Source organism: Strongylocentrotus purpuratus, unplaced genomic scaffold (assembly GCF_000002235.5).
Source record: "Strongylocentrotus purpuratus isolate Spur 01 unplaced genomic scaffold, Spur_5.0 spur5_contig_822, whole genome shotgun sequence".
NCBI lineage: Eukaryota > Metazoa > Echinodermata > Echinoidea > Camarodonta > Strongylocentrotidae > Strongylocentrotus > Strongylocentrotus purpuratus.
Window position 1 is genome coordinate 397,871 of NW_022145527.1, and position 72,089 is coordinate 469,959.

General features: G+C 38.6%; 2 protein-coding genes across 4 annotated transcripts; both read right to left on the reverse strand.

Moving 5' to 3' along the window:
• Nucleotides 1-3,228: 3,228 nt before the first annotated feature.
• Nucleotides 3,229-35,207, reverse strand: LOC576737 (DIS3-like exonuclease 2). Of its 3 annotated transcripts, none has more exons than XM_030981759.1 (25): nt 35,160-35,207; nt 34,302-34,499; nt 33,502-33,662; nt 32,426-32,678; nt 31,465-31,659; nt 30,310-30,429; nt 28,809-28,910; nt 27,610-27,763; nt 27,115-27,283; nt 26,256-26,352; nt 25,495-25,617; nt 23,478-23,644; nt 22,178-22,277; nt 14,056-14,209; nt 13,094-13,206; nt 12,163-12,270; nt 11,499-11,675; nt 10,740-10,876; nt 9,945-10,128; nt 8,661-8,747; nt 7,755-7,902; nt 6,573-6,703; nt 5,590-5,694; nt 4,698-4,862; nt 3,229-3,462 (listed from the first exon to the last, which is right to left on the reverse strand). In XM_030981759.1, exons 2-25 carry the CDS (start codon nt 34,464-34,466, stop codon nt 3,430-3,432), a joined length of 3,348 nt encoding a protein of 1,115 aa, XP_030837619.1. In that variant the 5' UTR covers nt 34,467-34,499; nt 35,160-35,207; the 3' UTR covers nt 3,229-3,429. The 3 variants fall into 3 exon arrangements, with proteins under 3 accessions (XP_030837619.1, XP_030837613.1, XP_030837621.1); XM_030981753.1 differs by having other exon boundaries at nt 35,071-35,194; XM_030981761.1 differs by lacking the exon at nt 35,160-35,207 and adding an exon at nt 34,802-34,906.
• A 3,247-nt stretch (nt 35,208-38,454) lies between these two features.
• On the reverse strand, nt 38,455-56,670 carry LOC576807 (delta-1-pyrroline-5-carboxylate dehydrogenase, mitochondrial). The gene is made up of 13 exons (XM_030981770.1): nt 56,565-56,670; nt 52,845-52,937; nt 52,057-52,104; nt 49,044-49,199; nt 47,378-47,605; nt 45,605-45,792; nt 44,830-44,903; nt 43,769-43,965; nt 43,038-43,082; nt 41,882-41,967; nt 40,403-40,591; nt 39,259-39,377; nt 38,455-38,726 (listed from the first exon to the last, which is right to left on the reverse strand). The coding sequence occupies exons 4-13, from the start codon at nt 49,197-49,199 to the stop codon at nt 38,611-38,613; spliced, it is 1,398 nt and encodes a 465-aa protein (XP_030837630.1). The 5' UTR covers nt 52,057-52,104; nt 52,845-52,937; nt 56,565-56,670; the 3' UTR covers nt 38,455-38,610.
• Between the last annotated feature and the right edge of the window lie 15,419 nt (nt 56,671-72,089).

The following is a 72,089-nucleotide window of genomic DNA, read 5'->3' on the forward strand; positions in this document are numbered from 1 at the left end:
ATTAAACCCTCACAAAAAAATATTTCTGACATTAAGATATAATTAGTGCCTCTCAATACAGCCTTTATGTAATATTTCATTATCCTCCCTCTCCGTATTAAAGGAGATAAGGGATTTTCTTCTCTTTTTTTCTCTAATGTATTTTTATTTAAGTTCACATCAACTTCACGTCTCTAAATCAATGCATTCCAATAACACTAAGTACAATTATGCGGTTTAATACATCAACATTTAGTTAATAAATGCAATATTTGACATTCATGAAAGAACTTTGACAAGCAATACTGAATAATAAAAATTATAATATTCAAACATCTTGTATGTACATCATTAGTCAATGAAAGTCCAAATACCTCCAATAGTACAAGGTACATTAATCATTAACTTTTGTTCTTCAATTCAAAGACCTGCAAACTACTTTCTTATTCAATCAAGAAATTAATACCTACTTTTTTGCTTTCTTTTTAGAAAAAAAAGTGCATTTAGCTTTAATAATGAATGCATTATGGCATCCTCAGTCTGAAGTTCATTAATATATGATCCTAAGAATACTGTAATTCGCTAGAAAATGTTCAAGTCCACAAAAATATATAGAATTGTCAAAAAATTGCAGTGGAGTAAAACATTCATGTAGTTCAGTCAAAGAGTCCATAAAAATAACTCAAATTTCTCAAAGACTGATGTGTTAACAACGTATAGCACCAGTAATATTGTGGTTGCACTATCGAGTAATACAGTTACATCAATCAAAATATGATATATACATGTAGTTCTTGTTTTCGCTTACTACAAACAAAAACATAGACTGACTTAGATAATAAAAATGAACAGATATATTCTCTTTTATACGCATTGCACTAGGAAGCCATTCTTAAAAAATAACATACAATTACATGAGTATCTATATCATCTTACAAGCATCACCAAAACATTGATGTCTTTGCATACCGATATCCATCTGGCAAACTATGCTACATCTGTGTATTAAAAAAAGAATGATTTTCCCCGCTTTTTAAAGGGAATGTTAAGAGAAGGTTGTTAGTAAAGTGTATGAAAATAACAGGCGTTATAATTATATGATGCTCATTTTTCTTTGGCGCAACAGATTTAATCCAAAACTGGTACAGTTCAAAACACACATCCACATGTTTAAGCCACACAGTCATCTGTATTCATGTGTAACGCCTCACAAATGGCTGACACCTATTAAAGTGTGCTCAGGTCTCCCAGGCAGTGAAAATGTGGCCCACCAGACAATTTCTTTGAATCTTGCCTTCAAATATCATAGGTGAACTGTTGATCATAAAGGTGAAGACCACACCGTGTGTGTGATTGACAACACCTGTTATTGTGTAAACATCCGAATGGTGTCAAATTTCCCATAACCACCCATGACTATGGGTCTTTAAAGAGGCTGTAGCATGACGAGACTACATGTCTTTCCCGTGGCCTGACTCAGGGACAATCAAGTTTAATATGACTATGCGACCGCAGTAGGCCTACGTATTCACGTCCGTCCAACATACGCAAAGCCGAAGCGTAAGGAGAACTTTGACCTGTTTCGCGAACGCTAGCACGCGCTGACCCAGTTAACCAAGTCCATTTGTTTATATGCAGTTGTCCAAAGAAGACATAGATGGCGTCAACCAGTATTTCCCATGCTACAGCCATTTTAACCATTCGCATCACCTATCACCACAATTTTGCAATGGTAACCTATACCATCAGTACCCATTAGAACCCACTAGAACTCTGGATTCTTTATCAGCTTGAAGGAGACATCATTATCCATGGATCGAACTGGACATAATCTTATCCTTTGTCGATTTGATAGGCATCCTATACTTTGACTAAGGTACTTGTTCAGTGGGTGGGTCCTCTTGTTGATAAAACCTTGACTTGAAAATTCCAGGAGAATATGGCAGGACATGTTGCCAAACACTGTAGAATTACCCACAAAGGCCCATTCAGCGTATATCTAATTGTGTGTAAACTTGTCTAAACACCACTTGTTGACACAACCTTTAATATGTCTACATACATGTGCATGAACAGTGGCAGAGCGGGCAAGATGGCAAGATGGTCTTTCAACAAACGAATCTCACACAATATCATCAAGCCTGCTAAACATGCACCACACATATACATGTAGGAGCAAAAATATGAATCCGTAACCAAATTCTCTAAGCAAAGCTTGTATGGCTACATGTTACCCTGTCATGTGAGTATAAAATAATTGGAATTCAGGCATGGTAAAGAAAGAAAAAGAGAGATTGTTCTCTACTGTTGTGAGCACCTATAGCTACGTCACTAGTAATAATGTCAAAGACATTTGGGTTTATAATAATAATATTGGCATTTATATAGCACTCTTACAGACATACATGTGTATCACAGCGCTTTACAACATTAGTTAAATAAGTTCAAGTCCACCCTGAAAATATATTTATTTCAATTGTTGTAAACAAGTAAAAGGAACTCAGCATCCTATTTATCTCTTTGCTTTTCTTTTTAAGCGCACAGGGACATACTTTGTAAAGTGTTACGCGCTATATAAAAATTGATTATTATTATTATTGAAGAATTCTAGTTCCCGCAGGATACACGAAGCACCCAATTCCCAGGGGCAATCGGTTAAAGAACCTCAGGGTAATTCTCTAGATGTCTGATTACATGTCATGTAGTAACAACAAACAAATCAGTTATTGGCAGTATCATTGAATGTGGTGTCATACCTTAAAATCAATCAGATCAAATATCAGATTTCAAGACATACCATAAAATCTTGTAAATTATGCATGTAATTCTCTTCTTCAAGGTTTAATTTAAGAACAGACTCAAGCAAATTAGTGATATGAAGTTGATGCATTGCAAATACTCTAATTCATCAGGGTAGCGTTTCTCGAAACCGTCATAAGTACAAGTTCACCGACATCCCATTGAAACGCGTGTTAAACTTAATACACGCGTGTCAATGGGATGTCGGTGAACTTGTACTTATGACGGTTTCGAGAAACGCTGCCCAGGGTATTTGCTATTACTACTACGGTGAAACCTGTCTATAAAGACCACCCAAAGGAGACAAGAAAAGAGGTCTTTATAGGCAGGTGGTCTTTACGTACAGGTTACTTTTGTACATGTTTCAATGAGAAACCATTTTCAAGGGAAACAAAAAAAATGTGGTCTTTGTAGATAGGTGGTTATTTTATACAGGTGGTCACTAAAGCAGGTTTGACTGTATTATCATCACCATGCTATAATCGTACTTCTATGGGCTCAAGAAGAGTACATAAAATGTCAGAATGACAGAGGGTATGGCATCATTTGTTTAGATTGTCGGGAGTAACCTGTACAAGGTGCAGCATATGCATTGTAGCTGCGTTAAATAAACACGGGCAAGGTTTACCTCACGGGTGAGTTGGTTGCCAATTATGACGAGTTGCACGGCCTTTGCAGCACAGCCTGAAAAAGGGGGAAAAAGGGTAAAAGAAATGAAAAAATATTTGTTAACCGTTTCGGGACAATCATTCCACATTTTGTGGTTTGGCTCAATAACTTTTGTTTCAGATTGCCAAAAAACCATACCAGGGGAATGTTTCACAAATACTTAGATCGACTTTAAGTTGGAGTTAACTATGACAGGCTGTTCATGCCACTGGTTGCTCTCACCATTGGTCTCTCAATTATGATCTTTAGATAATATTTTTTCCTTCAAAAAAGCTAAATTCTGTAGATGTGTGACCATGATTTGTACATCCCTTGAGACACCATTGCCAGTAAATGGTGAGAGCAAACAGTGGCATGAACGGCCTGCCATAGTTAAGTCCAACTTAAAGTCAATCCAAGTCTTTGTGAAACACCCCCCAGATACATGAGTAAAAGAGCAAACATTTCTGCATACTCTGCATCCACTTTTCTCGCATGACCATAGTGCATTTCATGCCAGGAATTTTAAAAGGGAAAATAAGCTTTCAATTCATTAAATTGGCAACAAATTGAGAGGCTCTGTGACATCATTTTCTATCAAAATTGGCACTCTGTACACATAAATATTGTTCTTATAGACAATATATATTTTTATCAGGACAATGTAGCAATAAAAGAAAAATAGTATTGTTGCCAATTTGAAGAACATGTGATCGATTTAGCCCTTCAAATAAATCCTGTCCTGGAAGTGATAATGATAATAATAATAATAAAGATAGATTTATTGGGCGCATAATAAACAGAATTTTCTCTTTGCGCTTTACAAACTAACAAAATAAGCAAGTACAAGTATATTTAATAGTTACAAGAACGAAAACGATTGTTAAAGACAATACCGAATGTGCTCATCAAAATGGAAGGGTTTGTTACATCCACTCAGCACGCTAATTTACATAAACAGAGGAATACATGACAATAAGGAAATTACTGAAGGGACATTAATGGAGATTTGTGTATTCAAGGGTTATGTATGTTATTATGCAGTTTCTGAATGATGCACAAAATCTTCATCTTCTTTTTTATCATTTGTTAATGCATAAATAAATGTCACATGAAGTTGAAGAAAGAAAAAAAAGCTACTCTGTAAGTCATTTCATTTCACCATAGCACTCTCTTCCTAGGCAGATTACCGTGTCATATTTGAATGAGATAAAACAGAGCTCAACAGGAAAGATACATCCAAGCCCTAGTATGAAACACCCCTGTCCTACCTTATACTTCCCAGGCATTCTGTCGGCTGTGAGTTCCACGGTGACCTGACTAAACATCTTGATGACCTGTGTCACGCCCTTTGACCCTGCTTCATCCTCCCATTCCAGGGTTAGCTCATAGTACTTTGCAATCGGAACTGCAATTAACTTCTTCAAAGGTATAGCCTGCCATTAATATAAAATAAAACAAAAAACACAACAAATGATAACAACTTTCAAAGATACTTTCTAAGGAACTTCTATGCATAATGTGTCACAGTTCCCTACAGTTCGCTCACAATAAAGTTTAATGGAATCCCCAATAACTATTCCACAAATCATGGTCACAGCGAAACGTGTGGCCCATTTGGATCTTAGCAGGATCTTGCTTTTAAGAGACTGTAGAGCATTCATTCATGGTTTAAGTGAGGAATTATAACAATGAACTTTTTAAAGGGTCAGTTCTTCTTAATAAATAGCCCAAGACAGAACTTGTGGCCCATTTCTAATATTTGTGTACCACCCCAAATATTAGATAATAATTTGAACTAGCCATTGAAAAAACGAAATAGCGCCTTGTAGGAAATATTCCAGCCAATGCAGATGTTTGCTTTTTGTTGGCTTTTTTTTTGTTGGTTATACGACCAGCTGGCCCGTGTATTGTTATTATTAAGTAATTAATTAATTAACAGTCACCATATTTTTTTGAAAGTAGAGCTGAATTGGTATAATCGTATTGGCTAAATTTCATGCATTTCGGGTCTAAATTTACCTTCATAGCAATTTTAGGTCCTAAAAGGGCACTAAAAATGTGCTAAATAAGAAAAAGAGCAATAACCATACACTTTGAAGGTATTTGCGGTCTGAAACAAGAACTCAACTATCCCTTTAAGGAAAGTACGTATTGACTTACATTGCAGTAGACTCTCTTCACTTGTCCAAGATTGATAATGAGGACATCGAATGAGCGATCTAGCACTGCCATGACAATGGCCTTCTCAACCAGAGGTCCACATTCCTGAATGAAAAGAAAATTGCAAGTTAGATAACTCAAGAAAGAAAGATTACCGACAGTCTTTTTCAGGACTCCCCAATCCTCTCCCCTCTCACACATGTTGCAACCGTAAACCTACTGTATATATACATCACCATGCAAGCCGATACTTATAAGCAGCATCTAAGTTGGATCTTGTTTTCAAAATGTTAAGGTTTATTATGAACCTTGTTTCATGGTGAAATCATGATGGCTAGCATTTAGGAGCTTTCAAAGAAATTGTCCATTTAAGAAGTTTCATACATATATTTAGCTATTGTGGAATCAAACAAGAAAGACAAAAGAGTTTGTTGTATCCTATTATACATGTATATGAGATAGATATGATGGTATCAAATGAGAAAAAAAGAATAAATGAAAAGGAACGCCATAAACATATGAACCAGATGATACAGACATAAAATGTGAGTGAGCAAATAAAGCAAGTGAGAGAGGAGACAGACAGGAAAACAGATAGAGAAACAGATAGATAGAAAGCAAAAGAGAGAGATGGGGAAATGAGAGGGAAAGAGAGCAATATGAATAAGGAAGGGAGAGAAAGATAGAGAGATGAATAAGAGAAGAAAGAAATAAGAGATAAGGAGAGAAAGCAGGATAGAAAAGGGGAGAGAGAGAGAGACAGACATACATGGAGAAAGAGAGTAAAATATGAATACAGACAAAAAGAACAATGGCTGGCATGAAAAAAACATGAACACAGATTTTGTTAAAATAAGGCTACTACCAGTTGTTCAAAGATCATTTTCAATTGCAGTATAAGCTGACAATTAATGATTATCTTTAATTTTATATCAATATCACTCCACCTTAAACAACCAAAACAAAACAATGATTTGACCAACCTTGACAAACTGGCAGAAGAAGAGATCACTGCTTTTATCCGACACTTCCTTGGCTGAATCCTTGGCATCATTACACCTCATGGCTTGCCTCTGCAGTCTCTCTGGGTCTCTTTCCATTACAGGACCACATGCTGGTATAATAAGATAAACTTCCATACATGAGTTCCATACACGAGTTGAGACTTTAACTTAAAGCCCCACTGCATTACTTGTAGCTACTTGCTCCCTCTAAATAGAAAACAATGCCTAAGTGGTGCCTGTTGGTCCCCCATGATCCTCTTTTTCTTATGTTAATTGAGAGCTGAGTTGATGAGATAACCCCCTGTCAGTGACCACACTGGGTGGTCTAATCCCCCCTGGCCAAACTAGTGCAGACAGGCTTTAATTCCCCCCCCCCCCCCAAAGGGCCACACCCGTTTATTGAAGTCTATGTGTAAAAAATCTACATAATAACCGATGGGTCTTTTCTTTCCTTCTTTCTTTCTTTCTTCTCTCTTTCTTTCACACTCACACTATACATTTTCATGTGTCTATTAATTTTTTCTACTGATCTTTCTTTATTTATATATTCATCCTTCTATCTATAGTTCCCTCCTCTCTCTGCCTCTTCCTCTCTATTGATATATCCATCTTTTTAATTAATCTATCGTTATATCCATCTCTCTCTCACTCTCTCTTTTTCTCTCCTTTCTAGATATCTTAATCTATCCATCCATCCATATTTGATGCATCTATTCATCTTTGAACTATGGATTTAAATCACAAACCTTCTCTTCTTCATCACTTTCTGTGACATCATATCATGCCAACACCTAGGGGGTGTTTCACAAAGATCCTAAGTTGAACTTATCTCTAAGTAGGACTTAACAATTATGGACAGCCGTTGGCATCTTTAAAAATATTTTGTAAAAGTTATTTTAAAAGGCATAAAAATGTTGATTCAAATCATTCATAATTTCTCTTATCAAGGAGATTTCATGCGCTTAATGTGGAATTCATGAAAATTCTAAAATAGTTGAATTTTTGCTTCTGAATATATTTTATTAAGGCTACAAATGGCTCTCCATAATTTTTAAGTCCAACTTAGAGATAAGTTCAACTTCAGATCTTTGTGAAACACGCGCCTGGACTTAATATTGGAGAATCTATCCATCTTAATACACATTCTGTTTGTGTACTTACCGAGAGATGAAGCGAGCATTCTATGTACCAGTATGTCAGGGTATCTTCTGATGGGAGATGTAAAATGAGTGTACAGCGGTACGTTCAGTGCATAGTGACGATACATTTCCTCATCCTCTAGACTCGCGCAGCAGAAATATCTCGCTTTCTGTATAACGGAAATAAGAACAAAATCAAGATAATCAAGATTATAAGATTTGTTTACACATGATATGGTATTTAAAATCTCCTTAAAAATATATACATATATTGCAGAATATTGCATTTTTGCAGAAAAATATAATTACATAAAGCATAGAGAGTTTTCAGCAAGGTTGAGTCACTAAGTTACATTATTGAAGTATGAAGGACTTTGTGCTAACAAGAAATATCAGTGCATCTTATGCTTTGCACAAAAGTACCAGGATGCCATGCATTTATTTTGCTTAACACGTAATTTTACTAATGACCAGTCATTAGTAAAATCATGTTATAAAACATCATTTTATGAAACAAATAATACACATCATTTTGTTTGGGCATTAGAAAAATTACCCACATTCAAAACAGTCCAAACACCCTCGGCTATCGCCTTGGGTGTTAGACTGCTCCAAAGGTACCTTGTGTGGGTAATTCTTACTAATGCCCTCACTGCTGTGTATTATTGGTATAGTATACCACTCAACCTAATCCCCCCTCCCCCCAAGAAATCTTGAACATTGCATTTGAACTATGAAGGTATTCTTCTCTCTTCCAGAAACAATAACCATTACCTCTATCATGACATTGATATCTACAGTAGTTATTTCATGCCCAAATCAAGCATTTTAAGTCAAATTTCACTCTCGAAAGTGTTGTTTCCGCAGAAGAGGTTATATACATGTATATGTAAACCAAAGTGGTGCATCACAGGATTTTTGAGCTCACCTGCATCGGTTTAGAGTAGAGGACAGTCAGCACCTTCAGCAGACACTTGGCTTGTTCTTCTGATGTACAGTACCTGTTCAGAGAAGCCTAAGGGATGAAAAACAAAAATTTGAAGGAAACTGTATGACATTTGCGAACATTCGTGAACAAAATTGTAAAACCCACTGAGACTAATACTGGATACATGCTCACGAAAGTTATGTAACCATTATTCATGCATGCACCTGTGATGCATTTTATTGAACACAGGTGGAAGTAATCTTTTGAAGAGGGCAAACAAAGAATTACTTCCATGACTTTAGCTGTGTTTATTCCAAAAGGCACAAAGTTGGATTTATCTAAGTTTAAAAGATATGTGGATATTTGGGGTCATATGACCCATGTGCTAACTACGAACTGGTCTATTGATAATAATAATTACAAAGTGAATAAATTATACTAATTATCTTGGGAGGTAATATGTGATTGTTTATATAATATATATAAACATACTGCCCTTTTCTAAAATTTTGGCGATTATTTTGGGGCAATACCGTCAAATATCCCCTCCCCCCTCAAAAAAAAAAGCCTGTCAATTTAAAGACACTTTATTGTGGGAAATTTGACACTTTAACCGATAACGGGTGTTAGCAATCACATGAGTGAACTTAATTTTAAAAAACAACAAGGGGTCTTTCACAAAGCTCCTAAGTCAAACTTAACTCTGAATTGGATTTAAACATTATGAGGAGCCATTTGTAGCCTTTAAAAGAATATATTCAAAAGCAAAAATTTAAGTATTTTAGACTTTTTATAAATTCCACATCAAGAACTTGAGAAATCTCCTCGATAATAGAAAATATGAAGGATTTGAATCAACATTTTATGACTGTTTAAATAAGTTTTACAACACGGCTTTCCATAATTGTTAAGTGCAATGTAGGATCTTGAATTGCGGTGTTTGTGTCAGAATTCTGCAAACATGTAAATGTACATCAATTGGTAATTCCATCAAGCCTTGTGTACGCAAACTATAATGCAATGCACAAAGAATCTTCAAAGATCATGTCTTTAAAGCCCCTCTGCACTAGTTTGGCCAGGAGGGATTCGACCTCCCTGCATGGTCACTGACAGGTGGTTATGTCATTGAATCAGCTCTCAATTAACATAAGAAAAAGTGGATCATGGGGATCAATGGTCACCGATGAGGCATTGTTTGCTTTATAGAGGGCGCAAGTAGCTATAAGTAGTGCAGTGGGGCTTAAGAGAATCTACCCGGCATTCCACATTTTTGTTGAACCTCACCTGAAGCTTTCCAGCTGTTGTTCCATCCATGTCCAGACCAAGACTTTCACAGAGCGTCGCTAGGTCGTCCATCATCTTCTCCTTGGGAGGTGGGTGTCGCCTCAGAAACGCCCTCTGTGGTTCCGCCTTGAAGATTCGGTGAGCTGCCGCCATGTTGGCTAGTAACATGAACTCCTCAACCAATCTGGATACAAAGATAAAATAAGAAATACATGAAAACATGTCTACAAATTGAATATTGTCAAATACAATTTAAAAAATCAGCAAAATAACAATTTATGTCAACGATAAGTCCTTTACAAAAGGAAAAGTGCACAGATCTACATGTATAGTAACATTAAAGGTCAAACAGCCTGTTGCTGTATATGTTTTTCCCCTTTTTTTCTTCAAAAGAGGTCTTATGCATTTGTCAATTTTATTTGTGAGATTTCTTTGCATCTTTGAATATAACTTTGTGTTTGTTTGTTTTATCACCAGAACTCTTTATTTAGAGCTTCCAGAACTAAATTTGGGGAAAGGTCATTTGCCCATGCTGGACCTTACCTATGGGATCAATTGCCACAAGATATTTGTTATATTTCAAGTGTAGAATGCTTTAAAAATGCCCACATAACTATTTGTTCAAAGCGGCTTTCCAGTAGATTTACTTTCACATTGTTGATGTTCATTTTTGTGTGTATTTCCGTGGACATGTAGTTTTTCTTCTCCATTGCGCCTCGAACACATTAGTCATGTGGAGTCGGCGCATTACAAATACTCTATATTATTATTATTATCATTATGACAATTTCTTACCTATTACTGTCTTTCTGTTGGTAGACTGAGTAGCCATTAGGAAGTGTTGTTTCTGCATTCAATGAATACTGTAGTTTCACTTGATCGAGTCGTAGGGCACCACCATCAAAACGTTTCTTGCGTAGGTTTGAAGCAATCTGTCAGGCAAGAAAAAAAGGACAGATCTGATGGATGAACAAATCAATTTCAATTTCAAATCATTTATTTCCCATTTTACTACAATGAGAAAACAGGTCCATGGGCAAAATAACAGCACTCTGTAAAGTTAAAATGAGCCAGATATTATTTATATACTGCGCTTTTCCCAGAGCAACCCAAAGCACTTACAACAAGAAGAATCCTACAAAAAATGAAAATGAAAACTTACAAAATCCTAAAAATCTGGATTACAAAAAAGAAATGTTTTAAGTCCTTTTTTTAATGAAGAGACAGATGGTGATTGCCAGAGTATTAAAGGTAGCCTATTCCAATATTTAGATGCAGTTATAGTGAAAATCTCCAGCTATTTTCTGTGTGATGCTGTATGTAAGACGGAGTGGGTCACTGGAGGCTCGAAGGTTCCTGCGAGGGGTGTACATGTATAGGGTCAAACAATCATGTAGGTATTGAGGTGCCTGCTTATTAAGGGAGCTTGACAAGTCTTGTTCATTATCCCATTGTGACTTGACCTACGTGCAGTGCATATTCACTATTGCACGTGTGTTTCATGAACGATCATACCAAACTGAACGATCATACGAAATTGAATCTATGAGATACCTTCTGCATGTTGAGCACAGCTTGAGCCACCTCGTTCCTGCCGAAACCGTTAGTGATCTCTGGAAGCACGATGTCGTCCCCTTTCTCCTCCCAGTTCTCTATCATGTCTTGGGCGTGAAGGTAACTCAGCTTGACGCAGGAACGGATCACAGAACGGCCGCACCATTCTTGCAAGATCTATTAGATAGATAGATAGATAATCAAATTTATTTCATTCATCATAAACAACATCTAGATACAATAACATACAAAATCACAAAGATATATAGTCAAAATAAACATACATTACAAAAGATAATCGCACATTATGATATATACATCATAAAGGTAATCTGGACAAAATATAGGGAAAAGTGAGTATTTATGAGAATGAGGAGACAGCTAGAAAGAAAATGAATTGAGACAAGGAATAAAAATGATGACAGTTCAATAAAGGGACACATTTCCTTTTAATTATCTATTATAAAAGTGAATAGATGTATTAACTACTGAGTCTACTAGCATATTCATGAATATCATTGATTTCATAAAATGTTATGAAATCTCCAGGCAAAATAAAGGTTTTATAGAAACAAAGTACATGTTGTGAAATATCGGTAAAACAAGCATTGTTACATCAGTTACACATGCCTCCATTCATCAAGGATCAGTTTGGTATTCTCACCTCTCCTTCTTCCGTCATCCTCCATATAAAAGACATAGTAAGTCTCTCCTGATCGGGATTCAAACTGCACAGCTCCTCACAGAGTAATCGCGGCAACATTGGAATTACCTTCATGAATAAGAAGACATAATAATGAGAATAAGAATAGGGAAAATTTTGAATTCATTGGTACTTTCACATTTGCTTGATTTTAGATACATGGAAATTGTTTATTGCCTTTTGGTCCAATGCCACTTGGCCCCCTACCTCATATAACTTCATTTACTCTGTTTGGACAAGATTACTTGGGAACAAAAACAAATGATGGACTAACCCTAATATTAGACTCAATGATATTAGGCTATTTGGGCATTGTGGCCAAATTAAATTGGACCAAATATCATATTACCGTTATTATTTGAAAGAACTGATACATACATGTAGTAGTAGTTTAATTTGAAGAAAAAACGCAATTAATTGAAGAAAATTCCAGCTCTTCATTACAAGACTCATCACTGTTTGTGATTGTCTCATTTGTATCCTCACGTATGAATACATGAATGAATAAATAAATAATCATTGATTATTTATTCATTCATACATTTGAAGCCCTGTAAAAGGGGATTGATATGTGTAAGAGAGCTATATAATACTTTGTTATTAATTTATTCATTAATCAAGGAACAAATGAATGAATTAATCAATCAATCAACGGAATGTGTTGATCAATTAAGCTACGGTCACAAAGGTTTGTACGAACGATGGGTTCGTACGAATCTCTGTTTTTTCATCGTCTTCCTGAATTTCCATTGTCTGAAAATCATTCGTACGGCGTTCGTAGCAGTTCGTAATGGCATTTGTGACCGAGGCTTAACATATAAGATTTGTGAGGCACCAATTCCACTTGAAACCAAACACTCTTGATTGCAAAAGTTTTCATTTTTGTACTTACCTTTTGGACCAGATAAACACTAGTAGCTCTGTGACTTGCTGTCTTATCCAAACTGGTATCTTCTTTCACAAAATAGCTCACATCAGCAATGTGAACACCCATTTCATAGATGCCTATGTACAGAAGAGAAAGGAAAGAGTACTGTACATATAATATACAATCAGAAAATAGTTTTTCAAAAGGATATTCATTGATGCGTCATAATACTATGATCTTCTAAAAGCACTGCGTTTATCTCAAAATATTTTGCCATAACTGTTACTGTTTAATCCTTAGTCTGTTTACCACAGTCAATTTGTCGCTGTTTTCACGAAGTGAAATGCAGATTTGTCACATGTGAAAATACGAATAGTTAACTTGCAATACTTCAAAAACGGTTAGATAAGGATATCAAATTTAACATTCATTATAGGATGTTCTGTAAGATGATGATTATTTGTCACTCCCAAGCTAGGATCCCATGGATGGTGAAACCCCCCCACCCCCGCCCCCCCAACCGAACCCCACCACAGCAACTATGAGATCACCCCCAAAAGCCTGACCTTTAATACATGTATGGTTAAACATGTAACAGCTATCCATGAAGTGTAGGATCGATAATATCGCCCACTGGGTCGACCAGGTGAGTGTTTCACAAAGATCCTAAGTTGAACTTATCTCTAAGTTGGATTTAACAATTATGGAAAGCTGTTAGCATCTATGAAAATATTTTGTACAAGTTATTTCATAAGGCATAAAATGTTGATTTAAATCATTCATATTGTCTATTATCAAGGATATTTCATGTTCTTGATGTAGAATTTATGAACAGTCTAAAATACTCAAATTTTTGCTTTTGGAAATATTTAATTTTAAGGCTACAAATGGCTCTCCATAATTATTAAGTCCAACTTGGGAGTTAACTTTGACTTTGAATCTTTGTGAAACAACCCCCAGGACATATGCATCTGTCATACACTCACCATCTCCTAAAGCTTTACAGTGAAGAGCATCATCCAGATCTCTGGCTGTGGTTGGGTCGATGGTAAAGATGCACTCCGACCTCAGGTCACGTCGCTGTGACAACTCCTCCGCAGGTATCCTCCATGGGCGCTCTTTTGGAAGGTCCTCTAGGACCTGCAAGATCAACAGAAGGTTACCAGAAGTTTAAGAACAAACTACATATACAGTCGAACCTGTCTACAGTGACCGCCCAAGGGAAACACAAAAAGGGCTCTTTGTAGACAGGTTCCTTTAGTACACGTTTCAATTAGAAACAATTTTCAAGGGGAACAAATAATATGGCATTTGTAGACAGGTGGTCTTTGTAGACAGGTGGTCACTAAAGCAGGTTTGACTGTATATATATATATATATATATAAACCCAGACGGGAAAGGAGACTGAACATTAAAATCAAGGAAGCCTACATTTCATCACGGTACATATTACAGTAGAGAGGTGGAGTATTTGAGGAGTCAATCCCAAGAAGCAAATGTCTCAACTTTCACCGACTCATGCAAATCAAGATTTGACAGATACTTGATGTGGCGGATATTGTCCAGCTCTTCCTTCTGTACAAGTACTCTAGCGACAATTTCTCTAGGCCTTGTTACATCAAAGAAGAGGTAGGATTGCCAAAGGATGTATGTGATGTGGCAGGGATTTGAACCCTGGACCTTGTGATGCAGAGTCCAGAGACGTATCCACTAGACCACAACACCTCTATATGTGGTGAGATAGGCTTACTTCAGCAGTGAACTCAATTGGGTTTCAGTTTAGGCGCCACGGATTTATTCAACTGGCATTCGGAATGCATTCGGAATGCCCTTGTTAATCTTTCTGGAATGTATCTGGAATGTCCCCATTCTAGCCACATTCTCAAAAAATCGATGCGACCTGCGCCTATTGTCTAGAGAACAAAGGGGCATTCCAGAATGCGCACATTCTGGAATGCATTCTGGAATGCGCCTTTGTTCTCTAGGCAAAAGGCGCAAATCGCATCGACTTTTTGAGAATTGGGCGATTAAAAAGCATGCCCGAAACGCTGGCGATTAATCAGAATTGCGTGATTTCAAATGCCTGCCAAAGTGACTACAGCGCGGCGCACAACAGGCTATAACATTTGTTCTCTCAACTTCTGATTTTCTGAAGTTGATAACAGCGGAAACACATTGTCCCTAATTGAAGGAAAAAATTATCTTGGTATTACGTTTCCATTTTCCCATAAAAAAAGTTGCGGCCGCTTTATTTCTTCCCCTGTAAAATGAATTTTGACGCTACGAACGAGTTCTAATACAAGTATTTTCCCGCTCGAAAAAGATTACATTTATATAAAATAACTTGTTTGTCTTTTCAAATTTCTGCCGGCATAGTGTTGGAATATGAATAAGTATCGGTTTATATAGACAGCGCGGAGCACTTTTAGAAGGAGTAAGAGCTATTTTTATTTATCTTTTTAAACAAGGTTTAACATTGGTTCTCTCAACTTCTGATTTTCTGAAGTTGATAACAACGGAATCACGTTGTCTCCTAATTGAAGGAAAAAATTATCTTGGTATTACGTTTCCATTTTCCCATAAAAAAAGTTGCGGCCGCTTTATTTCTTCCCCGGTAAAATGAATTTTGACGCTACGAACGAGTTCTAATACAAGTATTTTCCCGCTCGAAAAAGATTACATTTATATAAAATAACTTGTTTGTCTTTTCAAATTTCTGCCGACATAGTGTTGGAATATGAATAAGTATCAGTTTATATAGACAGCGCGGAGCACTTTTAGAAGGAGTAAGAGCTATTTTTATTTATCTTTTTAAACAAGGTATAACATTCGTTCTCTCAACTTCTGATTTTTTGAAGTTGATAACAACAGAATCACGTTGTCTCCTAATTGAAGGAAAAAATTATCTTGGTATTACGTTTCCATTTTCCCATAAAAAAAGTTGCGGCCGCTTTATTTCTTCCCCGGTAAAATGAATTTTGACGCTACGAACGAGTTCTAATAAAAGTATTTTCCCGCTCGAAAAAGATTACATTTATATAAAATAACTTGTTTGTCTTTTCAAATTTCTGCCGACATAGTGTTGGAATATGAATAAGTATCGGTTTATATAGACAGCGCGGAGCACTTTTAGAAGGAGTAAGAGCTATTTTTATTTATCTTTTTAAACAAGGTATAACATTCGTTCTCTCAACTTCTGATTTTCTGAAGTTGATAACAGCGGAAACACGTTGTCTCCTAATTGAAGGACAAAATTATCTTGGTATTACGTTTCCATTTTCCCATAAAAAAGTTGCGGCCGCTTTATTTCTTCCCCGGTAAAATGAATTTTGACGCTACGAACGAGTTCTAATACAAGTATTTTCCCGCTCGAAAAGGATTACATTTATATAAAATAAATTGTTTGTATTTTCAAATTCTTTAAACTCGGTCAAACTATCATCAATCTCTTTCTCTCTCTTTTGTTGTTGTTGCCATTTTGCTTTCGTTCAAATCAACTGCGTGTCAAGTAAATTACACTACCCGTTCAATAAATGCAAGGGAAACGATTTAACGGTGGAGGCAAAGGACATATTTTACTCAGTGGGAACATCATAATTATTCTGTATTAACATCGACTTCCATTACGACTGGTTCCTAGGAAACCAAAAAATATCGATAAACGATGCTCCCCCCCCCCCCTTCCCCGAAAGATTGAATGGAATATGAAACATCTGAGACTTGGCATTTATATATTGTACTTAATTAAAATAAATGGGCAATCCAATCCTGTGGTGGAAATTTGCTTCAAAGGAAAGCAAAACAAATCAGTGGAAAACATTCATAAAAGTTTGAAAACGATCCGATAAACAAGAACAGATAACAAAACAAAGGCCTTTGCGGGTTGTGAAAACAGCCATTAAATAACCGACCCCTGACTTGGTAATTCTTCTCCCCCAGTGTCGGAACTCTGACAATACAGTTTTCATGTTATCAACTTGATCAATTTAGCGAATCATTCATGTATGGACCTCCTCTATTATGAAACGCTTATCTCAGCTGCCTGGACCGGATCCCACAATAAGAGGAACAAACGAATGTAAAGGTGTAACTACTCTGGAAGATTACCGTGTTGAAAGAAGAGGATGTAGGCCCAAACGTAGGTCAAGCTACATGACAATACAAACAACCACTCTAACTTATGTACCTTTACGAGGGCATGTAACCATTTTTGAGCAGGTTTGAGTTATAGGTATAGCCACGAATATGAGAATTTTCCTGGGCAAATATGCTACCATTGTTAAAGGGGGAAAAAAAGCAAGGCAACATAAAAAAAAAAGAAGTTTTCTGGCAATAAAGAAAAGCGAGTGCAAGATGAAGAAATTAATGTCTATTATCATTACTATTCTATTACAATATTGTAAGCATCATCATCGCCATCATCATCATCATTTCATGTATACATGCCATCTACAGAACTGATCATGAAACGAAGATTAACAAAGTTTTATTGACAGGATAGGTTGAACGAGAACACAGATGGAGACGAAGACAAATAAATTGAATTCTCACGAGGGATAACCAAAACAAGTCTAGCTGTTAAATGGTTATCCTGATAAATGGGATTTGTGTGTCATTTTATTCCATAAAATATATTTAGGCAATAGTGGTAAGATTGTAATATGGTAAGGCACACGACAAATGAATATTTCTAATTATGAGAAACAAAGTCGAAAGTATTCAAAGTAAATATTATTTTTGTTTTCGAGAATAAAACAATGTTCATTTCAAAATGCATAAGTTCCCCCAAATAGTCCTATATTTGATTTGCACATTTAAAAGAAAGGGCATTTAGTGTAGATCATGGCATAATGTTGGTCAGAATATAGTTACAAAATGTGTCGAAAACCCATGTAAAACGAAGGCTTAGGCCTATTATTTATGGCTCGGTTGATAATCGGCCGAGCTTTAGCACACGACAATCATAGACAATGGGGGAATGAATGGAGGTATCGACCGATGTTACGCAATTTGTATCGTGAGTGTATTGAAAAGGAAAGACGTGAAGCTTCAGCAAAATAAGACGGCAATTTCCCTCAAAAATAACAGACCTTATTTTTCGTATTGATGAACATTACTTATATCTTTAGAAAAAAAAAAGTCTGAACTTTCATTTTTATATTTACAAAAAGAATCACGAAATTGACTGAATGAGGCGCAATGAAAGTAGAAAGCACCGCCAAATTTTCCATTACTTGCGATGTAACCGAAATCGCTCGAGAACCCCGTATTTCTTTATAGGGGCACATTACGGTGCGGGATCAGTCTAAAGGCCGATATTTTGTTATGCTATTATGTGCCATTTTTAGATACATGTATTCATATTACCGGACGTCTCGTAGTTCCACGGTTCAGACCTAGTGTTATCCATTACGACTGTCAATTTAAGTTCACGAGATAGGAACCAAACAAATATCAATGGATGATGCTCTTACCCCCCCCCCCCCCCCCCCTCTTACCCCCCCCCCCCCCCCCCACCTCCTTCCCCCACCTCCCCACCTCCTTCCCCCGACCACGAAAGATTGGTGGGGATTTGAAAGTTGGATTGATGACTGTATCTTAGAAATGTTGTAATCAACACCCAAGTTCGAACAGACCGCGATATTTATTGTTAAGTCGCCTCTGTTCTGAGAGCGCCGACATGTGGCGGGAATGTCATAATAAACCTGACATTATTTTGAATGTCGTTTTGCGACTGGTCAATGGTGAGGAGCAATTATTTACGATGACAAAAACATTTGTGTATTACAAAATAATCCAACATTTTAGGATTGTAATACCTTTAATCTCTCTCTCTCTCTCTCGATAATAATTAATCCATCTCTATCTCGAATCAACACTGTCTCCTTCTTATCTAATATGAGGCGTCATGTCAATCAACACCAAAGTTTAAAACGCGCGTATATTTGACATTGTTAAGCGCCTTTGTTCTGAGAGCGCCGACTTGCTTATGGCGGGAATGTCATAATAAATCTGTCATTATTGGTATGTCGTTGTTGCGCACGTGTCATGTTGTTGTCCACATGCCATGTTGGCGTGAGATAACATTGTTAAATTATTAGAGCATACGGACTATTTAGATTGGAAATAAGAAATAAGAAATCTTTTTAACTCTCATATATATAAAAAAAGACTAAAATCAGATTTCACCACCTCATATTTCAACATTCACCATCTCTTGCATCCTCTTTCTTTCCCTCATCCTCTCCAATTCGCCTCTCACTCAGTTATCATCTCTCCCCCACTCTCTACTGATCTATATATGACCTTCTCTTTTTTTTTTTTGGAATAAATAAGCACACCCTCTACAATTTTTATGAAATTCCGTAGAGAAATATGATATAAGTCATATTTTATTTATTATTGATGAAGAAAAAAAAAGAGATAGAATTAAAAAATTAGAGAGGGAAGATGAGGAAGGTGATGAAAAAAAAAGGGGGGGTAGGATAGTGTGCGCTAAACAATGATACGCAACATATAAGCACAGACCGCAAACAAAATTATGTCCGTCTCGGTTTGGGAATAAGATTATTCGAAACAACATACTTCATAGGTTTACATTAAAGCATGTGCTTTCCTTCATGCGCAGACTCGTGGAGGGGGGGGGGGAGCAACGGGGCCAGGCCGCTTCCTCCCTGGCCAAAAAAAAGACGGACCGCCCCATCCCTGCCCCCTAAAAAAGTTTAAAAATAAGATGGTAACCACAAATATCCACTCTCGCTTTTTATCTATAACAAGGATAACAGGATAACGGAATAGGGGCAGTGATGAGAGAGTGAGAGAGAGAAGCGAAAGCAATTAAATATCGAGATTCTGATATGTCTATTGATCTTTTTGTGGGTACGATGAAAAGGCACGAATGAAGTAGAAAGTTGGATTGATGACTGTATCTTGGAAATGTTGTAATCAACACACAAGTTCCAACAGACCGCGATATTTACGATTGTTACGCCTCTGTTCTGAAAGCGCCGACATGTGGAGGGAATGTCATAATAAATATGTCATTATTTGAATGTCATTGTTGCAACCGTGGTCAATGGTGAGGAGCAATTATTTCCGATGACAAAAACATTTGTGTATTACAAAATAATCCAACATTTTAGAATTGTTATAGGCATACAGCCAATTTACACCTGTAATCTCTCTCTCTCTCTCGATAATAATAATAAATCCAGATCTCGAATGAACACTGTCTCCTTCTTATCTAAAATGAGGGGTCATGTCAATCAACACCAAAGTTTAAAACAGGCGTACATTGTTACGTGCCTTTATTCTGAGAGCGCCGACATAGTAGTGGCGGGAATGTAATAATAAATCTGTCATTATTTTATTTATAAATAAGCACACCCTCTACAATTTTTATGAAATTCCGTAAGTCATATTTTATTTATAATTGAAGAAAAAAAACACACACACACACACACACAAAAAAAAATCATTATTTATAAGAGAAGGAATTTAAAAAGATAGAGAGGGTAGATGAGGTAAGTGATGTAACAAATTAAACAAAATGATACGCAACATAAGTACAGACCACAAAGAAAATTATGTCCGTCTCGGTTTAGGAATAAGATTACATGAAACAACATACTTCATAGGTTTACATTAAAGCATGTGCTTTCCTTCATGCGCAGACTCATGGAGGGGGGGGGGCAACGGGGCCAGGCTGCTTCCTCCCTGGCCAAAAGAAAAAGACGGACCCCCCCCCCCCATCCCTGCCCCCCCCCCCAAAGTTTTAAAATAAGATGGTAATCACCACAAATATCCACTCTCGCTTTTTATCTAAATGTATCATTTCATTAGTCCTCCGATCTTTCAACACCCACCATCTCTTGCATCCTCTTTCTTCCTCTCATTTTGATCATTCAGATTCATCCGCATTTTCATGCAAAATATTTTCTTCATTTTTTCTCAATCTTTCTCCTACTCTTTTTACCATCTTTAATGAGGCATCGTGTCAATCAACACCAACGTTTCAAAACACCGCGTATATTTGACACTGTTACGCGCCTTTGTTCTGAGAGCGCCGACTCAGGACATATTTGTGGCGGCCTGGCGGGAATGTCATAATAAATCTGTCTTCATTCTTTCTCAATCTTTCTTCTACTCTCTTCACCATCTTTAATAAGCTGAAGAAAAGAAAGAAAATCAATTACAATATCTCCGACGCTTGAGAAATAAATAGTGAGAGAAAGAGAGCTAGAAGCGAAAACAATTAAATATCGATGATGTTACCGGAGTTTATGACAAAAATTAAGCCGTCGGAAAGAAATCAAAGTAAGTCCATTATCACCTGCGCTCGAGAAATGCAACGAGCGACCGATCGCGGGAGAGACAGAAGCGAAACCAATTAAATATCTGTTGATTTCTATCAATTCTTATGGTGCATTCTATATCGAAACTCTTCCGGCACGCAATATCAAGAAGGTAGTCGCTGCCGATCGATCTCGCCTTTGTTTGGATGGCCTATTCATGGAGCATTCCAGAATGCACCCACAATGCGCCAATTAAGTCGTTAAGTACCGCATTCTAGGTACATTCTAGGTACATTCTGGAATGTGGATTAACAGAACAATAGATTCTGAAGAGGGCATTCTACATGCATTCCGAATGCCAGTTGAATAAATCCGTGGCGCCTTAGTGTGTTGCCAAAGGATGTATGTGATGTCGCAGGGATTTGAACCCTGTACTTTGTGATTCAGAGTCCAGAGACGAAACCACTAGACCACAACACCTCTATATGTGGTGAGATAGACTTACTTCAGCAGCGAACTCAATTGGGTTTTAGTTTAGTGTCTTGCCAAAGGATGTATGTGATGTGGCAGGATTTGAACCCTGTACCTTGTGATTCAGAGTCCAGAGACGAAACCACTAGACCACAACACCTCTACGTGTGGTGAGATAGACTTACTTCAGAAGTGAACTCAATTGGGTTTTAGTTTCGTGTCTTGCCAAAGGATGTATGTGATGTGGCAGGGATTTGAACCCTGTACCTATTGTAAGTCAGAGTCCAGAGACGTATCCACTAGACCACAACTGTACCCCTACGTGTGGTGAGATAGACTTACCTCAGTAGTGAACTCAGAACTGTCGATGCCATGCTCAATCAGCATAGCTGTCGTTTCAGCCTCTACTTCCCCCGCCTGTCCAATACTGTAGAGCAAATGTCTACAGGTAAGAAAGTAAAAAAAGGGGGGAGAGGCTGAAATTACTCATTGGGAACAGTCAGGTTACTTTTTATTCTTTATAAATACTTCCGGAATACACATATGAGTCTCTGTATCGCCTGTTCAGAGTCATAAGATCATTAACTCTTATACGAGTCAATGCCCTTCTGGCTCCAAACAGACAATATATTGGTACATATCCTGTTCAGGGCTCTGTCACCACAGGCTTGCATTTTCATACTTTATATAGTGGTATGCAGTTGAATACAAGTAACTTTGGGGGCACAATGTATGACACCCCCTCCCCCCCCCCCCCCCCTAAAAAATGAAAGGGATATAGAATGGAGATAATAGGACCCTGTCCCATACCCTCTCTCTAATCACTGGCCTTGTTAATTAACATTTCTTTCACCAGGTAAGTCCACAACACCCCCCCCCCCCCCCCCATATACCAGTGGCTCCTTGATGCATGTAGGAAGACTCACACTACGCCATTGATGGCATCTACATTAGATTGTTGTTTGGTTGTTGGTGTTGTTTTTAGAATATCCAGATGTCTAATTTAAACCTAAATAGTGTAGAATGGCATACTGGATGAGAGAAAACTAGAGAGATTTCATATTCTTCATCCAAGATATAAAGTTAAATGTATGGCTAATTTCTATGAAACATCTAGAATACTTGTGAAAGCAATATAGAGTAATAAACTAATATCCTTTTGGAGAGAGTTGACTATAAAAAATGGCATAATGGAACAATATTTGGCAGCCAATCACAGCTTTTTCTCTTAACCTGCACTTTACATGTAGATCCTTTATGCTTGATTTAGATTCCTGTTCCTTTTTGCATTTTCATCTGAGGGCAAGATAATACCGTACCCCATTTGTTATGCGCCATCGATCTAGTAAACTATTCCGGGGCGCAGAGGGATAGAATTAGAATGAGTTACATAGAGAAATGAGTAGGAGAAAAAAAAGAGGATAAAAAGCTTCATTATGTCTGTATCCAAAGCTAGTCTTACATTTTGGAGTACGACATGTAATTGTCTGCTGCTTGTAAGTATCGGCTTGCATGGTGATGTAGATATACAGTAGGCTTGCGGATGTACCATGTGCCTCAATCCTCCCTCTCTCTCACATGGTGCATCCGCAAGCCTACTGTTTATGTAATTGTCTCTTTACGAAGTGGAATAACTACTTACCCTTTTGCAAATGCTGAGATGAGTGGCCAATCGATGATCTGAGCGATGAAGAGTGTGTTTGCATAGTCCTGGGGTCGCTGGGAAAACGTAGCTGGGCATTCCTTCCTTGGGATGTAGATCCGAGGTACACGGTGGTCAGTGGGAGCAAACATCACGTCAGGTGCTCTCTAGCAATTAAAAATAGAAAAACCATGAGGGTTGTGAACGTAACAACAAAGATTTATTTGCCCAATATGGAAAAATCTATAAATATATATATACAGATCATATGTACATAATACAATTCTTTCTTACAGTGCATAAAACCCAATGAAATATTGCTTAATTTGCTCTACAAAAAAAAAAAAACTAGATGGAATTCGACTGCGCGCAGTCGAAAATGATGCCTCCGTCATAGAGCAATTTTACAAACCGAAACGGAAGAAATTTTTCAAATTCAAGTTCAATTGTAATCCATTAACATGTTCTCAGAATATCGTGAATACAAGCAATTTCTCATAAACATATATGACCCTTTGATCTTTGACCTCATAAACCTAAAATCTACTCAGTTCATTGGCTCTGCAAGATTTCCTGAGTTAAATAGTAATCCATCTGTCAGTTCTAATGAGAATGCGTCCACAAGCTATTTTTGCATACATAATGAGCCCATGACCTTTGATCTTATGAACCATTCATTGGCTCTGCAAGATACATAAATGATCTAAGTTTGGCAGGAATCCATCAATCTGTTCTAATGATAATGCGATCACAAGCTATTTTTGCATACATAATGAGCCGCATGACCTTGACCTTTACCTCATGACCCCAAAATCTAATCAGTTCATCAGCTCTGCAAGTAACATACATGACCAAAGTTTGGCAGGAATCCATCAATCGGTTGTTCAGATAACGCGATCACGAGCTGTTTTTGCATACATAATGTGCGCTGTGACCTTTGACCTCGTGACCCCAAAATCTAATCAGTCATTGGCTTTGCAAGATACATACATGACCAAAGTTTGGCAGGAATCCATCAATCGGTTCTTCAGATAACGCGATCACAAGCTGTTTTTGCATACATAATGAGCCCTGTGACCTTTGACCTTTGACCTCGTGACCCCAAAATCTAATCAGTTCATCAGCTCTGCAAGATACATACATGACCAAAGTTTGGCAGGAATCCATCAATCGGTTGTTCAGATAACGCGATCACAAGCTGTTTTTGCATACATAATGAGCCCTGTGACCTTTGACCTTTGACCTACGTGCTCCAAAATGTAATCAGATTGTTTTCCTATAGTGATACACACTATCACTAAGTTTGAAGTTTAAATCTCCAGTGGTTCTTGAGATATCATGATAACAATCTCAATGTATGGAATTTCATAAGTTGACCTCTGTGACCCTTGACCTTTGACATACGTGCTCCAAAATCTAATCAGATCGTCTTCCTATGGTGATACATACTATCCTTAAGTTTGAAGTTTAAATCTCAAATGGTTCTTGAGATATCGCGCTAACAAACTCAATACAAGGAATTTCATAAGTTGACCTCTGTGACCTGTGACCTTTGACCTACGTACTCCAAAATCTAATCAGATCGTCTTCCTATGGTGATAAATACTATTCCCGAGTCTTAAGTTTAAATCTTAAATGGTTCTTGAGATATTGTGATAACGGTCAAACGGGACGGACGGACGGACGTACGGACGGACGGACGTACGGACGGACGTACGGACGGACGTACGGACGGACGTACGGACGGACAACCCGAAAACATGATGCCTCCGGCACCACCTTCGGTGGCGGAGGCATAAAAAAAAACAGATTTGGTCATCAAATGAAAATTAGAGTACTTTCACCTAGTAATTTGTTGGGGTATTTTCGTTTACTAACAGAATTAGTTACAGGATGATAGTGACTTGTAAATCAAATCTGACATTTCTGATAGTTCAGCAGCTTTCAAGAATATGGCCACTATAATTAAGGGTAATATGATATATGTAAGTAATAAGTAATATACTGTATTCTATACCGGGTTAGATGGAAGCTTTAGATGTCCGCTGGCTGCTCTGGAATGCTTGTATTCACAGATGTAGACGACCCTGGCAGTCTTGGGCGCCATGCGTGGATCATTTCCAAGTGTCCCTCCGATTTTCTGTGAATAAAAAAGAAAAAGCTATTTGTAAAGCATGGATTACCTACAAATCGTAAATCATCAGGATAGTTAACAACACACTTTGAATTGAAATAAAACATGAGTGTTATAGGTTTCCTGGGAGGTGTTTCATAAAACTTTGCGTAAAGTTACGCATGAGTTAACGAATGACTTGAATATGAAGAGCTAAATGGGATTCTCAAATCCTTTGAATTCCATAAGCTAAAGTTGAAATATGCAGATGTAGATTAACCTTATCATTATTAACAAAATATTTTAATGCACATTGTATTTTGGGCTACAATTTAATTGAGATTATGGGAAATACAGTCACACTTTGTTAAAATGTCAGGAAAAACTTTGGGCATCGTATTTGGCTCTTCGTATTCAAATCATTTGTAAAGTCACTCGTAACTTTACGCACAGCTTTATGAAACACCCCCCTGGATTCCTTGCATATCTGACTGATTACTCAGCAGCCACGCACTTTCTTTTCAGAACAGTGTGGCAGATACAATATATCTTTACATATACATGTATGTATGTGACATTATATATATATATATATTTTATATTATCCTTATGCTGTTCTATTATTCTCTAATCTATTTTTTGATCAGAACCAGAAATCATCTTACCTGGGGAGTTCCCCCTCCACTGGTTGAGGATCCCCTGTTATTGCTTGGGGTACGAGGGGCGTCTTCTATCACTTCGCTACTTGACGAAACCTCAGACCTAGGATGATTTAGAGGAATACCGTAAGCAATAAATACCCTCTGTTTGAAAGGGTTGCGTGACACAATGTAAACAGTGTTGGCGTTTCAGTAGTGGTGTTTTAGGCACTCTTACACAGAAAATAGTTAATGGTATTCTAACCTTGGCCCTGTTTCATAAAACTGCTATATTTTTATGACAAATTTGCTCCCACAATTTCAGTAGCTTATAACAGTTATTGTAGCTTGTTATTAATAACATGTTTTATGGAACAGGGCCCAGATTTGGAGGGAGCAGGTTCTGTTAAAGTGATTCGGTAACATTGCCTCAAGGCATCGTTTAATAGTGTTAAATCTGAGATGCACGGCTCTACGTGTTATCAGTGTCTGTGATATGGTGTTATATTGAAGCCCTAAAAATATTGCGCTTCAAAATAATCATGAAGTGCCTCAAAAAATTAAAAATCTTTGAGTGACCGGTTTTATCATACTCATTTTTCACGATAGAATGTAGTGTTATAAAACCAGTTAGGAAAACGATAAATGAAATTACGATTTCCAATCATATGTATCTTGATAGTCAGACAGGCAATTGGCTTGTAAAAGTCATGGGATTCCTGACTGACCTAAGGGTTTATAATTATGATTGCAGCATGAGCTAAATCCAGGATTTTGTTTCAGAATCTGAGGCAATGTTACCGAGTCACTTTAAGAGTGACTACTCGATAGAACCTCCTGGCCAAACTAGTGCAGAGGGGCTTTAAAGGCATGTATCTCCACTCACCTGGCATCGGACCACTCTCTGCGCACCAGGTCCCCCACCTTGTCCTGCTCCTCGCCCGACGTGGCCGAGACGTCTGCAAAGCCAAACGCTGCCTCAGAGTTGTTGAGATACAAGCTGCTCATGTTGTCAGATACATCCAGCTCATTCAAGCTGCTTGTGTCAAAATCACCTGGTAATTGGATCCAAAATTAATATAATCCACTAAATTACTTTCATATATTTGACTCTTTTATAATTTGCTGGTACATACACATATAGCAAATGCTGAGAGCCAGAAGGGCCTTCACTCTTACTCTTTAAAGGAGACCAGTTTTGGAAACGCCCCCCTCTCAAAAAATGAAATGGAAGCTCTTATTACTGATCATGTGAAAGGATATGTTTTGACTAATACGTGATGATACAAATTTTACCACATGGAACTCATAAAACACACAACAGAATATATTTGGGTGATTGGCATATTCTAAATCACGGTGAATGGTTGGACCTTCATACCTTGGCTTCCGAAGAAGTACCTCCCTCCCAGCTTCTTGGGGGTCGATGATCCTGGTGTGGATGAACCCTGTCGGTCAGGACTCTCGGACACTGCAATGATGGGTTGGTTGGCAAGAAGTTTCCTAGGCGTGCTCATCCTCTGTGACTTAGGAGTCTGCAGGAGTACATTTGATAAGGAAAGAAATCTGTATCTGTATGGTTTGACCAGCAAAATGTCCTCTTCAGACACATCCACACTAACTTTGTGATGACAGAAGCGCATTGCGTGTGGAAAGACTTGATTTGTTTGAGTTTAGCTTTAAATGTTACCAGGGATGGGCTATTAACAATTGAAGAAGGAAGGTTGTTCCAGTCCCTAACAATATCTATGAAGAAGGAGTCATGTAATACTCTGGCCCTATGCCTGGTTTGGAGAAACTTTTGGTCATTCCCTCTAACAAATTCTCTTACCTTATTTTTTAATTTGAGAAGAGCTGGTACCTTGATTTTAAACTCCTTCTTGCAAAAACAATAAAACTTTGCAGCTAGTGGTGCCTTTATAAATAATTCATGAATATAAAAGAATCAGAATTCAGCCTTTGGATGAAATAATTTTTGTATTTTGAACAAACAAAGTCCAATTAAATCAAACTTATCTGACTCTGTATCATTCTCATCGATACTTATGCTAAAAGAGGACAACATAGCCTCCTAGAGCACAACCATTTTTCCAGGAGATAACAAGTGTCATTGTCGTTATTATTGATTTGGCACTTTCAATACATAAAAAAGAGAACATACAAATGAGTAAACAAAATATAGCAATACTTACATAGGCACTGGTGCATCTGACCAGGCCGGATGGGAAAGAATAGGTACTCTAAACTAACATGGCCCACAGGCCTTCCTTCCTGCTTTCACATTCACTTTCCCTGATCAGGGCAGCGCCAGGAGGGTCACAACGTGACGAACATGTGCGCTATATAAGAAGCCACCATTTTTATTATTATTATTATTATTTAAACAATTTGGAATCAATTCATACCAGAGTTTCTCTTCTTCAAAATAAACCCTGTCCTATTTTCAACACCACAGTCCTGAGAGAAAAACTAGACAAAACTGTTTTGAATAAGCTTGCAAGACGGAACAGAAAATCTATCCGGGATCTGAACCCATAACTTTATAATTACATGTCAATAGGACATACCACTAGGTCTTACCATTATAACCTCACCAGTCAAGATCTGGACTGCTACTACATCACCTTGGAGGGCTCTATTGCGGGCGTGAACACCATTGATAAAGATATCAGAACCACCATCCTATAAGTGAGAAACAAAACAGAGAGAATAATTGAGACTGAAATGCAATAAGTTTGTTTGTTTGGTATCTTCGGAGAACTCTTGGGAAAACCTAGAGGATTTGGAAGACTGTGTTGCCAGCGAGAGCATCTTTGATAAAGCTATCAGTACCACCATCTTGTTAAGTAAGCACTAACAGAGAGAATACATGAGATTGAATGAACACACAAGAGTTTGATTTGTATCATGGGAGAAGTCTTGAGAGAATCTCCAAGTTTTGAAATGAGTCCCCTGACAGTGTTACAACCTTCGATTCCTTTGCTTGATAAATTTGCCTACTTAAAATATTGCAACCTTCACCCTTCCCAATACGCTGTATCAAATACACTATGCCTCAATTATGCAAGACTACACAAGGAACAACTATATGCAGTGACTAAAATATATACAATTTTATTAATCCTACCGAATTTATTGTGTCAATTAACAGAAACCAGTTCCTTGAGCAGTGTAACTATTATGTCGTCATACTCTTCCCGTCCAATCATGACCTGAAGCTTTAAAAATTGTATGTAGAAAAGTAAACTACAAAAATTACATAAAAATTCTGTTTCCCTATTATTATGAAAAACTACTGTGGATGTGAAGGGACATCAAAGCATTGACTGAAATGTATACGATTTGCATAATCCTACTGAAATTATTATGTCAAATAAAAGCAACTAAATATTCAAGCAGTGTTATATCATGTCATTCTGTAAGTACCTGTACAAATATGCAACTTTAAAAGTTGTATATAGACAACCAGACAACTACAAAAATATATAAAATTCAGGGTCCCCCGCTACGCACTACACACAAATTGTTATCAAGATTGAGTTCCATGCTAATCCCTTCTGTGCTGTATGCAAAATAATCTTGCCAAATAATTAAGAGTGATAAATAAAGAGCTACATTTTCCTCCAGAAACAGAAAGACTCACTTCTATCATGAGGTTCATATCTATGGAAGATAGCATATTGCCCATTCATTTGAAGTCAATATTTTTACCCCTGAAAGTTCAATGACAATCTTCTAAAAATGTGGTTGTCCAAAAGGAAAAAGTTTAATAAATGTAGAGGTGTTGTGGTCTAGTGGACAAGTCACCTGACTGCAGATCACAATGTACAGGGTACAAGTCCCGTCCCCGGCATTAAGGTCCTTTGGCGAAATGTTAATCTACATTTGCCACTCTCCACCCAGGTGTAAATGGGTACCTGATATGGTCGAGCGCTAGTTACTTTGGCAGCTCGGCTACAACCAGGGTAATATGTGTAAAGCGCCATGAGCGTCAGAGCCTGGCGGATACCGGCGCTATATATATATATATATCCATATTATCATTATTATTAAAAGCTTTTCAAGAACAGTTTATACTTACTGGTGAGTCAAGATACGCCTCCTCAAAGTTCTTGGGGTTGATCCGTAGCGTTCCCTTTACCACCTTGCCCTGTTTTACAAGTTTAGACACATCTTCCTCCATCCAGTACTTATCAAATGGCTGTCAAGAAGGTAGAAATATAAGAAAAATAATACAGTCAAACCTGTATACAAAGAATTCTCGTGGGAGACCAAGAAAATGTTGTCTTTATATAAAGGTGATTTAAAGGGAGAGGGTCTTCAGTTTCCATGTGCAGAAGGCCTTAATTCGCTGACACCAGACTTGATGGAAATACCATTAATGGGTATACAAGTCTGCACACAGCAAACCTGTGGGCCTATCAAGAAACTCCCCTAGTCTCTCGGAGAGTCTCTCGGAGAGTCTACAGTTGAGGGGAACGTAAGATAATGACTTTACCAAATGGGGGAATGGGAGGAAAATGCAAAGCGTTACATAAGGCCTGCTGGTCATAAAACTGAAGGCTAATCCTGGTGATTGACACACCTGTTATTGGGTAAACACCGGAACGTGTCTAATTCCCCATGAGAGCCTCCAACTATGTGTCTTTAATGTACGGATTACTCAAGTACAAGTCTCAAAGAGGAACAACAAATGGGAGGGGTGAGAGGTTACACTGGCAAAGAACAAAAGAGAGGTCTTATAGACAATGTGCCACAAACAAATTGTATATGTTGGGGTTTATGTAAGCTTTGGGGGTAAGGGCTAGGTAATGATAAAGGTGGGTCAAAGTGTTTAGTCCAGGGGAGTGTTTCACAAAGTCGAACTTAACTCTAACTTAGACTTAACCATTATGGAGAGCCATTTCTGGCTTAAAATTAAATATATTCAAAATTTTAATAAATAGTATTTTAGACGTTTCATAAATTCCACATCAATAACATTGAAATTTCCATGATAATAGTAAATATGAATGTTTTGAATCAAAATTTAATGTCTTTTAAATAACTTTTAAAAAATATTTTCAATGATGCTAACGGCTTTCCATAACTTTTAAGTCCAACTTAGGATCTTTGTAAAACACACCCCAGGGCTAAATGTGATTAATTGTGCAGTGTACGAAATTAACAACAGAGCATACATTTGCCAGAGCATCTATTGTAGAACATTTTCGCTCCTTTCGACACTCCAACATACCTTGAAAGATTGCTTCTTCGGCGTGGCACCGGAGGAATCTGAGGGTTGGCCACCAGGGGATAATGGCTGGCCATCCTTCTTCGCTTGTTTCTTATCCTTCCCTCCGTTCTTTCCTTTCTTCTGCTTGTCTTTACCTCCAGCATCTTTCCTCCCAAAGTGATGTGGTGCTGTCTCACCTTGCCCTGAATCTGTGGACTTTAACACAAGATATGTGGAATAAGAAACATTCTTCATCTTCATGATTATCTTCATCATCTACATCATCACTATCATCATCATCATCATCATCATCATCATCACCACCACCATCATCATCATCATCATCATCATCATCACCATCACCATCACCACCATCACCACCATCACCACCATCGTCATCATCATCTTCATCCTGTGAGTCCCCTCTATGAAGGGTCGGGTCTCCTCTTTACTGCCCTCCATCTTGTCCCGTCTGTCGCCAGCTACAAATCAATTTCTCCACCGTCTTCCTTAATACAATCTATCCACCTCTTCCTGGATCTTCCTCTCTTTCTCCTTCCTTTCTCCTTTCTCTCTGCTTCTTATCTAATCAGCTCATCTTTAGCTTTCCTCTTCACGTTTCTTAATCTAAATCTGCTCCCTCTAATCTTCTCCCTTATCTTTGTCAAGTAAGAAGGACCTCAAATCTGAAGACAAAAAAATAAATAAAAATTTTGTTTTAAAGCTCGTCTGCACTAGTGTGGCCAGGGGGGGGGGGGGGGGGATTAGATATCCCTGCAAGGTCACTGAGAGGTGGTTATCTTATCAAATCAGTTCTCAATTAACATAAGAAAAAGGGGATCATGGGGGACCAACAAGCAATGATAAGGCATTGTTTGCTACATAGAGGGCGCAAGTAGCTATAAGTAGTGCAGTGGGGCTTTAATTGACAATACGAGTGATCCGTTTGCCATATGGATGGTAGAGCAATGTTTAAACTCACTCCATGTCTTGCAAACTTGTCCATTCCACTAGAATCCTTCCTGCTCATGCTATCCTGTGCAGGGCTGCTGTGTAGGGCACTAGCTGAACCCCTCCTGGTCTTAGCCGTCACGGCTCCATCAACCACGCCCTTCTGCCCCTCCCTTGGGAAGGTGCTGGACAGTTTAGCAGGGTGTCCGCTCAGGGGACTGGTGCCCCCACCCAGCTTGGTTCGGAAGCGACCGCCAGACTCCAGCTTACGCACCATCAGGCCACTGGAATAAAGAAGCAGATTGATTTATCATTATTCTTGTTTAGATATTTGCAGAGGCTTCACTTAATCGTAATTACGTATTCGTCAAGAGTCATCCACGGCTCAGAAGTGACTAACTTTTCTTTATAAGTGGCCCAAACATTGTGGAGCAGTGTGTGCAGCGCTTTGTAACCGCAAAGAAAAGGCAATACATCAAATATCTTTTGGATTGGATTAGATTGGATTGGAAATATATGTATTAAGTTTACAATGTAAAATAAATTAAGGTAGCTGGTAGATGCTGTTAATCATGGGATCCAATGAACTGAAACGATAATAGAAGATAATCAGACTAAACAAAGATTGCCAGGTATCCACTTTCAGGTGGATTTTAGACTAAAAACATCACAACTGGGACTAAACTATTAAAGAATCGTGTTTACCCTAGGCACATTCGATCTACAAAAAACAATATCCCCTCACAATGTCTCTGTTGCTCTCCCAGCAGCAGTAGCTTGGTTTAAAAAAAGTGCTTTTGAGACTCCCCAGAGTGATACTCAACGATGAGGGATATAATCTACAAGATGAGAGGTAATATTATTGTTTTGTTTGAACCCTGTAATACTTGAGTGAGGTAATCTGGCTTGTTACCTTCACATGCATCATTGTATAAACAAAGACAAGACTAATGTAAACAAGAAACCTTCCTATGCATGAAACTGTCACAAATTTGCAAGTGGGCGCGATTTGCAAACATCTTATGCCATTAAATGACCCCAATTTTTTTTTTTTTACAATTCTTGAGCAAAACAGATAAATCTTCTTACAAAACAGGTCCTACTCACCGGCCGCTCTTGGCTGGGGATGGGTCTCTGCCCTTCAAACCTTTCTGGACAGCTAACCCTGAATCATTTGAAGGGTCCCCGGACTCAGTCTGAGCTCTCACTTCAAATTCTGCACAACTGTCTTCATTCTCCAGATTTTCTTTCTTTTTCCGTCTTTTTTTCTACACATCAAACCAAACAAACAAACATAGATAGGGCACTAAAATAAAAGCTATAGCATTTTGTCTAATTATAGTTTGAAAGGAAATAACAACCTGTCTGAAATCATTCAATTTGTGACATGCTTTTGGAGATTTTTTCTTCTTCACAGCAGCTTGCAAAACAGCTATGAATTCCTCAACAAATGATTAAGTGAGTGGCGATCACATTATACCACATTTTGGGGCAATTCCAAGTTATGTGTTCATTTAGAGACTTTACCAAGAATTATCAAGTGCTATGGAAATGTGAACATATGATTTACATCAGAAGTACGGAGAGCTAAATATGACATGTTCAACCCTAAAGAAATGATTCCTTGCAATTGCATTGTCCAAGGCTCCGACATAGGCGCAATCCCCGGTACACACAGACATTAATCCTGCTGCAGAGGGGCATATAAGTAATTATACTTGAAGCCCAACATCAAGGTAAATCAAGTACGATTTCATATTATTAATTCCAATTTTTAAACTTCCATCAATCCAATTTCATATTATTTAATTTTAATTTTAAAACTTCATCAATCTATTTATCTAATTATTCTGATTTCCCTTGAAGTTGATGTTAAAGTCTTACATCCTATTTTATTCCATCCTTACCACCTGTTTCTTTTTCTTCTTTCCTTCACCGTCCATCTCTGTGTCTAGTTCTTCCATCCCCACCCTTTCGCTCTCCTCTTCTGATGCCGAGTAGCTGGGATTCACTGAGATGTTGTCCAACTCCAGCAAGGAGTTTACAGAGGTGGAAAGCTGATCCTTATTCATTGTGTCTTTTTAATCTGATAATCAACTGTGAATCTGTGAAATAGAATAAATTGTAGTGGTGAGCAATAATAGCTTGAAATCTCTCCCAAAAAAAACTATGGTAAAAAGCAATACAATACATAAAAATTGCCGTAAAAAAAATTGCTCATTTACAGGACAAAGAGAGACAATAAAGAGCTTGCATAAACAAACAAAAATGATTAGGATCTAGACTAGATCTAGTAGTAGTAGTAGTACAATGAGTAATTGTAATGAAACATTACAACAAAAATGCCAAGATTCAATTTCAGATGGAAAATGTTAATTTATAAAAAAAAGAATACCAAAATGATTACCCTCAATCACCTCTGTAACACAAATGAAAACATGTAATGTCAAAATACCCTGCGCGCCCGGGTACACGAGTAGGTGTGTTGCAACATATCGTCATGACTCACTGATTTCTTCTTACCACACAATCTCGCAAGAACATAACATAACCCCTGGTAAACCATACGCACATTGTAACACGTCGGACTACATGAAGATTTAAGCTCATTAAAATTCATTCATTCCGTCATGGAAATTGCACATGTATGCCACAAAATTTGAAAATAAAACTTACACAGGACACTGCTCACAACTGTTCTAAGGCCTCTGGATAGTCAGGATCTAAAGAAAATTACAAATCATCGCAAAATCAGCGTAACTTACTCGGAATTCTTTACGCTTGGGAGGGCCCGATTCTGTTTTTCGTAATCTGATCTGCTGCCATCTATTGACTGACAGGTGTAAGCGTAAAATAATTTGAGATTGAGTGGAAATAACAGAGGGGAATTAGGGACCCTCTTCTCAATTTTACTAATAAAACTTATTCTAAAGCATAACTTGCTAGAGAACCAGAGGAAGGGACAGTTGTACTTCAGCTTGAAGGGTTCATTTCACACTTGATTAATTGAAATCTATCGATCCCATAATATCTCTTTTGGCCCCACAATCATTAACACATTCAGTGCCCCGGCCCCACCCCCCCCCCCTCATTTTAGACAATAATTTCTCTTATACCACCTAGCCCTCTCCTCCCTCCCCCCCCCCCCCCTCTCTCTCTCTCTGTCTCTGTCTGTCTCTCTCTCTCTCTCTCTCCCTCTCTCTCTCTCTCTATCACTTCTCCTTCCCCACCCCACTCCCCTCTCTTGCTCTCTCTATAGCTCTCTCTCTCTCGATCTCTCTCTCTCGATCTCTCTGGGGAAAATATTTGTGCTCATCAATACCTTTATGTACCATTGCATAGGCATCACCAGATTCTGCTAGATTTATTTGATGAACAGAATACACAGGTATTTACACAGTAGGTACTCACATGACAAAAGATACTTTACTTCAATTATTAAAGCTATGAAAATATTGCTTCTTGAAAGAACACTCCGACATCAGATCTATCAAGCAATATCTTGCAAATATAATATTTATAAGACTAAATCAGACACCTAGCTGATTTAGACACACAAGTAGATATCATTTTGAAAAGGTAGATAAATGTAGATGTATGAACAAAACTAAAAGACCAATTTCATTAACCTTGATCTTCACTATTCTAATCTAAGCCTGAACCATCCATATCTTTGCTTTATATCACTTTTTAAGCCAGTGTTTCAAAATATACTTTCAAAAGTTTAATAGTACCTTCAACAGCCATCATCAAGTTAGTTTGTAGCATTACTGATCCTCACAAATGGTCATATTACAAATTCATCACAGTGACAGCAGAAAATGAGTTGCACAATAATATAAAGAGCTAGTAAAACTCTCATATTTTGCAAAGAGTAATTAGATAGCTTTGAGAAAGCAGAAATTTGAAGATTACGATGACCCTTTCAGATTTTTTTTTTCCTTCTCTATCTGCTTTTAAAGCACTTAAAGAATTATTTAACCACCCCCCCCCCCTCCCCCCCCCCCCCCACCAAAAAAAAGAGTATTTGACAGCTGTAAACAAAATTCATCACACAAATGCACTGCTACTACTACTACTGAACTAGGAAATGCCTGATGTTCTTCATAAATGCTTCACACAAAACAAAACAAACTTGATAATACTTAAATTTGCAATATCTTTATGTATTAATAGACAAAATATATATTCCACACAGAACGATGCCACATACATACAAGTATTACCATCAATCAAGTATATTATTTAATTATTTCATGTTCAGCAAAATATTGGTAGTAGCACATCAAGTCATGATATCAAGTCACTATATATTACCCAAAGGCTTACTGACTTCACCAACTATTCCTATTGTTTAACTCATTGAGTACCAAGTTCTCTTATTCCCATAGGCTTAATACAGGGGCCACCCGCTCCCAGTAGGCAATGGGTAAAGGTCAATCACATGGAAATTGTTTTTGCCCACAAAAAATAAACAGATCTGATTTAGTTTATATGAGGCATGAAGGCAGCATTTTGTGAAGCCGTGAAAGAAGTCAGACGAAAACGGAAACCCTTCCACATTTGTCTCTATTAATATTTGTAAGACTTTACCACTTCATGTAGTTTTCATACAATGATGAATAAACAGAACAATTGAACTGAATTGTGTGTAAGATTTCCAAAAATGATTGATAATCCCAATCAATTTTTAGCAATGAACCCATGAATTGTTAGGATTTTATGTATGCCCAAGAAATAAAGCATTCTCACTAAAACATTGCCAAAATACAGTAAAATTAAGAATCACTTGGGTTCATGTCTACATTTCATAAATATAATTGTCACAAATCATATCACATTTTGATATAGATGTTTTAATATATACATTAAAAAGTGAGCAGGAAAATAAGTAATTGTTTTCTTTTTACTTTTCTCTTTAAAAAACAGCCTTACCATGATGGAAGATCTCATTTATAATGATTTTTTTCTGTGAGTAAAAATTATAGTATTGGACTGTTTAAAATACATGATTGCTTGACATGTACAACATGATTATGATACTTCACACAGGCGTCTACTCTAAACATATAAATCATGTCAAATATTGAATAAAAAGTATCATTTTGGGGTTAAAAATTAAATATGCTGTCCGTAGGGTTCAGGTAGTGTTGCCAAGTCGTAGAAGAATATGAGATAATTTAATGTCATGTGATGGCTCTTTTCTCCTATAAACCATAGATTATTTTGAACAAAACAAAAACAAAATCATTCTAGCATTCCAATATTCTCTGTTTAGACGTATTAGATATATGAAAATATCTTTACACCATTCGGGTATTCTGTACTCTCAGAGTACAGATCACAAAGGCCAACATCATATCACAAGTTAAGATTCTATTGTTCATTCATTCTTGTGGTTATCATTTCCTGCAAACATCAGTGATTTAAGGAGCACAAAAAATCACTCTCCTCAACCAATAACAATTACTATTAAACTCCATAAACAATTAAAATCATGGCAGCATCAAGTTAATATTTCATTTGTATTCCATGACTGGAATCATTTGATTTGTTCATTCCACAATAAAATAAACAGCTTCACACTTTGCACCTCTTAAATCAGTGGACCACATGACCACGCAGCATTTAGTATGCCACCTTAATCAATTTTTGACTCAATTGACATGGAAACATAGAAAGGGAAGATGACACTATTATTGCATCATATATCTTTGGATACCAACATAACATTTAACATTACAAAGACCTACACAGATGTTTATGATTAGAAATACATGATGCGATGAATGGGATTATATATATATATATATATATATATATATATATATATATCTCACATCGTTTCATCAAGGTAAGTCTTCATGAAGACAACATTACACTATGTCATGTACAGGGATGCCAGTTAGAATTGATCAGAGGGCCTGAAAATCACCTAGAATGAGCTATTTTGTACACAAAAGACCTGAACTATGGCATGAAAATAAATTGCTAGGGCCTGAGTTGGGGCTTTTGCCTGAAAATTGGCATCCCTGCACGTATGATTTCCACAACAAAAACTTTCATGGATGTTTGGGCATCTCACAGCTTGCAACAGCATGCACATTTCAGTCGATGGCATCGTCCATTTAAAGCCAGACTCATTTACTTCAACACAAAGTGATGCTTTTTTGGCTCTCCATGCAGAAAGAGCTATTAAAGTCCAATTTGTCTGATTTATTCATTCATGTGAGCGTAACGCCATCCTCGTAGAGGAGCGTGGGTGGTTTTGACGGTAAGCGGCGACACAAAGCGGAGAGGATAGAGGGAGCTACCTGGCTTGTCGTTTGTACCTGAAATAGAAGGGATACCAAAAACAAAATTAAGGAGAATATCTGCGTGTACACATATGCATCCAGATTCTACACTAAGAATATATTTTTAAATCATTACATTTTAAGAAATCCACATTTTAATAGAGGTCTGGTAAAACTTTGTGTAAAATAACAGTCAAGTTCTGAGTATGGTAGATTATTTATTTATTTAAATAGGTATATATTTCATGGACATGATTATGTTTTTGTCCTAAATATACACACACAAATTAAAGAAATTGTAAATACATTTGGAATATCATTGGATATAAATAATACCGGTAATGACATTTAAATTGTAAAAATATAGCAAAACGGTAGAAAAATGTTTAAATACATGTATCACAGCAGCCTTTAAGTTCACTGGACTGCATGCCAAATTGCTACACTGGTCAATGTTACCTTTATTTAGATAAACTTGCAATATCTTTACAGTGAAGTAATATTTACAGGAAATATTTTGAAGATATGATACTTACGAGGAATTCCAAAGATAAATAGCAAATCTTACCTGAATTCCTTGCACCTCCAAATGGCTGCTGACCCACGACCGACCCGGTGCTCTTATCATTGACGTAGAAGTTACCAGCGGTATCACGAAGGGTGGAGCATGTGTCCTCAATCACTTTGCTGTTAAAGGAAGAAAGACCACAACAGTATTACATCAGTAAATAGAGCAATGATGATGGAGATAAAGAGGGTAGGTCCACAAAGCTGCCAACCATTTTTATTTGAAGGAATGATTCCTACTTTTTGGTCTTCAAAGGATGTTACAAACCATAGATTACTCTCTTTTTCTGAAAAAGCCTGCAAAATACATGTACATGGTATTCCTTAATTGTTTTGCTTTGTAACCTAGGTTTGAGATGATGATAGTTCATGAAAGGAAAGCATCAATAATACTTGGTAATGGTAATGGTAATGGTAATGGTAAAGGTTTTATTAAAAATTCAATTGCAGCCAAATGGCTGAATTGCAGAATTTTGTACAATGTAAAAACATAAATATTTATAAAGACATAAGTCGTATTAAGACATATTAATGAATTTTCTAAATAAATTAGTGTACACATATATATATATATATATATATATATATATATATATATATATACAAATTAATGAAATTCATAAATTTCGCTACTTCATTAAAGAGGGAGTTGGAACTAAAGAAATAACATGCTGAATTTTTACTTTTGATTATGGCGGTAAAGTTCTCACAATCTGCTGATTCTAATCCCCCCCCCCCCCCCCCCCCCCCCCCCCGTCCATAATAAGTGCAATAAATGAAAAGTAGTTGACACTATGTGAAATAAGGAGGACAATTATTGGAACAAATATAAAAGTTTATGAACATTCATATCGTCTGTTCAGATTCAGAAGGGCATTAAATCTGTGTTAAAGTATATCGGTAAACACCCTCCTCGCTCCAAACAGATGATAAGGAAACCAATGTGCATGTCCTGTTGATGCATTGGAGAGTTAATCAACACAGCTTGAGCATTGCAAGGTTTGTCTGATTTTCTGAACATTTTTGTTATTGTTTTGATAGTTTGTTTGTTGATATGAGGTGACATGTCAGATGTGTGATTGATATAACCTGTAGAAAATTCTGCCCATCATAGTTTCAGCGACAACAACAAAACTAAGACTGACCTGTCTCCGGCAAAGAGGGCACCAGTCAAGGAATAATGTGACGTGGAGTCGATGAATTTCACGATATCTTCATACTTTTCGTCTGGATATACATAAGCAGCGACTACAGGTCCAAAGATCTCCTCTCTCATCATGCGATCGGCCGGATCAGAAACTTCTACCAGGGTCGGCTCCACGTAGTAACCCACTCTGTGAAGAATGATCGAAAGGGAAAGTCCAACTTTTTCACTTGGTGTCCAATAAATTACAAAGTATAACAGAGTTATAAACATATTTGCAGTTGGCATATAACCTGAAACCTTTACACGTAGTAACCCACTCTGTGAAGAATGAAAGGAAAAGTCCAATTTTTTTTTACTTGGGTCCAATAAACTACAAGGTATTACAGAGTTATGAACATATTTGTAGTAGGCATATAAACTGAAAACTATAACAGGGTCGGCTCCACATAGTAACCCACTCTGTGAAGGATGAAAGGGAAAGTCCAACTTTTTTACTTGGTTTCCAATAAATTACAAAGTATTACAGAGTTATAAACATATTTATAGTAGGCATATAACCTGAAACCTCTCCTAGGGTCGGCTCCACTTAGTAACCCACTGTGAAGAATGAAAGGGAAAGTCCAACTTTTTTTACTTGGTGTCCAATAAATATACAAAGTATTACAGAATTATAAACATATTTGTAGTAGGCCTATAAACTGAATACAATCATCAGGGCTCCATTTCACAAAACAGTGACAAATGACAGTTTATGTAATAAGCTACTGAATCCTTGCTTTTGAATGGTTATCAGCAGATTTGTCATTGAAAAAAGGTTTTGTGAAACACTCCCCAGGTCCATGTAACACAAAGCTTACCAATTGATCATACGATTGTGGAAAACAGTTGAATCCACACCACCCCTCTGATAGGAAGTTAAATGGAGGTATTGGCCTTATGTGGAGAAGAGTCGCCACCTTTGTCTCTTGCTTATTAAGAAACCCACTGCACTCTTTCTTCATAAAAGAAAAGGGGAAACCGCAATGTCGTGGCATGACATGCTCATAAGTAATACCGGGAGGAGAGACCAGAGGGCTACAGGGATTTAATTTGCTAAAAGAAGGGGGAATCCCCAACGGGGATGTATATACCTGTACATCCTCATAAGTAATACCGGGAGGAGAGACCAGAGGGTTACAGGGATTTAGTTTGCTTTCCACTGCAAGGCACACAAGACACCAAATACTTATTAATGCTTAATAACAGTGCATACCAGGTATACAGTAACACCTGTCTATAGCGACCACCCAAGTCTTTGTAGATAGGTTCCTTTAGTATTTTCCATTTTCCATTTTCAAAGGAAATCAAAAATGTGGTCTTGGTAAACAGGTGGTCACTAAAGCAGGTTTGACTGTATCACCTGAATAAAAATAAGAAGCCTGGTCCTGACACTTTGGTCTTCTTTTGAAGCTCACTTGGGTCTCCTTTTCTGACTCACCTGTCATCACAAGTTCCACCGGCAAGAATCGTGACATTAGGTGAGCCTTTGGCATAATCCACATAGCTTTTCACTTTGTTGAATGCCTGCAATATAAGAAGTAAAGTCACTGGTTGCTCTTATCATTGGTCTCTCAATTATGATCTTTAGATAATATTTTTTCCTTCATAATGATCACTATCAACAAATGTAAATTTTGTAGATTTGTGAACTCGGTTGGTACGTCCCTTGAAAGACCAATGCCAGTAAATGATGAAAGAAAATAGTGACATAAACGGCCTACCATAGTTAAGTTCAACTTAAAGGTAATACAAAGTTTTGGGAAATTTTCAAAATTAGGTGGATAGTGATTCTTTACAATTTTGATATATTTGGATGCCCCTGTGGATGTTTTAAAGGCACTAGAAAATTTAGCCCCTAAAATACTTCTGCTTTCGAGAAAAATTAAATATAACAATTTACCAGTGCTTCCGGTAAATTTTGATAAATTTCAAATAGCGCCTATGGCCGTACAATGGTAGCTGCGACCATGAAAATCTCAGAATATGTAGTTGTGATAGATAATTTCCAAACGAGAATAGCTAATCGGTCGATTTTAGTCAAGAAACATTGTTTTATAGCTTCATTAATATCTTGACCTTGTGAGGGAGCTATTCAACATAAAGAGTTTATTATTTACAATTTCATAACTTTAGACTCGATTTCAACCCCGACAACGATCACTGAATATTGTAGGATCGCATATGCCTTCAATATACTCATTTGAACCAAAACTTTGTATTACCTTTAAAGTGGATCTTAATATTTGTGAAACACTGCCCTGGTCTAACATGAATTAAGTTAATTCTACCTGGTACGTTGAACACACATTAAAGTAAAAGACTAATCGCTCGAGGTCGGATACCTTCAACATATCCACTGCAGATGGGATTTCTCCTAGACAACACTGAAAGTTTCGTAATGTGAGCAAATTTCTTGCTGTTGAAATGGAGAAAATGGAGATTGTCTGTAACTTAAATTTCTGTTTTTATGCTTTTTTTCTATAAAAGAAGTTAACTTATGTCTGTTACAACTAGATGAACAAAGTATATCTGTTTACAAGTTATATACGATTTTCAATAATATTTCTGGGAAGCAAAATAAAACTTGCGCTTACCGGTTCGTTAATTACAGCGGAGACGAATGAGGTAAAGTCCAGTGGCTACAAAACAAAATTACATAATCAAAATTAGACATAATTTAATAAAACACAGCTCCAATTTCCAAAGTGACAATAAAGGGTTCAAATAATAAAACAGGAGAAAATTCAGGCGACAATATTACATTTTATTTCTTTGGACAAATCTCACGTGCAGCGAAAAGATGAGAAAACAAGTCCCAGGACATCAACCCAATCATCGGAGATTATTCTGGTCATCTTGGAATGAACATTTACATATACATGTACTACCCACCCAAGGGCAGACATTTTGAAGTATTTGGGTGGTAACCGCAATTTGTTAGGTGTGTCTGTGGTAAAAGTGAAATGCACTGTCAGCGATCTACATAACAGCTGGTATATCCCAAGCGGTGTAAATTCCTCACAAGTATCCACAATTAGGCCTTTAAAAAAACAGATGTTGTATTGCCCTTTACTTTAGGTGCCAATACATGGGTCGTTCGGTCAGAAATCTTTTATTTTTTTTATAACTTTTTTTCTTTCTTTCTCCCTCTTTGGGCTTATTTTCTCAGTTTTGAATGCTTTCAATATTTTTTCTCTCTAAAAAACAATAAAAAAAAAAACTTTTTTAAAAAGCCGACCGTAGATTTCAAGATTTTTGGGTCAGTCGCAAAGGGCAATACAACATCTTTTTTTGTAGGCCTTATATGCTTTTAATTTCAACTTACTGATCCCAGTTTAATCTGTTTCTGCTTCTCGATCAACCCTTCCTTGAATGTAGGCCACATACTCTGTGGGACGTAGACTCTGGAGCAAGCAGAGCATTTCTGACCTCCGAACTCGTAGGCAGAGCGCAGCGTTCCGACGACGGCAGACTCCAGGTCGGCCGTTGGGTGGACAAGATGGAAGTTTTTGCCACCACATTCTGATGGGAGAAGACATAAAACAGGTATCTTACAGGGCACCTGTAACAGCTAAAGGATGATACACATAAAATAAACCCTAAATCCTTTACCGGTATTCTTTAGGTTTCCAGTGAAGTAGGATCAACAACAACAAATAAAGAATGACAAAATACCAAGATCACAAAAACCAGTTCGGTTTTGGGTTCTGTTTGCGCCTTCATCTATCCAAGTATTTAGAGGGCACTTTTACATTCATTTAAGTGTTTTTGATCTTGCAAAAAAAAATGTATAGAGGTAACGGCAGAAGCGTACAGCAGCATGAAACCTCTAAAATACAGAGCAAAATATATTTACATCCACATATTAGAGATTGGTCCCCCCTACATCATGGTGAATTCACAGAAAATATTATCTATCTCCGTTTCTGGTAAGAATTCGGTCAAGTAAACTGTTTGCTCTTCCATTAAACATTTAATGAGAAAATAGTAAAGCAAAGTTTTTGTCAGGGTTGCAGGGTTTACTTATTCATGTTTCTATGCGATTCCGCAGTTATTATGTTTCTTTGTTTGTTGTTGTTTTTTTAAAGATGAAAAATTGTATTTCAAGAGGCGATATCGTATTATTATATTTCACTCTTATTATCGTACTAAATACAACAAAATTGTACTAGTTGGTATCTCTGCCACAGACACACCAACGAGACTGACAACAGACTGATCAAACAATGATATTAACTCCAATGGTCAAGAAGCGGTCAGTTTGGAGTCGGTGTGGAGTTGGTCTGGCAGTGTGACTCAGGTATGATGTATAAAGGAAATATCAATGAAAGACAATACAAGCACTTTGATAAAGAAGAAACATCAGGCAGGATCTAACCATCTTACCTCCAGTAATCTTTGGGAAGGTCTTGTAGATGTTCAGATTGTCACCGACCTGCTGCCATAACCTCTTAAATGTTCTAAAAAGAGGAGAAAGATACATGAAATGTCTCTAATGAGAAGACAAATAGGGAAACAACAATTCTCACAAAGAATTGAAAGATATGAATTCTTTATTAATTACATTTAACTTTATTTTTCATATTCAATCATGTAAACAACTTTCTTAATGATTGAATTACTTCATAAAAGAAAGCACAGCAAAACTGTAATACATGTGCAAGTAAAATGTATAATTACACATCTGCACATTTTCATTCTAAAATGATTAAGAATAGTACTGGGAAACATAAATGACAAATTGATCCTCTTCTTGACAAAACACCATACAAAACCTTGATAAAATAATAAATAAACATAGTGGCCAGTATTCATAAAAGAGAAAAAACTAAGTCCAGGATTACACCCCGACTTTAATAGATTAGAGTTTACTCCGCTGACTTATAAAGCGCCAGATGTCTACCTCTTCGTCTCATAATAATCACCATAATTCAGTAACTGGACGAACAAAACAAAGCAAAACATGCTATTATAAAATTGATTCGTCACTTCAATTTTGTGACTTACCCAGTACTGCCACTAAAATCAACGCAAACCAGCCCAGAGCTACTATTCACAGCGTCCCCAGACATAGGTCTATCAGATAGTACAAAGTACTCTACTCTTTTCTTATTATCAACTTACACGGTACTGGGTAAGAAATCAGTAATCATTGACTTACCCAGTACTGCCAGTAAAAGCGACGCAAGCCAAGTCTGGACTGCTGGTGACCGTATCCCCAAAGACAGGTCCATCGGCTGGTACAAAGTTGATGACACCGTCCGGAACTCCTGCTTCTCTTAAGATGTTGAAGACGACGTAGGACGAGTAGACAGAGTTTGGACTTGGTTTCCATACCACAGCGTTACCCTGGAAATTAATAATGAACACTGGATCAATAAGGAAACTCAGTTTACACCGTGCCAGATTGCCACTTGAAACAGGATAAACTTTATTGTTCCATCATCCAAATTTCCTAGGCAACAATCTGGCGCCACAAGTATATTATTCTTCTCACAAAAACTGCTCTGACTTCTCTCTCTGTGTTCTAGCTGTCAAGTAGCGTAATATGGTATCTTTAAAACCAAAACCTACAGCGATTTTAAACTGACTCCAAAATCTACTGGTTTCTTCAAATTGACCTCCAACTGTCGACAAATTGAACAAACAGTGGACTGCTATATTTAACTCTTGTCACACAAACACTGAGTAGTGAACTTTCAACATATTGCTCCAAACAGTAAGGCACACTAGAATTTACATTGGTGGTGGAAACACAGTTGGTTAAGATGGTCAATAATCTTTCATGGAATCAAACCAAATTGACACTGGATGTTCAAGAATAAAATCCACACATGCAAAATGATTTAGTTAGAAAATATAAAAGGGGCTGAGTAACAAGCATACTTGTAGAAAGAGTAAGAAATCAAGGTAGTCGGTCCCGCCCACATAATTACTACCAGTATGTGTTATCTTTCTGAAAGTTTCATAAGCTTGTTTGTATTTTGCTGTTTCAAACCATCTTAATCCATATTAAAATAATCAGTATTATTTTCAACCAGTTTCTCTCAAACTGATACATATTAGGAGACTTTGAGGGTTCAGGGACACAAAGACGTTACTCCATATTTCGCCAAAATGAGTTTTTGATATCAAAATGTTCAGAAAAATGTGGGCTTTCCAGGAATCACAAAGACTTAACTCCATCCAACACCCCCTTGAAATAAATAAATGGCTAGTGAAACATAGACTTAAGTCCTTAAGGGCCAAGTGCTCAGTGACACATATATCACTTTTTCTAAAAATGGTCAAAATGGAGTTACATCTTTGTGTTACTGACCCCTCGACTTCTTCTCTTCAATCCCCTCCTTACCACCATTTTTTTTTTAATTTTCATAAAATGAGCTTTCCGAGTGTTGAGTTTTGAAAATTCCAAAGCTTGTTTCATTACCTAATTTGGAACTGATTCATTTATTCCATGCAAATAAGCCTCAAAATCTGGATGCATCTCTCCATTTTGGTAAGCATGAGAAAGACACAATTGGTCCCAAAGCATCGTTCAACACTTTGGCCTGAATTCACAAAGGAGGTTTGTCAACAAACCTAGGTTTTGGTGCGTCATATGACGCATTTCGACGCGTTTTTACAAACCAGGTCAAAATGCGTCATATGACGTACATAGACCTAGGTTTGTCAACAAACCTCCTTTGTGAATTCGGGCCATTAAGTTTGAGCAGGATATGCCACACATTGCATGGAAAAAGGTTAATACAGTCAAACCTGCTTTAGTGACCACCTGTATGTCTACAAGAACAACATTTTTGTTTACTTTGAAAATAGAATCTCATTTAAACATGTACTAAAGGAAACTGTCTACACAGACAACTTTTTGTGTTTCCCTTGGGCGGTCGCTATAGACAGGTTTGACTGTAATACTACAGGAGTACTCACTAACCATCATTGCAGGAGTGCCAGCTAAGTTGCCTCCGATGGCTGTGAAGTTGAAAGGTGCAATGGCTGCCACGAAGCCTTCGAGACCTCGGCATTGGATGGTGTTCGTCGACTCGGACGTGCTGATGGGCTGAGAGTTTTCCAACCAGTCGAGGGCGTACTGGCCGTGGAAGCGGTAGAAGTCGGCCAGCTCGCAGACGATATCGATCTCGGCTTGGAGGACGGTCTTAGCCTGTGTAGCGGGGGAAGAAGAAAATGGCATTACCGTACAGGTAAGTGCTACTGGTGGTGTAGCAGAAGTCCACCCATGAAGGAGGCAATGGAATGATTGGAGGGGGCACCAGACTTGCTGGGAAAATGAAATTACAGATTTACAAGGCTACTGATTGGAGCGAGGGTGGGGAAGGTAAATCAGATGCCTTGGTTTCTTTAATATCATTATTCCATTTCCCTTTCTCTCATTTCTTTTTCCACTTTTTCTTCTATTGTTTTGTTTCCCTCTTGATTGGCTGGCATGTGCCCCCCCCCCCCCCCTCCCAAAGCTGTTCCACTTAGTGAGAGTCTCACTGGAGCCACACAAAACCCAAATAGTTATTTGGTGAATAATAGTTTAACATGGAGAATAACAAAGATGAAGAATAAAACAAAAAATGTCGAATGTACCCCAATGGCAGCAGGAACCAGGACGTTCCTGTACTAAGCCTAAAGGAACAAAGCAATTCGGCAGTCAAGGGTTACCAAATGAAGATATTCATTTAACATTATTCCTTAAAACTATTTTTTTTTAAAGGCAGAGTATTCCACTGACACTACTTCAGATTTACATATACTGCCATCTGCTGTCTACAATGACCGATGTGTTGACACCCATGTCCCACAATGCATCACCAACTAATTAACAAAACCGGAAATCGCTCCATGTACGCTTTCACCGAGAGATGGCGCAATACACCAGTTTACGGTTACATCAGTGCGCATGCGCAGACATGGGCGCCATTTTAATTGGCTTCGAAAACAAAGCCAATGACCTAGAGGTCATGTATTTATGCGTAAATTAAGATTGCGCCCATGCAAATGATGATGGCGCACGCAACGCAGCGCGTAGGCAGTGATGTCATCAAAATTTGCAAGGGCGCAATCTTAATTTACGCATAAATACATGACCTCTAGGTCATTGGCTTTGTTTTCGAAGCCAATTAAAATGGCGCCCCTAACCGCAAACTGGTGTATTGAAGATAATTATCCACAGCAGTGGTAGCGATGTCGGTAAAATACCCTGCCTTTAAAGGTAAAGACCAGTATTGGAAACGCCCCAATTTCAAAAAATGAAATGGAAGCTCTCATTACCAATCATGTGAAAGAATATGTTTTGACTAATACATGATGATCAAAAATTTGCCGGGAAACCGCCTACTAATTCATATATTTGGTAAATTTGTTTCTCTCATGGTCTGTGAGAGATATAGGGTAGTCCCATATACATCTTTCTGTGTATAGTGCTTGTAACTTTACGAAGAATGGGCCAAATTTCTTATCATTTTGATGATTCCAGAACCTTGCAGATGCTAGATGCTAGATGATCAACCTTTTCTTATCGATTCCACAACGTTTCTTTCACAATGCAATCGCATGACCATAACTGGTCTTTACCTTTAAAGACTTTGAATTACCTGTCCCATCATACAGCTAGCGGCAAGCTCCGCTCTGTATTTACCACAAGCCAGATCTGCAGCCTTCACAAGAATAGCAACCCTCTCCTGCAGCGGTCTCCTATCCCATTCATCTCTGGCCTCCAGCGCCGTTTTGATGGCCGTCTCAATCACCATCTGGAAAAGATAATATTATCCTTTGAATTATGAACGTATCCACACCAAGGGATCTTCAAGGCAGCAAGTTCACCATCTGAAAATGACAAGGTCTACATCTATAATGCTTTCATATCTAACCTTGGCCTAAGGGGTGCTCAAGATGCATACAACAATTCCTTCTACTATGGTCTTTTAATGGTTGTAAACCTTTAACTTGAGGTGGCCTTACCGGTATATTAAAGAGTCAATAGGTTATATCTTGTGAGATACCAGGATTAATGTCCCCAACCAACTCAAGCATTGTAGCGGTTATTAACGTTAATTTTGTTGGATTGGCATGTGTCGCCTGGCCCCTGGCTGGAATACTCCCCAGGGAGCAGAGCATGTGCACTATCATATGTGGATACGCAATTAATCCAATGATTAAGGTAATGATAATTATGATGTAAAGGGCTTAGAAAAGTAGTAATAAGCGTTATACAAATGTGACTTTTATCATTATTTGCCATCATAGATTTCAGCATAAAAGGCATACACTGAGTACTATATTTTCAAGTACTCAAGCTTGTGGCATTAAGACCTGCAAGTTGGTGTTATGCAGTATGAATTTGATTTCCAAATACATGCTGGTATATCAGTGTACAGGTAAACAAAAACAAATTTAGGAATAACTGCAGTAACTACAAGTAGTCCTAACCCTGGCCCAACACTGACCCTAACCTTGACCCTAACTATGAACTGAATCCTAACCTTAACCTTATAATCCTAGCCATGAGCCTGAACCAAACCCAAATACACTTTACTGAAGCTTGGCAGGCATTCTGCATTTGAGCTGAAATACATGGTGCAGCAAAGCTATATGTTACATAATACATATGGATCACTTGAAACATATAATTGCAGCAGGCCACAATTAAATATACTGGTATTTATTACATCAACAGTCTTCAACAGATGTTCAATTTCCAGTGCGTTATGAAATATCTCAGGCAAGAATATGAGGAAGTGGTCTCCATAATACAGCTTCCTGCTGACCTCCTTGATCTGAATTTAATTTGCTTTTTAAAACCCTAGACATACACACTGGTACATACAGAAAATACTCTATTACTCATTTCTAGGGGGTGTTTCACAAAGATTCTAAGTTGAACTAATCTCTAAGTTGGACTTAACAGTTATGGAAAGCCGTTGGCATCTATGAAAATATTTTGTAAAAGTTATTTTAAAAGGCATCAAATGTTGATTCAAATCATTCATATTTTCTATTATCAGGGAGATTTCATGTTCTTGATGTAGCATTTATGAAAAGTCTAAAATGCTTCAATTTTTGCTTTTGAATATATTTTATTTTAAGGCTACAAATAGCTCTTCATGAAGTTCACGTTAAACTTAGAGTTAAGTTCCACTTAGGATCTTTGTGAAACACCCCCCCCCCCCCCCCCCCCCCCCCCAGCTGACCACATAAGCCAGGAGCTCAATCACTCATGCACTTTAGTCACCATTAGCATGACACACCGCATATATGTCTGGTAATCAAATGACATTATTGTCCTAAAAACTTAGCCTGGTGGATAACAGTATGAAATTTCCTTCACTTTCACAAGCCTATACATGTAGCCATAGTTTTTCTTATTTTAAATATTTTATTATTTTTAACCTACAAAATCAGGGCCAGCATTCAGTCAAATACTCATGTGCAAGTCAGAAATATGAATATTTTATTCAACGTATCATTTGTTACAATTTCTTTACGTTTTGATCAGTTCTTATAATCCTTGCTTAATTACTTCAATTTTCTTTCATAATGTAATCACATGACTGGTAGTTGACTACTTGACTTTATCTTGAAGTTACCAGCCTTGCATGACCCACTGCATACTTTATGGAGAGTATATGGAGAGTCACATGACACTGTGAACCGTGTGTGATGGGTAACAGTATACATGTCTAGGAATGCAATATCAGTATCATAATCCTCAACCGCCAGACCCAATCTGTACCAGCACCATACAGCAGTGACGTTTACAGACCCTCAACTGGCCTAAGGAACAATGATTCATACTAGCTTACAGTGACCTGAATGTGGTTCAGTAAGAAAATCATGTTTTGGGGCCCTGGTTGGAGTTACAGTATGTGTGTAGGGGAAGGGGTGGAGGGTGGATGTTGGAATAAAGATAAATCTTTTGAGAATGTGTTGTGCATTCCCGTGTGAAACCTGATCATATAGTTCCATTTAAAGGTCTGCTAACCATAAGATTTGGCTGCAGGTTGTTTTTAGGGGGATTGGGGAGGGGGAGGGGGCAAATTGCCTTTTTGATGTCCTTCAAATACGCTACTGTATACTAGTACTAACAAGGGGAGAAAATAACAGGTACACAGGTGTAGTGAACAATTAAACCCTGAAAAGTTTTTAGAACTCTAGAAACTCAAAAAGGGTTCTTGTACCAGTACTGGACTTCATCTCTAACCCTTTTAGGACAGGATTTATTTTTAGAATTAAATTGATCACATATTGTTCTTCAAATTGGCAAAAATAATATATTTCTTGTAGTGCTACAATGTACATTGTGAAAATAAAATGTAATGTGTCTTTTAGGCTTGTATGTTGTTGAAAAGTTGGACGGAAAAAAAAACAATGATTTTGAATCTGTTAACATGTTGCCAATTTAATGATTTTCAAGCTAATTCTACTTTTTTATTAATTCCTGGCATCAAAAGCAATATCGTCATGCAAAAAAAATCAGCGTGTGCAGAGATTTTGTCAATTACTCATGCATCCGACATACACTTGGGTCACTGAATAAAAAGTTATTGAGCCAAACCACATAATGTGGAATGTTTGTCACAAAAGGATTCAAACTGAAAACAGGCTTACCTTGTCAGCATAATGTACTTTGCAAAGCACGTGCTGATGATCAAAAGGCTGTGCAGAAAGAAAGGAAAAAAGACAACAATAAATAGTTAATATATGACCTGCGAAGGTACACAGAGTCTAATAGAGGCAGATAGATACAGTTGACATGGTACAAAATGTGTTGGGAGAGGGAACAAGTTAAAGAATTTTTGCAAACCTCCTGTTTTTTTCTTCTGATTCTACATGTATAGCAATTCTTTCTTAATTAACACTAGTTTTATACACTGTAGATAGAAAAGGTCAAAATCTTTTCCTCAAATAATGGGCAATACAATCAACATTCATTGTTACATGTAGACTATAGTTTTGTATTTCTTTTATTTTGTCCACGGATATGTCAGGGAGCAACCACAGGCTGAATAAAGGTTATAACATGCATGAAATAAAAAAACATGAACATGAAATAAAACAATGGATAATACTAAAGGTACAAAACCTCTGAAAAGATTAGAATGTGACCATCTTCTACAGGGAATGGTTTGGAAAATCTTGCACTGACTGGAAGAATCGAGGAGAGGAGCAGTAGGGGTAGAAGGAGGATTCCGTGGATGAGTAGCTTAAGGAGTGGGATTTCTGAAAGTGGAATTGATCTCGGGGAGAATGAATTGTGGCATTCCATGGTCCCCAACGTCTCAGGACATGGCACGTAAAGAAGAAGAATCATCTACTTGACAACAAAATATGAGAGTCCATGATACATCCTGAGTTCATTACAGGGCCTTATCGTAGGAATGCAATTGGAGACTTACCGCTACTTCTGTTTCTGTGTTTCCAGTAAAGATCTCCTTTCCTCCGATCACACAGGGAATGTCTTCTTGAGTTCCCCATCTCCTCTTCAGAGACTGAAATAAATGATAAAAACCATCAATTAGACATCCTAACAAAAGGTATATCTCAACCTTAGTGTTGTGGTGGGTGAGGGTGGGGGAGGGTGGGGGAGGGTGGGGGAGAGTGGGGGAGGGTGGGGGAGGGTGGGGGTTGAGCCAGTGATGACCAACATACATGTACTTTTGGAAGAAAATTGCTTTCCAGCAAAAGAGGGGGAGGTGGAAGGGGGTTGCTTTCTTTGGAATTGGGTATGAAATTGTGAAAATATTGACAAAAGATCGGCAAATTTTGCAATCTTTTGCGTCCGTTCCGAAAAATTATCAACTTACCGATAAGGGTCTGAAAATCTTCAATTTGAGAGCAGATTTCCTCAAAATTGTAAGTAAAAAGTGGTACCAACTGATTGTATGATATCTTGTCTTGCAAATTATGATATTACCTTATTTTTAATGGATCGCTTTTTTTGATAAATCAACTGTAAACCCCCGTGCGTGAACTTGGGTCTCGTTGTTTTTATGACTTTTTTTGATGCAGCGCGCACGCACGATCGGACATCGAATTTATAGATCGCGATATCTCCGAGATCCTTTGACGATGAATTTTCTATTTGAACAAATTTGTAGCAAAAAACTTTGCCGTCCATTCGGTAATAATTGAAAAAAATAAATATGTGTATAATATGAGAAATCATAGATCGAATATCACATTTTGTAATATGTTCTAAACTGTCCGCGAACTTTGGTCACCCCTTCATACAATCTCTTCTTGACTGTAACTTTAATATGATTTTGATTCCTATATAATAATAATAATTATCCTTGCTTATATAGCGCCTAACACTTACTTTATCAGAAGACAGTCTCTAAGCGCTCTACAATAATGCAGCATGATTACCCTGGCTTTAGCAGTGCAGCTGTTACGCGCGCTGCGTTTCAGGGAATAAATTCCTACCAGGTACCCATTTACTTCACCTGGGTGGAGTGTGGCAAATGTAGATCAATGTCTTGCCAAAGGACATTAGTGCGGCGGCGGGACTCGAACCGCGGACCTTGTGAACGACAGTCCGGCGATGTATCCACTCGACCACAACACCTCTACATTCATTGCACATTTAAATCATATTTTTAGCAAGCACAGTTTCAGTAAAACTTCACTTAACAGAATGCATAGAATACATGGCTAGTGTGTTTTGTTTGAGGACCTTTTTTGATTGATTTCAATTCTAGACCTTTTCATTTTCATCCAGTAAAAATTCACAATTCTGTGATTCAATTTTTAAAAATTAACAAACAAAAATCAGGTCATTATGTTATCATTATGTTATTATTTCATTATGATTTGCATAACTGATTGTGTCACTTCATTTATTACATAATTGCAGTAATTCTTAAAGAATATTAATTATAATTATAATATAAGCAGTGGACTACCGGTATGTTAAACCAGGTTTTATAATCCACCTTTATAAACAGCTTATAGGAGCATCAGATACCGTATGAATTCTCCTGCTACCCCTTCCTGGCAGACATACAATAAGGCCATCATATTAAAAGCATCGTTTAAAGGTAATACAAAGTTTTGGTATGGGGTCATGAATTTGGTTCAAATGAACATATTGGAAACATATGCGATCCCACTATATTCGGTGATCGTTGTCGCGGTTGAAATCGAGGTAAAGTGATGAAATTGTAAATAATAAACTCTTTCGATGTATAGCTCCCTCTCAAGGTCAAGATATTAATTTAGCCATAAAAAAATGTTTCGTGACTAAAATCGACCGATTGGCTATTCCTATTTAGAAATTATATATCACAACTACATATTCTGAGATTTTCAAGGTCGCAGCTACCATTGTATGGCCGAAGGCGCTATTTGAAAATATCGAAATTTACCGGGAGCACCGGTAAATTTTCATATTCATTTTTTCTCAAAAGTAGAAGTGTTTTAGGAGTTAAATTTTCTAGTGCTTATAATACATCCACAGGGGCATCAAATTATTTCAAAATTGTAAAGAATCCCTATCCAGCCAATTTTCAAAATTTCCCAAAACTTTGTATTACCTTTACAATGTTAAATCTGATAATGCATGGCCCTACAGTGTACATGGTATAGTGTCTGTGATATGGTGTAATATTGAAGCCCTAACAAAAATTGCGCTTCAAAATGATCATGAAGTGCCTCAAAAAAGGAAAGATCTGTGAGTGACCGGTTTTACCATACTCATTTTCCCCAATAGACTGTAGTGTTATAAAAAAAACCAGTAGGAAAACGAAAAGTGAAATTTTGATTTCCAATCATAAATATCTTGATAATCAGACAGGCGATCGGCTTGTAAAAGTCATGGGGTTCCTGACTGACCTAAACTAAAGGTTTATAATTATCATTGCAGCATGAGCTAAATCCAGGATATTGTTTCAGAATCTGAGACAAAGTTACCCAATCCCTTTAAACAAACTATCGTTTATATTCAAACCCTTGGTGCCTGGAGCGGAATATACTCAGTTCCAGTTCCTTCACTTGACGTGGTAAACTCATTACGGATCAGCTGGCAAAATAATTAAACTCTGGTATTACAACAGAAAAAATATACAATGTACAAAGCATTGTATCTCGAATTCTCAATGATATTCTTTTCAAAATAAAATGTACTACATGTTGGTGTCATAAATTGCATACATGTGTACAACTGTACATGCACGTAGTTCCTACGATATAGATACAATCATGCACAGCACATCACAGTGTGATATTGTACAAGTTGTTGGCATTTCTTTCTTTCTGTCTTTCTATGTCAATCCTGTGGCTGATCCCTATATTGGGAATAAATACAGCAAAAACCCATTCTTTAGTAATCTCTGACCTCAATCTATCTATTGACTATATCCTTAAAGTTAATCAGTCAAAATAAGAGAACTGGAATATCTTGGTACTGCAGAGTGATTTGTTATTTTTGCCTGGAAAGACACTACGGTATGTTAAACAAAACAAAATGTTATAAAATGAGTTTAATGGCCAGGGCTCCGTAACTTTAATACAATCAACAGGAAGAATATATTGTATCTCACCATGCATTGTATCTAATTCACAGAGTATCTGTAAAATTGAATAAATCGTTGATGAAGATAAAGTGTGGGGCAGATGCAGTAGACTGTACATGTAAATGTAACTTTATTACTGTTGCTGCTAACAAAAATAAACAATACCGGTAGATGCTACAGGTTTGAAACTTTGAAGCCTTTCCTATAATCTGATCACCAAATTCACACATATTACTTTGATAGACCAAGGAATAGTAATTCCAGCATGATTGCCATGGTGTGCAATGTCAGGGGGTGTGCAACAAAGATCCTAAGTTGAACTTAACTCTAAGTTGGACTTAAAAATTATGCAGAGCCATTTGTAGCCTTAAAATTAAATATTTCCAAATGCAAAAATTGAAGTATTTTAGACTTTTCATAATTTCCACATCAAGAACATGAAATCTCCTTGATAATAGAAAATATGAATGATTTGAATCAAAATTTTATGCCTCTTAAAATAACTTTTACAAAACATTACAGAAATGCTAAATGGCTTTCCATAATTGTTAAGTCCAACTTAGAGATAAGTTCAACTGATCTTTGTGAAACTTCTAAACTCACTTCTTCGACTGCTTTCCTTTCAGAGCTGCCAGGCGCATAGTCTAGGATCGGCTCGTTTACGGCAGTAAAGCTGCTGGCCGGTGTAATGTGCTGTGATAGTCTGGACTTGCTCCTGCAGAAAAGAAAAGTTGAACGTTATTGACAAGATAAGGCAAAATAGCAATATTCCTGGTTTCTCGTCCCATCCTCCATTCTTATTCCGCACTCCTCGATATGTCTGTTATTGCCATTTTCGTATTGAAATCAAATAAATAAAAATCTTCTGACATCTAGACATAGACAATGAAGTTGACAAAAATGATCTTTCTGCAAATTTTACCTTGTTTTAAGCCTCCGTATTGGATGTAAAAATAAAATTGAATTACTGGTAACAAAGTTTGTGTTGAAATTGACCCAACAGCATTTCTATGACCAGAAACAATTTGAGATCTCAAATAACAACCCCCTCCTCCTACTGTGCTAGATTTTTAAAAAATCCAAATGAGAAACTAGGTATTGATTTTTGAACTTTGCCTTTAACTTATGTTCATTGTGACAGTAAAATAAAATTATCAGGTTTAAATACACCTCATGGAGATACAGGTACATGTAAGCTCTATCGGAATAATGAAATGGAATGACAATTTGGCAAAGGCTTATCTACAATTTCCCATACCACTACCAGATGGTTACTTCTGTCTACCGTAATCAAATTAATAAACCCACATAATTGTTGTTGTTTATACTTTTTGCCATGATCATCTGATCATATTGGTTGACAATTTTGATTTCTTATATTGGTTAAGCTTTATTACGGGGTTATAGATCATCATCCATTAATGATGCATCATAACCAACGGAATCAGGGTTTAAAACAGTGATTCTTGTCAATGTCATGCATGTGAAATTGTGTCCTCATTTAAACATTCATCTATCTAGTCGATCTAGCATGCATGTCTAACTTTAGTGATAATATTCTATCAATGACATGATGGCCCTGTATATGTATCATGTGTATGTGGGATTCATGTATCTATAACACCATATTAGTTTCCATTCATCTCTCATATAGAAAAGAAGACATGATCGCCTTCCATACGATTCAATCATTATTTATTATGATTTATTTGGCACTTTCAAAAGAAACAAAACCAGGAAACAATATACAATATCCATAGGACATAGTGAATGAAATGAATACAATAATTCGACGCTTGCGCAATGGACCAGGTAGCCTACAAGGAACAGGTCAACTTAATGTCCATGGCCAACAGGCCTTCCTTCTCAAACCTGATCGGAGGCACAGACATCTTAATACAACGTAGAATAAACTCACATATTTTTTTTTTGAATTAAAATGTGACAGAAGTGACAATACCTAGATTACATTCTCCCTGGGCGCCGTACGATTTTTCATGTGTTTTGGGGGGTATCGTAGGAGGCTACGGGCTACGATGTTTGTGTTTACATTATCTTGCCAATTCTTGTATTGACCCTCAGGGGAAGGTGCAGTGACTGTGCACCCGCGTGCTGTTTTTGAGCGTTTTTTTTGCCCCCATGTTCACCGAAAAATTGTGCCTTTGCTGCACGATCAGCGCGAGGCCTCCATGCGATGCCCTTGCGGGAAATGTGCAGTGCCACCTACAGCATATGTCTACGGGCTACGGGCTTACGATTTTTTATAACTTCCTGCGAAACAAAATCATAAAGGCGGGGGCCACACGGAAAAGGGGATACAGGCAGGATACAGGCTCCGTAGATTTATCGCAGGCCAAACGTAATCTAGGCATTAACTGCATCATAAAGTAATAGCATTTCATGCCAGATAGAGAGATGGAGAAGAGAATTAGGGAGAAGACAGAAGAGAGAGTAGAAAAGTAATAACTAATACCACTGAATACCAGACAGAGAGTGGGGGGGAAGAGAAAAAACAGGAGAGAAAGAGCAGAACAAAATATGGAGACTGCAAAAAAAATAACGACTTCCGGATCGATCATGACTGTGATGTCATTTATTTGCATAACATTGTGTTACTAAAGTTGTATTTTAAGTCACCATTTACAGAAATAAACAATAACAATTTTAAAATGCCACTCCGCTGGCCGCTGTTTCACGTCTAGGCCTAGACCGAATTTTCCGTCTCTTTCGTTCGTTAGCCTCTTATTGGGGTAGGGTCGGCTCTCTCTTTAGAGACGGAAGCCGTTTATACACATGTCCTTGCTAACGCCACGGCCAGTTCTGGTCGTAGCGTTTTGCCCCCAAAATCCCCCAAAATGTCATTTTACCTCGAGCATGTTATATTGTAAATTAGGCCTAGGCTATAATAAATCAGTTCCACTTACCAACTTGACTGAAATAATCAGTTTAATAGTCCCTTTTTAGGAAATTATGGGTCAAAATCGAAATCCATTTTGAAAATCTTTTTCAACATGGATTCCGATTTTGACCCATAATTTCCTAAAAAGGGACTATTAAACTGATTATTTCAGTCAAGTTGGTAAGTGGAACTGATTTATTATAGCCTAGGCCTAATTTACAATATAACATGCTCGAGGTAAAATGACATTTTGGGGGATTTTGGGGGCAAAACGCTACGACCAGAACTGGCCGTGGCGTTAGCAAGGACATGTGTATAAACGGCTTCCGTCTCTAAAGAGAGAGCCGACCCTACCCCAATAAGAGGCTAACGAACGAAAGAGACGGAAAATTCGGTCTAGTCTAGGCCTAGTAAAAATTCAGCATTCACTTCTACTGAGTAGATCTACTACTGTAGTCTGTAGACTCTACTGCACTGTCTTACTGACTTCACTTCATTTCACTGACTTAGCTGTTGAGTAGTGCATGCATGCTTTATAGATCTAGATCTAGTTGGTGACTTACGTCGAGAGAATTCTGTTTAACAGTCCGAGACCGACAGCTTTTCTCGCAGGAAGCATGTTGAAAAATTCACTCCAATATCAGGGGAAAGATCAAACAAAAGTCTGAAGAGTTCCTGTATTTTTTATTTCGCCAGATCGTAAATATATGCTCTGGTGTCGACGGTACGCGGTAAAGCTACGTTAGATGTGCATGTGATGTACGACGAACGCATATGGTTGGCTATCGCCTTCATAACGCGTGCCTAGACCGTACGCGTGCCTGTCAGAGCGTACGCGTGGTTCTGTCAGAGCGTACGCGTGGGTCCATCATAACGTACGCGTGGTTCTGACAGAACGTACGCATGGTCATTTTCTATTATACTTCTATGTAAATCTTAACGTACGCATGGTTTTGGCATAGCGTACGCGTGTTTGTGTCATGTCATACGCGTGGTTGTGTCATATCATACGCGTGGTTGTGTCATTACGCACGCGTGGTATTGTTATTACGTGTGCATAATATAGTCATAACGTACGCGTGGTTCCGTCATAACGTACGCGTGGTTCTGTCATAGCGTACGCGTGGTTCTGTCATAGCGTACGCGTGGTTGAATCGTAACGTACGCGTGGTTCTGTCACAACGTACGCGTGGTTGTGTAACTTTAAACACAGATGTTGGAATGGCCAATCAAATTTCTCGTTATATTCGTGGCACAGGCCCGAGTGTTCCCTGTGTTTGAGGGTGATGCGAAGAGGGAGGGAAAAGGGAAATATAATATGGTATAGTTAGTTACCTGATTTACAATCTATCTTTCACAACTTACTCTTAATTGCAAATTAGGTGAATATATATACTACGCAACAGTGCCGTTGTGTTAATGTGTAGGCCTATGGTCCAGTGTAGATATAGCGTTGAAACAACAGAGTATAATACATGCACTGTATGTTATGTGTAGTATCTCTCCCTTATCTTTCTGTACAGATGTGCTTGGTAGGGGAACACACACACACTCTCTCTCCCTATCTCCCTCTCTTTCTCTCTCTCCCTTCCTTCCCCTAGTATTCTCGTTCATTCTGTGTTGTTGAGCTATTACACTCTAGGACAAGGGGATTAGTGGTAGGAGGCATGTTTGCTTAAGAGCTCAGATTGTAAGTTGGAAACACTGAGTTTGCATTTGCCAGGCATAAGGGATTGTCTGAACAGGGAGGTGTTTTTATTTGCTAGTTTCAATAGAATAAACCTGCTAATAATAGTTGTATTTGTATTTCAAGATCAATATTCTTTATTCTATAATTCTGGTCTTGTATATAGTTCATGATTATTCTTTTCTGTTTATGTGTCATGGGTAGTCTAAGCATAATAGTGGTGCATTAATTAATAGGACTGAATCATGCAGATCGATGGTAGTATTGATTGATAAGCTCGTTTTCCGAAAACGATATTAACACCGGAGAATACGTATATGCTGTGTGCTTGAAGGATACAACATATTGTCTATTATCCTCTCAGATTTATATTATATTTCTATAAATATGAGAGGATAATAGATAAGCATTTTGACCTGGATGGTTAGGGGTTATCGGGATAGGCGGAGGGAGAGGGGGGGTGGGTGGTAGGAGGGGCGCTAATTAATGTGATATGAAGGGGGTTTATAATACCTACTTCGTTTAAAGGGTTTTTATTAATTATGAACAATGGGTATAGGAATAATTGTTTGAAGGTGATGAGCAGGGGTGGGCATAGTCATGTAGCCTGGTTGGTCAGGGGCTATAGCGTGAGGGGGGGGCGGAGAGGGGCGTTAATGGGATTATGAAGGGGTTTATAAGTTTCAAGATTTTTTTAAATATTAATTATGAACAACGGGCAGGATTGTTTGAGGGTGATGAGAAGGTAGCTAGCTGGTTGGGCGGGGGTGGCGCTAATGGGATATCATTTAAGGGAGTGGGATATAATGGGATGCGGTGCCGGGGAAGGGGGCGTTAATGGGATATAAAAGAGTGGGATATATAATGGGATAATGAGAGAGGCCGGGTCCCGGGGAGGGGCGTTATGGGATCGATATAAAGGCGTGGACATAAAGAAATACTGGGATATAAAGGAGGTGGAGGGGGAGGGGTAGTGGGTGCCCGGGAGGAGCATTAATGAGATATAAAGGAGTGTATATTATAGGATTTCCCGGCCAAATTCGCGTGTTTGTCATTCGAATTCATTTACTTTGCATTTAAGTTAGCGCAGATCGGCTTTGCCATGCCAATCATCATTCAATTTTCCAGCTTTTGTATTTAATTTAGGATTTTGGTCGAAGGGTTTCATAGATCTATCATTCAATTTAGAAACTACTCAACTAGCATTCAAATTAATATTCACTTGTCGAAGCGTAATTTTTATCATTCAAATTAGCACCTGTCATTCGTATGCGTAATATTTTTATTCAAGTTAGGAATGTTAGGGGGAAGAATTGCAACAACATTTTACAGTATTTAAATAATGCAGTTAAAATGCATGATTTGTCATTAGGGTCTAAGCTGTTATTCCATTTATTTGTTTGCAGGACAATGCAGATAGGTGTAGTCAGACATAAAGTAGAGAAGGGGCGAAATCAAGGGATATGGCATTTCTGCACGGACATGTTCATATACCCGGGAAAGGTGGGTGTACCCTCAATCGCCCTTTTTTCTTTACTACAGACTCGGAATTTTACAAAAGTAATTCACATCGTCTCTTATACCCAGCACACCCCTCTGTTTTTCTTAAAGAGTTTCATAGTTTACCTGCCCGCCAGCAGATCGATGGCTAAGACATGGCTAAATAATTAATCATGTTCAAATTGTTGACTCTAGTCCCTCCCTACTCCAGTCCAGGCGCGCCGGAAGCAGTTTGGGACTGGGGGGGCAAACATTCCAGGGGGCTCACATTCCAGGGGCAGTGACGTAATGAGAAAAAAAGTTCGGAAGGGGGGGCAGACGAAAAATCTGCATCACCACCAGTCTTACATGCAGTTCCCTCGGAACGTTTTTCAAAGTGGAGTATTATCGATCAGGTAGAGTGTAAATTGGCGTGGGGTCCAGGGCATGAGCCTCGGCAGGTGTCAAGGGGCTGAGCCCCCGGAAGCTCAGGGCTTTTAGGTATTTAATTACGGTTAGATGAGCATCCAGGGGCCGTCTTATGGCCCTTGGTGGGTTCCAGGGGGCAGAGCCCCCTGAAGCTCAGGGGTTTTTAGGTATTTAATTACGGTTAGATGAGCATCCAGGGCCCTCTGTAAGGCAATTGACGTGTTCCAAGGAGGGGGGGGGGGGAGAGCCCCAAGAAGCTCAGAGGTTTTAATATTTAACTACAGTCAGATGAGCATCCAGGGGCCGTCTTATGGCCCTTGGTGTGGTCCAGGGGGCAGAGCCCCCGGAAGCTCAGGGGTTTTAGGTATTTAATTACGGTCAGATGAGCATCCAGGGGCCCGCCTTAGGGCCCTTGGTGGGGTCCAGGGGGCAGAGCCCCCTGAAGCTCAGGGGTTTTTAGGTTTTTAATTAAGGTCAGATGAGCATCCAGGAGGCCGCCAAAGGGCCCTTGGTGGGGTCCAGGGGGCAAAGCCCCGGAAGCTCAGGGGTTTGAGGTATTTAATAACGGTCAGATGAGCTTCCAGGGGCCCGCCTTAGGGCCCTTGGTGGGGTCCAGGGGGCAGAGCCCCCGGAAGCTCAGGGGTTTTATGTATTCAATTACGGTCAGATGAGCATCCAGGGACCCGCCTTAGAGCCCTTGTTGGGGTCCAGGGGGCAGAGCCCCTGGAAGCTCGGGTTTTTTAGGTATTTAATTACGGTCAGATGAGCAACCAGGGGCCAGCCTTAGGTCCCTTGGTGGGGTCCGGGGGCGGAGCCCCCGTAAGCTCTGGGGTTTTAAGCATTTAATTACGGTCAGATGAGCATTTTTTATACCTTATTTGTGACATTGGCAGGTCACTTATTTTTTTCTCCGTCTTTCTTTCTTTTTCTCTTTAACAAACTTTTTCAAAAAGGAGGGGGGGGGGGGCTCGAGCCCAGCCACTTTGCAGACCATGACATAAAGGCTTCTAAATTCGCGTATTTCGCCTGACTGTAATTTGGGAATTTCTTATTTTCCAACAAATGCATAAAAAGGTATGACTTACAAAAAAAATGGAGAAAAAATGCCGGAAAATCATGTCACAACATCAACATTTGTAAATCACTTGTTTCGAATAAGAAATACATCACCCCCCATCAGTACGCCAGCGTTCAGGGGCTCATGTCTTCTCACCCCTATAACAAAAAAACGGACACGCTTTCCCATTCTCGCACAATATGTCCACGATATGCGCGTATCGCTATTACAGAGACCTCCATTGATAAATACCGTATAGGTGGCATGCGCAATGTTTATGAAATTTAATTCCTGTGAACTTTCCTTTTCTTTGAATGGAATTGTATATGTGATTTAATTCAGGTTTTTATTATTGTTACGTTCTTTTGGATTAAAAATACAAACCATGTTTACTCCTTTACTGTTTTTTTTTTTTTTTTTGAGGGGGGGGGGGGCGTTTTGGGGGGGCAAAAATGCGTTTTGCCCCCCCACTTTTTTGACTGGGGGGGCAACTGCCCCCCCTGCCCCCCCACTTCCGGCGCCTATGCTCCAGTCACAATATTATGCCCTTCTTCCATAATGATTTATGATGAAATTATGATCAATTTATGATAAAACATAAGACAAACAACTTCCTTACATGAACATTTACAAATATACTGAGACCATCAGGTCCGTAGATGCAAGTCGTTTTTTTCTTCTTAACCATCAAACTTAAATGCTGATGAATATCAGATAAATATAATAATAATAAGTGTATAAATGCAAGAAAATGAAATATGATGAAATACACATGAAAAAACAATCTTGAAAGAAAAAGAATGAGCTATAAAAAGTGTGTAATAAACGAGAAATGTATAATGACCATCAATTTAAGTGCACAAAGTGCTAATTTGAATGCTACAAATGAATTAGAATGCTAAAAGTACACCGTCGCGTTGTCAGAAAATCGTGTTGCGCCAAATCGAATGACCAAATAGCGAAAGAAGCATAATGTTCGTTAACTTGAATGAAACATACGTAGATTCTAACGAAAAGTTCATAGATTTGGAAACTAGAAAAGGGAATATAAACCCGAGATATACCTGACTGCACTAAAACCGTCGAATTTGAACGCAAGACAAATTAATTTGAATGACAAACTCGCGAATTTGGCCGGGAAATCCTATAATACCTACTTCGTTGTAAGGGGTTCTATTAATTATGAACAGTGGGTAGGGTTGTTTGAGGTAGATGAGAAGGGGGCGGGCATAGTGATGTAGACGTGATGGTTTGGTTTGGTGGAGAGGGGAAAAGGGGAAAATGGGGGGGGGGGGGGTTAAAGGGATACAAGCACTGTATATTAGCTACTTTTTTGAGGTTTTTTTTTTAAATTATGAATAGAGGGCAGGATTATTAGAAGGTGTTGAGAGTTGGTTATTGTCATGTAGCCGCGATGGTTGCGGGCTTAGTGAAGGGCAGATGCGGCCCCCTGGCAAAAAAAGTGTTAACAAAAATGGGCCCCCATCCCTGGCTAAAAAAAAGAAGGGGAGAGGGGAGATGGTAACCATAATTTTATCTTCAAAAACAAAAGAAATAATTGCTTCCCCTTCCCCCCCCCTCCCCGCATATTCGCCGCAATTTTGTTTTCTTCATGAAAACAAAATAATAGTGCTCTTTACCCCCACCCCCCCCCCCTCGCTTATTCCCGACCGGCTGATCCGTCGCAAAATATTTTCTAACGAATGGAGCCCCCTCGCCCCTGCTCGCAGATGGCTGAATCCGCCACTGGTGGAGGTGTGGGGGTCACGGGGATATCAAGGAGTTTATTACCTAATTGGTTTTAAGGAGTTTCATTACTTAGGAACAGTGGATAGGAATGTTTTTTGATGATGAGAATGGGATGGGCATAACAATGACGAAGCCTTGGTGGTTAGGGGCTAAGCGGAGGAAGAAGGGGTTTAAAGAGATATAGAAATTGCTACTATTATCTTTTTAGTGTGTATGTTTTAATTGAGATTTTTTTTTTTATAATTTAATCCAAATTAGAAGCATATTATAGTTGTAATGTGATGCAATTCATAACGCTTTGAATATGTGATTGATGTTAATACATATGGACAATTCCACGACATAAGGGACAAAGATGTCATAATACAGACCATAAAGTCAGGGGCGGTGATCCGGAGGGACGGGGGGGGGGACACCTCCCCCCCTCAATTTTTTTTAGGGGGATCGTCCCCCCCTGAAAATTTGAAAAAGTGCAAAAAATAAGTGTATAGCAAATACTGACTAAAGACTGCAACAAACTTTAAGGCTCTGGAAGGCCCATGAGTGCAGCGTTTAGAGAAATAAAAATGCAAAAATCTTCTCGCTCGGTAGCTACGCTCCCTCGTATAATATTCTTCAGAGTTTACAAGTAAATATTGTAGAAAAGTGAAGTATGAAAAATGTATATCGCTTGTTTTTATACAACTGTTTTACTAAGGAATGTAATTTGTTAATACATCAAAGCTTCAAAAACCTGTGAGGGGATAGTCACTTCCGTCATCGCCACCCCTCTCGTTCACTGTGCTCCCTCGCACTGGCGTAATGATGGAGGGGGGAGCTTGGGGGCAGTTGCCCCCCGAATAAAATTCAAACGTGGTTTATTTCTAATTCGATACCAGTGATTTACAAATGTTGCTGAAATGGCATGGTTTTTCCCTGAACTTTCGGGTGCTCTGCCCCCTGGACCCCACCAGGGGCCCTGAGGCGAGCCCCTGGTTGCTTATCTGACCGTAATTATATGCCTAAAAACCCCGCACCATGACCCCCGCCGGGGCTTTGTGACTTGACCTTAAGCCAATTTACGCTCCACTTACTTCGCTCGCTTTGCTCTGCTTGACCGATTTTTTTTTAGCCCCCCCCCCCCTTTGAAAAACGTTCCGCGGGGCCTGTATGTACCATGTAAAAGTTGGTGTGATGCTGAATTTTTTCTGCCCCCCCCCCCAAAAAAAAACAAAAAACAACAACAACAACAACAACAACAACACGTTTTTGCTCATTACTACACTGCTCCCCGTCCCTAGCATTTCGTCCCCCCGGTCATGAAAATAAATCACCGTCCCTGCATATATAGTTACACAATACTTGAGTTGAGTTTTAAGAATTGTTATATTTTGTACAAATGGCGGCCCTTTATATATTCAAAATGGCTGCCGTATTTTTTCAATCACATGGATGAAGTTACCAGAGAAAAACTTTACCAAATATTATAAGGAGAAAAAATAATTAACAAATCTGAACATAGATTTACCATGGAAGATAGTATATCTGCAAAGCGCTTAGAGACATTGTATTAAGCGCTATATAAAAGCGGAATATTATATTAAAGTCAATTACCACAAACATGGGTATTCCAAAAGGAGGTGATATACAGTGCGTCCAATAAAAACGAAACCAAGAATTATCGATGCATTATCGTAACTTAATCACAATTATAATTAATAAAGAAAAACATATTTGTAAAGCTTAGATCCTCTTCTTTCATTTTGATGCAGCTCATATAATGCATATTTCACGCATGAGTGATTGAAAACAATTTGAAGAGAGGGTACCAAAAGGTCATTTGGCGAACGCTATTTGAATGTATTTCAAAGAGAAAATCATATTTCTAGAAAGCACATTTTCTGCCCTTTCATATGACACCTCAATCAGGAAAAATGAGCCAGGAATAACAAAGTTATGTTGTTTCAAGTAGGGCCTAATGCTTGCATTTTCATAATTTGATTAACAAATTCGTTTTCACTGGCTGCCCGCCGCAGCAACAAACAGAGTTGACAAAAGACTTAATTCCATTTTGTTGACGATCAGCCATGCATGAAGTCTTTCGTCTTCTTTTTGACTAATTTATAAACGGGTAATCCCCCCCCCCCCCCTCTCCTCGAGCATACGCAGAACAAACTTATGTGTAAATGGGCGTTTCACCCGGTCGTCACATCCCAGTTTCATAGTATAAAATTTAGAGTAAGTGAGCACTTTTGAGATGTGCTGCTCAGTCTGCTTTTGAGTGGATTTTTCCCATAAGTTCTTTTCCAATTTACATCATTGTTACAAACTGATGGGTTTTACATATTTTAAAGAGGCCTAAGTAGTAAGTACAATGAGAAATACAAGAAAGCGTGCAACGCAAAAGGAATTCCTCTTGTCACTTTATTTTCTTTCTTACAAGACCCTCAGCTCATCGATGAGGAGATAACCATAATTATGCACAGTCGTGATGACCGTCTATTCAGGCGCGGATCCTGGGGAAGTGCAAGCGGGCCTTGCCCCCCCCCCCCCCCCACACACACACCTAAAAAGAGAGAGAGAGAGAGAGAGAGAGAGAGAGAGAAGGAAAATAAGGGAAAGGGAGAGAGGAGAGAAAGGGAAAGAAAGAAGAAGAAGAAAAGAAAAAGGGGAAGAAGGAGATCGGGGGGGGGGTCGAAAGGGCCTTGCCTCCCAGCTGTTACCCCCCCCCCTCCTCCCATCAAAAAAAAAAAGCGGAAGAAGAAAAGAAAAAAAAGCGGGATATACAGTTTTCAATTTTCCCGTCAACAAGTTGTAGTTCGGGTCGCCAAAAGGCCCTTGCCCTCAACCCCAACCCCAAAAAGGGGGAAGGGAAAGAAAAGAGGAGAGCTAAAAGGGAACACTAAAAAGAGGAAGAAGAAAAGAAAAGGGTGAAAAGGAGGGGAGAACGGTTGCGATTAATCCCGCCAACAACGTGTGGATCGGGGGGGGGGCGAAACCCTTGCCTCCCCCCCCCCCCCCCCATCAAACCTAAAACAGAGGGAAGGAAGGGAAGGGAAAGGAAAAGAGGAGAAAAAGGGAAAGAAAAAAGAGAGAAAGAAGAAGGTATAGGGGGAGGTCAGTTGCGATTTTCCCCGCCAACAAGGTGTAGGTCGGGGATGGGCTTATTGGAAGGGGGGGGGGACAGATGCCTCCCAAATATTATTTAAACGTGGTTTATTCTAATTCGCTACCGGTGATTTATAAATGTTGCTGAAATAACATAATTTCCCGAAATTTTTCCTCAATCTTTAGTAAATTATACTTTTGTATGCGTTTGTTGGAAAATGGCGAATTCCTAAAGAAAGAAAGAAAGAATAGTGACCTGCCTTTGTCACAAAATAATGAGGTGTCAACATTTGCTCATCTGACCGTGATTAAATACATAAACCCCCTAAGCTTCCGGGGCTCTGCCCATTGGATTCCGCCTAGGGCTCATCTGACGGTAATTAAATGCCTAAAACCCCTGAGCTCCTGTGGGCTCCGCCCCCTGGCCCCACACCAATTAGTGACCTGCCAGTGTCACAAATAAGGTATCAAAATATGCTCATCTGACCGTAATTACATGCATAAAACCCCTGAGCTTCCGAGGCTCCGCCCCCTCGACCCCGTCAAGGGCCCTAAGGCGGCCCCTGCATGCTTGTCTGACAATTATAAAATGCTTAAAAACCCTGAGCTTCTGGAGGCTCCGTCCCCTTGACCCCACGCCAATTCGTGACCTGACGGTGTCACAAATAAGATATCAAGATATGCTCATTTAACGGTAATTTTAAGGTATAGAACCCCTGAGCTTCTGGGGGCTCCGCCCCCTGGAGCACACGTTAATTCGTGACCTGTCAGTGTCACAAATAAGTTATCAAAATATGCTCAACTGACGGTAATTTAATGTATAAAACCCCTGAGCTTCTGGGATCTCGGCCCCCTGGACCCCACACCAATTGGTGTCCAGCTGGAAGTATCACAAATAAGGTATCAACACAAGCTCATCTGACCGTAATTAAATGCCTATACTCCCTGAGCTTCTGGGGGCTCCACCCCTTGACCCCCGCATATTTGTCATATAATTTTGTAATGGAGAGAAAAATAAGTCATTCAAACTCCGAAATAGCGTACAACATACTAATAATAGCTCTATCCAGGTGCGGATACAGGGGGGGGGGGCGACGGCCCAGAAACCCGGCCAGAAACATGAGTTCGAAGTGGACCCAGGGCCCTCACTTATTCGTATATAGGCCAAGGTCCCGCGGTTCAGCTACCCATTCTCCGAGGTTTGGGTTTTAGGTCTATATGATTGAAACAAAGTGCCGATGATCGCTTTACAATAGGGCGTACAAGTTACAACGTTCAAAAGTATGTCAGGACTCAGTTAGCTTAAGGTCCATCTGTCAAATCATCATGCCGTAAGTCACAGGGCCCGCATTGCCTGCGCTACTATGGGGTTCGGGTGGGGGGGGGGGGGCTCGAGCCCCTTCCCCCTCTTTTTTGAAAAAGTATGTTAAAGAGAAATAGAAAGAAACCAACCAAGGCAAGAACTCATTTTTTAAACTGCAAAATGCGAGACCACATTTACCTACATAAAAGCGCGGTTTAGCGAACCTAGTAATAGCAAATGCGAGAAGTAAGGACACGAGTGCATCGTCAAGCATGTCGGCAAAGCTTCCGAATTCTGCAGTTTGTGGATTCACAAAATCAGTTCCGTAAAAGCGATCTTAAAACCCTAATTTGTTCAGGAAATTACACACTTTTATCGCCAGAATCTAGGTAACAACACTTTATTCAGTTGTATAGGTGCGCAAAAGACGAACTGTGGGTCTAAATTTTTCTTTTTCAATCTGCGTATAATTATATGCAAATTATTTCGAACAAAATTAGTCTCATGCACATCGTTTACAAGTATCACATATGGTTGTCACTGTTACACTTTATAGACAGATTGGATAAATGTGTAAATCATTAAAATTATAATCATTATACGATGCGAAAATGATTCTGTCCAGCTTTCTAAAACCAACTAGGGAATTACTTACCGCTTTTGCATAATTTGTGCGTGAGATTTGGTTTTTTTCTTATAAGTGCCCCTTTACATCTCCGATGAGCGGGCACGTAGCCACGGGGGGGGGGGGATCACGTGCCCCCAAAAAATTCAAGATCGGTTGAACTTTTTTAGACCCCTTTTTTTACCTCGATCGATTACATGTATGTGCCCCCCCCCCCCAACATCAAACTCTGGCTACGTGCCTGCCGATAAGTGCATGCCCTTATTCAAATAATAGAGGTGCCCCCTTTAATTCTTTAATAAACACCCCTTTTCATCTCTGACAAGTGCCCCTTTTTTGACACGTGCGCCTTATCACACAATTAGTGCCATTTTCCTCCTGATAAATGCACTTTTCCGTTGTTGTTGGGGGGGGGTGGGTGTAGAGGCCAACGATTACCGACAAAACTAGCCACCAATTACCGACAAAAATATTTATGCCAACAAGTGTCCCAATGTCTACAAATTTAAGCCTATAGACCCGTGGCGAGGAGCTTAATTATTTTTAAGTCCACCTGCCCCCCCCCCTACCCCCCCCCCCCCCCCCCCCGCTAGCCCCAAACCATCGAGGCTACATGACGAGCCCTCCCCCTTCCCATCACCCTAAACTGATCCTATCCACTATTCAATATAAATAAAACCCCTGAGAAAGACGAAGGTAATATACACTCATTTATAGCCAATAAACGTCCCTCTCCGGCACCCTCCCCCTCCCCGGCCCCCTCCCACTCCTTTATATCCGATTACCGCCCCTCCCCGTCACCTAGTATCCCAGTATGCCATTCCCTTATATCCAATAAACGCCCTCCCCGCCCCGCCGCCCCCGCTTGCCCCAAGCCATCGAGGCTACGTGACTATGCCCTCCTCCTTCCCATCACACCCCTAAGAAAGACGAAGGCAATATACACTCCTTTACATCCAATAAGCGCTCCCTCCGGCACCCTCCCCCCTCCCCGGCCCCCTCCCACTCCTTTATATCCGATTAACGCCCCTCCCCGGCACCCCTCCTAGCATCCCATTATCCCACTCCCTTATATCCCATAAACACCCTCTCCGCCCCCCCCCCCCCCCGCTCTCCCCCTTCCCATCACCCTAAAACCATCGTAACCACTGTTAAAAATTAGTAAAACCCCTTGGAAAGACGAAGGTAATATATTCTTCTTTATTTCCACGCCCCCCCCCCCACCACCCCACCCCCTACAGTAGCCCCTAACCATATATGATACACGAATCTGCCCAACTCCCTCTTACGAGTCAACCTCAAACAAACCTGCCCTTGATTCAACATTAGGAAAATCCCTTTAAACGAAGTAGGTAATATACACTCCTTTATATCCCATTAACGCCCCCTCTCAGCCCCCCCCCCCCCCCTCCCTACTCCACCCCGGTAACCTCTGATCATCCAGGCTACATGACCATGCCCTCCCTCTTCTCATCACCCTCAAACAATCCTATCTGCGGCAAGACATTGATCTGCATTTACCACAATCAACCCAGGTGATGTAAATGGGTACCTGGCAGGAATTAATTCCTTGAAATGCTAGAGCGCTGCAGTGGCTGCCTTGCTAAAGCCAGGGTAATAATCGGGGCAGCGCCAGGAGCGTCACAACGTGACGGACATGTGCGCTATATAAGAAGCTACCATTATTATTATCAGGTGGGCTGTATGTAATACAGACCACCTTATAATTTTGTTAAAATTGCCTTTATTATTATTATTTATTATTTATTATTTATCAGGTGGGCTGTATCTAATACAGACCACCTTATAATTT

Bases quoted from the DNA above. Each gene is read 5' to 3' on its own strand.
- LOC576807 (XM_030981770.1), bottom strand. From the start codon at position 49,199: ATGGTGATTGAGACGGCCATCAAAACGGCGCTGGAGGCCAGAGATGAA. The intron at 45,793-47,377 runs GTTAGTGAGTAC...ATTAATTTCCAG, and splicing joins CTGGCACTCCTGCAATGATG to GGTAACGCTGTGGTATGGAA. The intron at 43,083-43,768 runs GTAAGTTGAAAT...TTTGTTTTGTAG, and splicing joins AACAGATTAAACTGGGATCA to CCACTGGACTTTACCTCATT.
- LOC576737 (XM_030981759.1), bottom strand. From the start codon at position 34,466: ATGAATAAGGATCAGCTTTCCACCTCTGTAAACTCCTTGCTGGAGTTG. The intron at 32,679-33,501 runs GTGAGTAGGACC...TCTTTATTCCAG, and splicing joins TCCCCAGCCAAGAGCGGCCG to TGGCCTGATGGTGCGTAAGC. The intron at 13,207-14,055 runs GTGAGTGTATGA...TTCTGTACATAG, and splicing joins CTGTAAAGCTTTAGGAGATG to GCATCTATGAAATGGGTGTT.